The following is a 72,089-nucleotide window of genomic DNA, read 5'->3' on the forward strand; positions in this document are numbered from 1 at the left end:
TTTATTTCTATCATGTGTAGATAACTTTCAGACAGCCCAGCTGCTGGCCCTGATCCTAGAGCTGCTTACCTTCTGTGTGGAGCACCACACGTATCACATCAAAACCTATATCATGAACAAAGACCTGCTGGGAAGAGTTTTAGTGCTAATGAACTCCAAGCATACCTTCCTTGCTTTATGTAAGTGCATACACATCAACAACCAGCACAAACGCAGAGCTAGGTGAGGGTCCGACCTTGTGTATTTGTGTGGCTGGAAAGGTGCGCTGCGTTTCATGCGTAGAATCATCGGCTTGAAGGACGAGTACTACAACCGCTACATCATCAAAGGGAATCTGTTTGAGCCGGTCATCAACGCGTTGCTGGACAACGGCACACGCTACAACCTCCTCAACTCGGCCATCATAGAACTCTTTGAGTTCATCAAAGTGGTGCGTTGTGCTTCAAATCCACAGTAAAACAAATTGCGGGACACGCTGGAGACTTACGTCACATCTCACGTTTGCAGGAGGATGTCAAGTCCCTCATAGCTCACATTGTGGACAACTTTTACAAAGCGCTCGAATCCATAGAGTACGTGCAGACCTTCAAGGGCCTGAAGGGACGATACGAGCAAGAGAAAGACCGACAGAGTCAGAAGCTCACCAGGTAAGCAGGAGACATTTTTTACAGCAGGTTTTTATGTTTGTACAATATGCTAATGAAGCTGGTGTTATTCTAACTGAAGTGGAATACTGAGACTTATGCACCCCGACTCTCTAAACCGGGGGTCAGCAACATGCATCTCTATAGCCGCATGGGGCTCTTTCGCGCTGCCCTAATGGCTCCCTACCGATTTTCAGATATGTTTAACAATGGAAATAGATGAGGGAGGGAAACACATATGTATTTTTTGATGCTTTACACGTTTGGAAAGGAAACCTTTATTTAGCCAGTATAAACCATAAACATGATATTTACAAGAAGTCATTTGACCCGCGAACTCTCAATAATGATAAGATACAAGATGTAAAAGAATAGAGTAATAAATATATTGTATAATACAAGGTAATTATATAGAATAGTTTAAAAAGAAAGAATATGTAAATGACAAGACTAGAGTAGAATAGTTCGGAGGAACGTCGTTGGCATAATAATACTATACAATAACCTAAATATTTTTCGTTGAACATGCGAATAGCGGAAGGGTAAAAACTCTCTTTAAGACGTGTAGTCTTGCTCCTAATAGAGCGAAGACGGCGACCTGACGGCAGGTAATCAAAGTACCTGTGAGCAGGGTTACTGGGATCGTCCATAATTTTTAGTGTCCGTTTTCTCATTCGTTCGATGTAGATACTATGCAGGGACGGGACCTATTATTTCCTGTGACTTACTCACTACTGATTCCATCTTTGACAATAATTTCTGATTGACGCGCCCAAACCAAACTGTGATTGAGCTAGTTAAAACAGATTCAATGATAGCGCGATAAAAATTGACTAGAATGAATTGACGGACTCCGAATGATTTGAGTTGACGAAGGAAGTAGAGCTTTTGTCTGGCTGACTTTAGAATATCAATAGCATTGACAAGTCCATGTGAGGTCAGCTGACAAGTAAGTACCTAGAAACTTGAATGAATGGACCAGTTCAACCTCACTACCATTAATTGACAGTGTTTTGGTATGTTATGGCTCTTTAAAATTTTGGGTTGCTGTCCCTTGGGCTAAAAACCTAACTCAAAACTACAATCTTATCCACCCACGTGACATATCAGGCCTTAACTCATGCCCTGCACATAATTCTGCAAAACCTTTCTTCCACACTGATTAAAAAATGAATTCGTGTTTTCGGTTAATTTCCCTATTTTCAAGCAAGTTGTGCAAAATCATCCACCTATCCATTCATTATCTGCACCACTCCTCAGTAGGGTTGCAGGGTGCTTGAGCCTATCCCAGCTATCTTCGGGCAGCGGGCAAAGGGACACCCTGAACTGGTTGCCAGCCAGTCGCATGGCTCACAGAGACGGACATCTTACTCGCTCATTCACACCTAGGGACAATTTGGACTGGCAAATTAACCTGACATGGATGTTTTTGGAATGTGGGAGGAAACCGGAGTGCTCGGAGAAAACCCACACAAGCACAAGGAGAACAATTAAACTCTACACAGAAAAGCTGGTAGCTGGATTTAAACCCATGCCCTCAGAACTGTTGCGGACGCGCGAACCACTCAACTACTGTGCCTCTTGTGCAAAATAATAAATTTCATTTCAACAGTGACATTTTTTGCCCATGCCCTTAGCATCTCAAAAGTCCCTAAAAATCATTTGCATAGGGTTCACATTTAAGAAACATTATTTTATTGTTTAATGTATTTATTCATGTTAGTGCACACGTGTTTTTGCGTTGGTATTTTAATACTCCTACAAACTTTACTCGCTGTTTAGTTGTGAATGTATCCTGTTTTTGTTCTTTTTTTCCTTTAGTTTTAGCACTTTGATCAGTTATCACAGCATATTTTATTTGATCTGCTGTTTTTATTCAGTAAGCATGCCATGAAAAGGCAATTTCTTCAACAGCAATACACTTCTGCCGTTTGCTGGATATAGTCTGTATATACAATATCGTTTTTTATATTCTCCACTGAAAGTTAAACTGCAAAGTTTCACTAATGTGAAGTGAGCAAGACAACTTTAAAAAAAAGAGGCAAGGAGAATTATTTCTGTCAACTTTTGGTTGTCACGTAACGACACTGTCATCAGAGGAGGGGTTTTAAAGATTTCCCCCCAAAAATCTGATTGCTGCAACCCTAGTTAAATTGCATTTCTGCAGATATCGACGAGAGGCTCGTTCATTGGATGAGGACGAAGAGCTATGGTTCAACGAAGATGAAGATGAAGACGAGGCCGAGGCGGTGGACAAGAGCTGTGTAGAAGATGATTACTCGGACGACTACAGCAAGTACATGGAAGCCAAAAAAGGTCAACTACCAATCTCTTTGTTACATACTGTAAATTTCGGACTGTAAAGCACAGCTGATTAAAAGCCACATGCTTGAATTAGAGAAAGGCCGCACCAAATGTAAAACTGCTCACACATGACGATAACTGCATGAGGAATTTGACATTGATGCCTATAATAATAATTATAATAATAATAAATACAATATATGTATGAGCGCCTTTCAGGACACTCAATATCACTGTGCAAACAATTTACATCAGTGATAAAATCCATCCATTATCTGCACCGCTTATACTCTGTAGGATCGCGTTGGTGCTGGAGCCCATCCCCAGCTATCTTTGGGCAGTGGGCAGGGGACACCCTGAACTGGTTGCCAGCCAGTTACAGAGCACACAGAGACAGACAAGTCATTTACACCTAGAGACATTTTAGACCGGCCAAATAACCTAAGCATGTTTTTGGAATGTAGGAGGAAACCAAAGTGCCTGGAGAAAACCTATGAATACACGGGGAGAACATGCAAACTCCACACAGGGCAGCTGGATTTGATCCCATGACCTCATCCACCAACTGTGCTGTAGACGCGCTAACCACTCAGCCGCTGTGCCGCCCTAAGTGAAAAAAATAAAAACAAAATAAAATATAAACAACGCCAACGGCGCCATGCCCCGAACACCTAACTCTGATTTCAGCTTTGTTGTTTTTCTGTTCTTCTGTGAGTTCTTTACATCAATGTTTTTCAATCAATGAAAGACATAAACTGAGCTCTTCCTCCACAGCTTTCTATGTCTTTCACACGCTAATTCACTTGTCTCCAAGCACAAGGCAATTAGCTGCTGCTGCCGCTTATGGTATGATATAGTACTACATGATTACTCTGCCAGGCGATAGACCGCACAGGCACTCAAATTGGAAAATTCCCAACCTGACAATATCTTGCATCACAGTGGTTGAAAAATACTGGTTTACCTCATGGTCTTTTGTATCTTGTGAGCATTCAAGATACCAAATACAAAAGCAAGCACATATTTACTACTGTGGTGAAAGAAAACGCGAATGAGGGCTGCGTCGCGTAAAATGCGAGCCTTATATTTCTAGACAACAACCCTAGGGCAACCATACTGTGGAGAAAAATGCCATACTGTAACCAAACTGAAGTCTCCTTGACATGGGTGATTCTGCAAAAATGGACCAAATTGTATTCGCTCGTTATCGTTCCTCGAAAATTAAAGGACACTTCAGCGACCTGACAGTGAAACTGATGATACAGAAAGAGAAAAGCGTTTTTGATAGTTTCCACTGCTGTTCAATTCGGATTTATAAATTGAAGAATTGATTTGTGGGTGAAAAAGTTGAAATATCGTGAGTATGTTGTAAATATTCTATAAAGTACTGTTAAACCTCCCCTTTGCTCCTATTTTGTATTATATGAATTATGTTTGCAAAAACAAGTACTAATTTCTCTCGTAAGGGGGTCACTATTGTTGTTAGACATTACCGCGATGTTTATTATTTAAAGAGCCTGCATTCTGGAAAAGAGCGGCCTGCTTTTTTCCTCTTGCGCCGCGGGAAAAAAAAAGGAATAAGCCACACAGTGTTTAAAGCCTCAGTTTTGAAAATGAAAGAAAAAAACTACAGGTCAGATTTACAGTAGTTTAACAATCAGCACTACAGCAGTTTAAATTCAGCTAACGCCGCTGCCAATGTTTCAGCAGGCGCAGCTAACATCGCTAACAAAGCCGCCACACTGGCCCCAGCCTCACCCCCCGCCGCACCCAACAACAGCTCAACCTCGTCTATCAAACCGGTGGCACTTCCCGCCTCGCCAGTCATCAAGGTATTGCACCTTTGTCATTTGCTATGGATCCTTTGTTAGTACCCTACCTTTAAAAAAATGGGGTCACCCTGTTTATTTTGTGCTTTCCAAGTCACTTTTGTCAAATGAGTTGCAAAATAAAATAATGGTTTTCATTTTAAAACGTAATTTTATCATTCAAACCTTGCTTTCCTCAAAGAATGTTCCATTGCAGTCAGACCTTTGGCATTATAGCCATTTGGCATTTGTTGAAGTAATCTGGAGAAATTTCACTCCACGCTTCCAGAGCACAGGTAAGATTTTAACCTGAGTCCAACCTGACCTGAATTTAGTCCCCTGTCGGGCCTCAAATGTCAATCATTACTTTCAGGCCGAGCTTTTCTCTCACTGACTTTTTCAAAAACAAACATATGTATAAAAATGTATAGTGAAACGATATGTGTGCGCTAAACGAAAAAAAGGGCGTTTATTGAAAAAAAATAGATTTTTGTAATGTATTTTCGTTTTTAAAAGCTTTCTATGCTTTGGCTTAAGCGGACCCTACATTTTTCTTCTTCTCTCTTGCTCTCTTTCTCATAAAGTGCAGTGCTAGATTCTTAAGGACGAGCTGCTACTGCTGCTGTGTTTCATGGCCCAATTCTCCCTCCCAATACGACGGACGGCCATGCAATTTTCACGTCAACTCTTGCGTAGAATAGTAGAAAAAAAAAATTGTCGGTAAATGTAACCTCTGAGAAAACAGATGTAAATTTTAAACAGTCTAATATGTACACAACTGTGTAAAAGTTTGGGGTCGCTTAGCGTTGGAAAAGCAGGTTTTCCACTAAAGATAACATGAAACTAATCAGAAATGCACCCTAGACACTGTTTATGTGGTAAATGACTATTGTATGCAATATTTACATCTGCGCTACAAAGGTCTTTTTCCAGCAACCAGTGCTCCAGTTTATTAATTGTACATTGTGTTCTTTAAAATAGTTAGAAGGCTATTGGATGATCAGCAAACCCTTGTGCAACTGTGTTTGCTCAGATAAACACGGCTCAGCTATTTAGAGAAGCTATAAAACAGACCTTCCTTTGAGCTGGTCGAGTATCTGTAGCATCACATTTATGGGTGTGATTAAACATTCAGAATGGCCCGAAAATGACAACTTTCATGTGAAACTCGTCAGTCATGTTTATTTGTATAGCCCTTTATCTTAAGGGGTTTCAAAGGGCTGCACAGACCACAGATTATTGCAAACTATAGACTAATATTACACCATTCCCTGATCGAAAACCTACATGAGGGAAATGAAAAACTCAAAACCTCAACATGGGGTAAATAGGGAAACCTTGAGAAGCGACCGCACATGAGGTATTATCCCTTCCAGGATGACCAGGCTGCAACAGATGTTGCAATAACAAATACACAGATATTGTCAACGTGAAATATAAATCGTTCATAAGATATAGAAGTGTATTTTAAGCCTGGATGTAAACCGTTCCACTGAGGTTGCAAATCAAATCTCAGTGGGCAGAGCATTCCACAGCACCGGTGCCCAAATGGAGAACGCTCTCAAACCTGCGAATCTCTTTTTTTGGTAGTCTATTCTTTTTCTGAGAAATCAAGACTATTCCGTGTCAGAAATTGCCAAGAAACTCATGCAACGGTGTGTACTACTCCCTTCAGAGAACAGCAAAAACAGACACTCACCGGAGTAGATTGAAAAGTGGCACAAGAGTCGCTAGTTTCAGAAAGAGATACCTTACAGGTCCTCTCGACTAGCTGCTTTGTTAAATAGCACCCGCAAAATACCAGTGTTAACATCTACAGTGATGAGGTAAGTCCGAGATGCTGGCAAAGAAAAAGCCAAATCTGAGACTGGCCAAAAAAGGAAGAGGAAATATAGGAAAAGGAACATTCACAACTAAAAAAGTAATTTACCACGTTAACAATGAATAGGGTGTATTTCTGATGATAAGTTTAAAAATAAGCAAATTTGTAAGCAACCCCAAACTTGAACAGTATTGTATGATCATGAAAATAATTAATTGTGTTTTGTTTTTTGTGTCAGGCACCTGTGGTTGGATTGGTGGACTACCCGGATGACGAGGACGAAGAGGAGGAGGAAGATGACGTGGAAGAGCAATCCCCCAGAAAACGTCCGCGTCTCAGCTCTTAGCATCCCCACGTCCGGCAGCATCTCCTATCATGTTGCTCTCGGGCTTCTCAGATCTAGATGGACCACTTCTCTTGTGTCCGGACCCTGACTAACTTCTGACTGCTCGTCACAATAAAAAAGCCACGGTGTGTGCCTTTCTCTGCAACTGAAGCCTCCACCATGCTACAAAAAACATGAAGAGAAGAGCATCGTTGGTTTCAGAAGCTGTTGGTGAAGGTGCCGTGCCACAGGCCAGTCAGGCTAGCAGGACTAGCCCCCGGGACCCCAGGCTGCACAATCGACACCCTCTTTCTCTTGTAGATTTTAGTAGGCTTGACTGGCAGTTTGAGGATGGGACACATTTAACCAGAACAATTTCAATAAGGTCTTTACAGATTTTTTTTTTTTTTCCCTTCACTCCTTTTTTCACCAAAAAAGGAACAATGACATCCACCCACCCCGTGCCCTTTTGGTTTCGGTGGTGTCTCTTTTCTCTCTTTTGGTCCAATCCATTTGACTCAATGTAAATGTGCAAATTCTAGTTTTAAAAAAAGAGGAAAAAGAACTTAAAAAATGCAGTCAAGCAGTTGTTGTTTTTTTGCAGCCAGCTTTTGGAATGTGTTTGGGTTGTGTATGTGTAAGATGCTGCTAACCCTGCTGAATTTTATTGTTTGAAGGAAATGTATCTGAAAACAATTCCTTTGACCACTTTGTAGCTCTGATTGAATTTCAATCTCATTTGATACACATTGTTTTATACAAATTTTGACTCTGAATTGTCTTATTTATTTACAAGACATGTGGGAAGACATTTGAAGTGAACAGTGTCACTCAATTTAGCTTGGGGGCCACATGATAGAAATAATGCGGGAGCTGGACTAGTAATTTAATGGCATGAAAAGTGGTCTTTATCTGGAGGGCTGGGGGAGGCCCTTTTGGAGGCTCACAAATTATGATTCAAAGATGTAAAGTTAAGAAAATTATTATTGAGGAGTATTTTTCCTCAATTTTTGTTTTTCCTCACGAAAACTTAATCTCTTGTGGTGTTTATCAACTGTGCAATTGTTAAATAACAAAATCACTTATTTTCCATTAGATTGCTGAGACCTGAAACCGACCAAAACGGCATACCAACACTAATTTAAGTGATTGATTTAATAATGATTTTTTTTTTTTTTTTTTTTTTCTTCAGAAAATGTTTAGCTGAGTACAGGAACTCGACTCTTGCATTTCTTATTGATTTATAAATAGGAGCTAAAGCTTCTACAAACTTCCGTAAAGACACCGCGGTGCTATTATTATTATTATTACTTTTTAATCCTATTGCCCTAAACAGCGTGTACGTGACTTTTATTTTAAGTAAAATAACCTGATGACTTGGACTGGGAAAAAGCGTATGACAGAGTTGATAGAGAAGCGTTGTGGCAAGTCATGGTAATGAATGGAGTGGGTGGAAAGTTGTTGGAAGCATTGAAGAGTTTATGTGAACAGCAGAGCATGTGTAAGAGACTAGGGAGTGAGACAAGGGAGTGGTTCCCTGTGTTGACTGGTGTGAGACAGTGGTGTGTGATGTCACCATGGCTGTTTAATATGTACATGGATGGTGTGGTGAGAGAGGTAAATGCAAGAGTATTTGGCAGAAGTGTAGAGATGATCGATAACAGTGGAACGGTGTGGCAGGTAAGTCGGTTGTTGTTTGCAGATGACACAGCGCTTGTGGTTGATTCTGAGAAAACCTTGAGAAGGTTGGTAATGGAGTTTGGAAGAGGATGTGATAGGCGTAAGTTATGTGTCAATGTTGGGAAGAGTAAGGTGATGAAGTGTTCACGTGATGGAGTGGGCATGACGTTAGATATAAGGTTGCATGGACAGGTGCTGGATGTCGAAAGCTTTAGGTACTTGGGTTGTGATGTGGCTGCAGTTGGTGGAATGGAGTGCGAGGTATTGCGTTATTAAGGTATTGAGTTAATTAAGGAAGCAAGGTTTGGGTGCTCTGAGGGGAGTAATGAGCAACAAGGGTATGCATTTTAATGTTAAGAGGGGACTGTATGAGAGTGTGATTGAGCCGACTGTTGTATGGTGCAGAGACTTGGAGCCTGAATGCAGATTTGAGAAGGAAATTAAATGTTTTTGAGATGAAGTGTTTGCGGTGTATGTTAGGAGTGACATGATTGTCTAGGTTGAGAAATGAAATTGTGAGATAGAACTGGAGTAGTAGTGGAACTGAGCAAGCGTGTGGATAAGAGAGTACTCTGTTGGTTTGGACACATGGAGAGGATGGATGAAATGATCTGCATTTATATAGCGCTTTTCAAGTCAATGACTTCCCAAAGCGCTTTACAATGTGCTCCACATTTCCCAATAGCAGCCTTGTATTGCAGCCATGTAAGACGCTAACCTGCTTATTGGGGGTATTAGGGGTTCAGTGTCTTACCCAAGGACACTTCAACATGTAACACGGAGGAGCTGGGATTCAAACTGGGATCCCTTGATCCCAAGACGAGCGCTCTACCTCCTGAGCTACTGCCGCCCCTAAGAGCGATGGATGGATGAAGAGCGAATGTTGAAGAGGATCTACAGAGGAGAAATAAATGGAAGGAGACTGAGAGGAAGGCCGCGATTGACATGGATGGATGGTTTTATGAGTGCAATGCAGGAAAGAGGTCTCATTCTAGTGGAAGCTAGAGCTCTTGTTGGTGATTGGAATGAGTGGGGAGGTGTCCCGACGGATCACCACCTTATCGTGGTGGGGCACTTTGTGCGTCTCCATGACCCCTAGAGCTATGTCGGCGGGAGTCTCGTACTCCTGGTAGGGTTACCCAAGCCGAACAGGTCCAAGGGTAGAGTCCTGAATAAGAGTGATCCCAAAAGCTGGTTGCGGCACGCTTTGAGGCGGTTTCCTGCAGACCTGGATCCCGGCAGCCGCCTGCAGTTGTAGGAAGATGCCGGTCGTCTAGGGTCTCCCTTGCCAATGGAACCATCTTCTTTACAATCAAGATAGCAGCGTTGGGGAAAACGCACCCCTTACGCCACTTCAAAAACCATCATTACGCAGGTATCCTCTTTTACCTGAGTCTCCGACCACAAAAGTCTGGCGGCGATGGAGTATCCAATGACGGGAGCAGGTTTGAATGAGCTGGAAGCTCCTAAGCTGGACCTCTGCACGTCAGCGGCACAGGGCAAAGGTCGTTAGCAGCTGGGATTGAGTGGCAGCTGTTTCCGGCAGACCCCTGTGCGTCTGAGCAGCACTATTTAGTGGCCGCACTGCTCACCCCAATTGGGGAAAGGGCTAGAAAAGGTGGCCTAAAGATTGCCCACTCAGCACAGTACCCGGACAGGAAACTCTGCCTGTCGGGACATTCCACAATGCGGTCGAAAAACAATAGCATTTAGAATTGCAGCATGGAACATAAGGACACTCCTGGATACCAGTCTGGACAGCGCAGAACAGCACTCATTGCCAACGAGCTGAAGCGCTATAATGTGGATGTGGCAGCACTCAGCGAGACCAGACTCCTTGAGGAAGGCTCACTTAATGAAGAGGGAGAGGGTTATACATTCTTTTGGAAGGGATACCCCATGGGCGGACACCATCTTCATGGAGTTGGTTTTGCAATTAAGAACACCCTACTGCTGAAGCTCACAGAGTCACCAGTGGGTGTCAGTAAAAGACTAATGACTCTTCGCATCCCACTTGCAAAATTCAGACATGTCACGTTAGTTAGTGCCTATGCACCAACACTGCCATCGAATGATGAAGAGAAGGATCGCTTCTACCTGGCACTCGATGACATCCTCAGTCACATCCCGAGGAATGACAAAATCATGCTGCTTGGTGATTTCAATGCAAGAGTCGGAAAGAACTTGCAAAACTGGAATGGTGTGATTGGTACCAATGGCATTGGAAAAGTTAATTCTAATGCCATGAGACTTCTTAGTCTGTGCGCGGAGCATAACCTTACCATCACAAACACCATCTTCCAACAAAAGAATAAATATAAGGCATCCTGGATGCATCCCAGGTCCAAACACTGGCACCTAATCGACTACGCGATCGTGAGGAGGGCTGACCTGAAGGACGTGCTCATTACAAGAGCTATGCGTGGGGCAGACTGCTGGACCGACCACAGCATGATTCTGACAAAGGTCAGAATGCTTGTCCGGCCCCTACCACGCCAGGGTGGTTCAAAGAGGAAGACACTCAACTGTGCCAAACTCTCCAGTAGTGACACCCTTGACAACTTCCGCTGCTCCCTAGCTGAGAGGCTGGCAGACATTGAGCAGCTGGCCATCTCAGAGGCTGGGATGGGTGAGAAGTGGACCTCTCTATCCACCACCCTCTTTGACACTGCAGCCCAAACCGTTGGTTTTAAAACCAAAAAACACCAGGACTGGTTTGACCAGAATGCCAAAGAGATCTCAACCCTCCTGGACAGAATGTACAAGGCGCACAGAGCCACCCTGAACAACCCACAATCTCAATTCCATAAAAAGCTATGGCAAGCCCTTTGTTCCGAGGCCCAGACAACTCTCAGAAAACTGCAAGATGACCGGTGTATTACAAAAGCCAATGAAATCCAGTCTCACGCTGATAGAAGCGATATGCACAGTTTCTACGATGCAGTAAAAACCATCTATGGCCCCAGAAACTGCTCCCTGGCACCTGTTAGATCTGCTGATGGAACATCTCTAATCAAGGATCAGGCTATGATAGTGGAGCGGTGGGCTGAGCATTTCAACACCCTGCTCAACCAGCCCACCCCAGTGGACCCAACTGTCCTTGCAGAGCTCCCTGAACATCCTACATTGCCAGACCTCGACCTCCCGCCAACTTTCAATGAAATCCTGCATGCAGTCAAAACCCTGAAAAACAATAAATACCCTGGACCTGACAACATCCCAGCTGAACTTCTAAAGGTAGGAGGCTACCTCTGTACATGGACACTGTTTCACTACATTTCAGAGGTGTGGAGACGAGAGTGTGTCCCGCAACTGTGGAAAGATGCCAACATTGTGACCCTCTTCAAGAATAAAGGAGATAGATCCAACAGTAGGGGTATCTCTTTGTTGGCCACTGCTGGAAAGGTCCTTGCCAAGGTCATGCTCCGCAGACTAATCTCCACAATATCGGAACGCGTCATCCCATAGTCACAGTGTGGTTTTCGAAAGGACAGGGGAACAGTCGACATGATCTTTGTGACACGTTTGCTCCAAGAAAAATGCCGGGAGCAGCACAAGGACTTGTTCATCGCCTTTGTCGATCTCTCAAAGGCATTTGACACAGTGAACAGGGACCTACTGTGGCAAGTCCTGAAGAGATTTGGGTGTCCACCCAAGTTTCTCACCATTCTTGCACAGTTCCATTCAGGGATGATGGCCAGAGTGGTAGTTGAAAGACACAGCTCACAGCCCTTTGGCGTTCAAACTGGAGTGAGGCAAGGCTGTGTGCTGGCTCCAGTTCTCTTCAACATCTTCCTTGTCTGTGTTATAACACTGCTACGTAGAAGGATGGAGAAGCAGGCTGTAGTTACCATCAACTTGAGGGTCAAATTCAGGGTTGATGGTAACCTGTTTAATATCAGGAGGCTACAGGCAACTACCAAGCTGACCTCAGAGACCATCATTGAGCTGCGGTACGCTGATGACTGTGCCCTGGTTGCCCATACACCAGAGGCTCTGCAAAACATTCTCTCGGCAGCTGTAACTGCATACATCAGAATGGGACTGACGATCAACACCCAGAAGACAGAGGTACTCTGTCAGACCAGTGCTGATCTCCCACCAAACTCAATAATCCTCACAGCAGCAGGGCAACACCTGCTGATGGTGCCCACCTTCAAATATCTGGGGAGCATAGTGTCTGACACCTGCTCATTGGATGATGAGATCCAGAGCCGTCTCAAGCAAGCATCAGCATCTTTCGGTCGACTAAGGAGAAGGGTCTTTCAAAACAACAACCTTAGACTCCACACCAAAATGCTGGTCTATAGAGGTGTATGCATCACTACATTACTGTAAGGATGTGAGGCATGGACTATCTACAGCCGCCATCTAAAGAGCCTGGAGACCTTCCATGTAAGATGTCTTCAGAATATCCTTGGCATCACATGGAGGGACAGAGTGCCGCACACAGAGGTGTTGGAGAGGGCAGGCAGCTACAGAATGGAGTCCATTATGGCTCAACGCCAACTCAGGTGGCTGGGGCATGTTGTTCGAATGCCCAGCCACAGACTGCCACGCTGTATCCTCTATGGTCAGTTACATCTAGGCCAACGCAGTGCTGGTGGGCAGAAGAAGCGGTTCAAAGACCAAATGAAGAACATCCTGAAGAGATGTCGGATAAACCCTCCCCTCACTAGAGGAACTTGCTTTCTGCCAAGACCTCTGGCGCTCCCACTGCTCACAGGGAGTGGATAATATGGAGGAACAGCGCATGCAACACAGTGCAGCAAAGCGTGCAAAGAGACATGCTCGCCAGGCCACCCCTGCTCCCCCCAGCACCCCCTTTACATGCTCTGTCTGTAACCACATCTGTGGATCCAGGATCGGTCTGTTCAAACATGAACAGACTCACAAATAAAAGAAGATGGTCATCATCGAATCGATAGACAACCCCAAGCAAGCAAGCAAGCAAGTAGTGGAACTGAGCAAGCGTGTGGATAAGAGAGTACTCTCTTCGTTTGGACACATGGAGAGGATGGATGAGGAGCGAATGTTGAAGAGGATCTACAGAGGAGAAGTAAATGGAAGGAGACCGAGAGGAATGCCGCGATTGACATGGATGGATGGTTTTATGAGTGCACTGCAGGAAAGAGGTCTCATTCTAGTGGAAGCTAGAGCTCTTGTTGGTGATAGGAATGAGTGGAGAGGTGTTGTAAAAGGATAGTGGGATGTTTGGACGCGTTCTAAGGAATGGGCAGGGCACCTGTATGATGCGGCAGGGGTAAACCAGTGAAAGTTGTCGGGTCCTGCTGTTGATCAAAAGAGTGTGTTGTGTTACCCTGACCCGCGTGACATGGCCGCTTTCTTGTGTCCTGTTTCATCTGGAGGGACGAATGCATGACTAACTTAGGTGCCGAGGTGCTTAACTTGTTTGGGCATTTGGGTTGGCCATGGTCAAAATGTTTGTGTGTGTTTTTTTGCTATTTTTCCCCTTTTTGATTTTCTTATTATATGTGTTTGTCTTGCTGTCGGTCACCCATCTTGAGGGATATGACCAAGGTAGATAGATAGAACTTTATGACTGGTTTTCTTAATGTTCTCTGGTTGATTAATGGTCGTCACTAAAAATGCTTCAGTGGCTTTGTGAGTGCCTCCTAGCTAGTGGACATATTTAAAACTGCAAGTCAATGTGTGATACAATCTAGCTCATTTTTCTCTTGTACTCTCAATGTCACATGGACTACATAAAATGTGGTCAGGGCATATTTAACCCCCGAGTTTGACTCGTGCATTAATATTTTCTACGCAAACCATAAAATACATGTAGTCCACTTAACAAAATGTATTCTCTTCTAGAGCATAGTGTATCAAATATTGTGTGGGTACTTAATGATGCATTGGAATTTCTTAAAAACCCTATCCATTCTTGTGGTGCAACAGATTTATCACCGATCTGTGACCAGTTTGAATACGGTTTGGAACGCACATAGAAAAAATTCATCATTTAAAGCATTTTTTTGTGCTTTGACAATTTTGTCTAGAGTGCCGCGGAAATTGCTTAATATTTAAAAAAAGCATGCCATTGCTGAATTTCATTTTTTTCTTCCAGTGATTAGCAGAGTATTTCACATTCATCCAAATCAGTTGGCAGCAAAGTACCTTTTTTCTTTATATATATTAATCTGCTAGTTAGGTAATTTAGTGTATTCAATGACTTATTTTGTTTAAGCATTTTAAAGGAACAGTGTGTACACTAGATGCCACACCCAAAAACGGTCTTAAAAAGTCGAAGCAAGAACACGAACTACAGAGACTCAGAATGTTGAAACCGCACCAGTATTCTTCTCTTCTCAGCCTTTTTAAAAATGTTTGGTTTTTGGGGGTACCCATAGCTGCAAGATGGCTGACAATCGGCTTCTTCTAGTAAAGGCTCACGTTACCTCAAATGAAAATTTCTCAACACTTGAGTAATTGGAAAATTTCACTGTTGAATGAAAGTTTGCGTATTTTTGTGTATTTAAATCAAAATTGTTATTTTTATTGGGTCTTTTTTTCCCCAGGTGGTGGTAAAATTTTTAAAGAAATCCCTTTTAAGATTACACATGCAAAAATAATTGAACAATTTTGCATCGAGTTATCGCTGGATCATAAATTGATACAAACGTTAAAGCAAATTACACCATGTAAATATGTTCAAATAATAAGTGTGCGTTAAGTTCCTAAAATTTCATTCAGAAGAAGGTTAAATTAAAGGTAGGAAATTGTGTGATAGAGGTTATACTGTTACTATTCTGTTAGAAGTCATCAAATATGGCAGCAATTATCTCACTGTAAACATTTAACACATCGGAAAAAGAGCCTGGTGCAGGGGAGTCAAACTCATTTGAGCTCAGAAGCCACATGCTAGGAAAGCAGGGGCCAGATTAACACTGTCGATCAAAAAGAAAAAGGGAGAAAAGGGAAAAAAGGGGGAAACGAATAAAAGACCAAGGACAGACAGAGAGAAAAATGGAAACAGAAAAAAATAAGATAAAAACAAGAAAGTAGAGTGACAAACAAGGAGAGAAGAAAGAGTAAATGATCAAGAGAAAGGAATACAGCTCCAGCTGCTCTGTGAGGGGTGCCTGGCGCCAGTGACCATTTTTTAACGGCAAGTCATTTTTCTCTTTTGCTTCTCTGAGCGTTGTCTCACGGGCCAGGTTAAAACGCTTGGCGGGCCTGATCCAGATTGCGGGCCAGATGTTTGACACCGATTTACACATTTTTGTGTCTCCTGTTTGAAACGAGCATTTTTTATGTCCAAATTGTGTGTAGAGCAAGCACGCTACTCTTCAAAACACTTTGAGATCTTACAGCAGGGGTTCTCAAACTCAATTGAGTTGGGGGCCGCTGAAGCCAGGGTCCGGGTGAAGTTGGGCCAAATGGGGTTTTCCACAAAGACAGCGCTAATGAAAACATCACCCTGTTGTTAAGGGGAAAGTGTTTTATATTTGTCCACTAGATGTCGCCATTGATGTGGCGTTCAACCAAAAATGACTACAAACTACGGAGACTGAAAGCATGCAAAAAACACTCTTTCTTCCAAGTTTTACCCAGCCTTTCTCAGAGAAAGACGAAAAGAAGGAAAAAATATATTATCTTAAAGGAGTAAAAAAAATAGGAAAAAATATATCAAAAAACAAGGAAAAAAAGAAAAACAGGAATTAAAAGAAAAGTAGTAGGAAAGAAAGCAAAAATGGTGAAATCATAAAAAGGAATAAAAAAGAAAAAGACGAAAACCAAAATAATCCTCTAATGTTTTCATTTAAATTTCCTTGTTGAAACTTAGTTTTGGTCTTTTTTTTTTTGCTTTTTTTCCGTTTTGGTCACAGTCTCTGTATTTTGTCGTCTTCCATTGTGCTTTTAGCACTCGTTTCAATGGCATGACAGAGTACAGCAACATTTAGTAGAAAAATAATACAGGCGATCCCTTTTAACTTTCATTCTAAGGAAGGGGGCTGAAAATATCATCTAACTGGCCCCCGGGACGCAAGTTCAATACCCCTGTCTTTCTGTTTGTATACCTTTTTCATGGCCGAATTTAAGCACTTTTTAAAAATTTTGAAAGCCAATTTCTCCAGTACCATCAAACCAAATAATCTGGTGCTAATCATTTATGTAGCAGAGCCAGAAACATATCTGTGATTAATACATGCATTTTAAAACATCTATGTGCATTTATCATGAGGAAAATGCAAATACCAATCTAGGTGTTGGGTCTGAATGACATGTATGTAAGCAATATGTAACTTACATTTTCAGTTGCAAGAAGTTCTTCCCATTACAATTTACCAATGGCAGCAAAGACACCAGAGAGCAGTGTTGGCGTCATTTTTAGGCACGCTTGAGAATTGTGGCAACACTTCACTCAAAATTCAAGCACTTTGTACTCCTTGAAAAATCAGTTTCAAGTATTTCAAGCACCCGTAAAAAAACCCTCTCTATAACAGCCTTCAGCCCCTTTCACCCAAGCCACTTTTGAGCTGAAGTAGTACTGCCTTTGTTTTGTACTTCCATAGTGCTTGTACATTACATATTTAATATTAAGGCTCTGCAACTTATTTTGAAAAAAAAAAAGAAACAAAAAAAAACATGAGGATTAGGGCAATTTATTGGATTGCACCAAAGTAGTCAAATAAGCACCGTGAGTGTTCTTTATAAATTGTAGGGTATTATCGTTAAATAGTGAATTTTGATTGAGCCTTAATAGTTTGCGATATATCCCTATGTCAACATTCAATATTAAAATAATGATTACAGGGACATGATTGTGTATTATTCACGGTGTTCTAGTATTAAATAAATAAATAAGCAAAAATACACAACCTCCATATAAAAAAGGTAAAAATACACAATCATAAAAAAGCAAAACGACACAAAATATCATTTAAAACAAGAAGAAAAATTGTGTGATGTGGCTACTTTGACCTCTATAGTTTTGCCTTAAAAATAAAAGTCCAAAACATTATTTTCTTTGTACGTCCCAGTTTTTTTCTACATCTTTCTAATAATTGCGTGACAGAAATTTATAAGCATTTTTTTCTACTGGAGAACAGATACTGTGTATATATTTTCAGGAGACAATACTCTTCATGTTATAGTTGCCCCTTCAACATACAAGATTAATTCGTTCTCGGATCGAGCTCGTATCTAGAATTCTTCGTATCTTGAAAAAAAAAATCCCTGTAAGAAATAACTGAAAAACATTACGTTACCGGCCAACCAAAGTCATCCAAGTTAACCCTAAATAGCTATAAAACACATATTGCTTGTCACTAAAAGCACATTCAAGAGTAACTGCACATAAAAGTACAGTAAGAAATTGAATAACATATTAACGTAATATAAAAGGGAGTTTTTTTATGAGCACTTGTCATGGAAGCCGTCGGCGGTTACTAACAAAGTGTCGTGGTGGTGGAGTGAGGGAGCACGAGACGGTATCCTTAAAAAACAACAACACAAGTGTGCAGGATCAGGTCAGTATTGCGTAAAACATAACTGAGAAGAGCTGTTGACAACCAAGGAGGGGGTGCAGGATTATTTTCCCTTTCCAATTAACCTATCCAGCATCAGTGGGTCACCATTGATATGTCAAGTGGAACTATAAACCGGCGACCTCCAGTTCAAACAGATTTTCATGCTTGAGCAAAGATTGGACTGGTGACATGGATCGGTCAGTCTTTCGAACCTCAGCGTGGACTGGATCAATTGCTGTGGAGATAATCTCTAGATGGCAACAGAATAACCCCCCTCCCTTTAATTCCTGCTACAGAAACTTCTCCCCCTTGCACTCCATCGGCAGACCAGAGAGTCTAAGAATTTCTTTTGGATAATCATTCATTATCAAAACAATGAACTGCAAAATAGATAATTTAAAGCTAAATTAAAATATGTTTGAAGGATTGCTTCCTTCATGATAAATATTAGGGACAAAGAGGCTATTATGGACATTTCTGATAGTGGATAGTCAGCCCCACCTAATAGGCGATCCGGTCACCAGCAAATCCAAATAATTATAATTGTGAGCAATTCTCCCAATATTGCATTGATCAGTTCAAAACATTGGTGAAAACTCTGATCCAAGAAAGACTTTGGTTGATAATCTTAAATTACCTTCTTGATTTAAACCATCAAAGGGGGAATATTGTGGAGAGAAAATAATGCACACTCTGTACAAACATCTGCACGTTATGCAACTGCACATTAAATTATTGTGTAACCGATGAAGATCAAAACCCCTGTTGTCCAATAATGGTGAAGTGCAGACACCTTTAGCCAGATTCTTCAAAGACCAGTTTGACTCGTGTCTGTTATATATGAGCATTTGAGATCATTATTCTACAATACTGGCAGTGAGTGGTCTCAAGCGTTCAGACCTCTAGTGGTCGTGTCTGGAAGGACATTTTAAGTAGATCGTAAGTAGAGGGGCCACTTTATTCAGATTTTGTATTGACCGCTTCACTTATGACACAATTCTTCTTTTCGGCCAGCTGCTTGATTCTAGATCACCAGAACTCATGCATGCGTTTCTAAAATTATTAATACAGCATAGAATATTGTGGAATTGTTACATCTGGCATCTGCTAGCCAAAGCCGTGTGGTGTCCCAAAATGAAATGACACCACTATGCAAATATTGATCCGAATGCGCTAATGGTCGAGTCAACATGCGCTCCAAAAGGGCCAGCCTTTGCTTACGCCAAAGGCAGCGTGAAAGAAGCTCTTTTCTCATCCAGGAAGATTTTCGTGAGTCCATTGCATCCAAAAATAGGACAAAGATGAGCGTTCCCATTTGCCAGACAGATAAATACACGTTACTGTATTCATATTGCACAAGGATTTCATTTTTTGATGACTTCTTCCTTGAGTTTTTCCGCCAGGTGTTTTCTCTTCTGCAGCTTTTTGTGCTCCTCCGTAGAAATCTCCTGGGAGAAGAAAACGTAAGCTTCAAATTGGACCATGGGGCTGGGCTGCGTCCAGCAGGACTCACAGAAGGAGAGGGCGCAGAGCAGGGCGCCCCCTGCTGGGACGGAGGGGTCTGCAAGGTGGTCCTGTCCTTCTTGAGAGCATGAAGCTTGTCGCGCTGCTCGCGCAGGTACGACGCCCTCTGCTGGAGACGCCCCTGCTGAGTTACCGACAGCTCCTGCAAGGACAAGGAGACAGCGTCATTGTTCGCCCTTTGAGAAAGGTCTTGGAGCGCCCTCGTGTGGTTAACATGATCATTGTTTTGTTGCTGAAAAGAAAAGGAATAGGCGCAGCACAAACGCCAATTTGCAAATTCTCGTTGCAAATGCTCTTTTGTTGTTGCTTTAGACATTAATTGTCCATATGTATAAAACCAGGAATAGGTGGAGTAGCCAAAAATTTACTCAAGTACAAGTATTGTTACTCCAAAATAATCACTCAAGTAGAAGTAAACAGTAGTCATCCGAATAATTATTTGAGCAACAGTAAAAAAAGTAATTGGTGTAAAAAACTACTCAAGTACTGAGTAGCTGTAGCAACGACTTATTTATTGGTTCTAAAAAAACAACAACCAAACAGATCAAAGTGGATCTAATCAACAATTTGCATTTAATTTCAAAACAGATTTTATATATATATATATATATATATATATATATACACACATACACACCGGAGCCATATCCCCCTAGTGGGAGGTGGCTAGAGTCAGGAACACGTTCATATTTCTGACTCTTTCTGGGAGATTGATACAGAGGAGGGGATTCATGCAAGCACAAGGAGACGGCGTCATTGTTCGCCCTTTGAGAAACAGAGTGGTCTTGGAGCGCCCTCGTGTGGTTTCATGCTCAACCCAGCTGATGTGTTGGGAGTCATTAGGTGACCAGACCCCCACAAATCCAACCCCTAATGCCGAGCGCCAAGCAGTAAGCAATGGGTACCAATGTTGTAAGCCTTAGGCATGACTCGGCCGAGGCTTGAACCAACAACCTCCCAGTCTCGGGGCGGGCGCCCTACCCCCACATCATGGCTGATTTAAAATAATTAAGGAAAATTCAAGTATTTTAATTAAACAATACAATAATAGAAGTATATATCAAAGGAATAAATGAAGTACAAGAAGAACATTTAAAGCCCCAGTACTTTTTTTCACAGGTTTTGCAGGCAGAACAACAAGCTAGCCTCGAAGTCAGCAACTCAAAACAATTTTGACAGAAAAAAAAATCCTTATATAAGCCTAATGATGAATGCAACACATAATACATGTATTTAGATTAGCCTACCAGCAAAATGACTAAGTTGATTACCACTTGTGAGGCCCCTTCTCAAGGTTTATTTTCCTCGTACTGAGGTTTTGAGTTTTTCCCTTGCCTACATGTTGGTTTAAGATCAGGGGATGGTGTAATGGTAACCTGTGCGGTCCTTTGAGACATTTTGTAATTAAGAGCTATACAAATAAATGTGACTTTACTTGGTGTTTAGAGGTGCTTGTGTAAAGGTGTACCACTGTAGTCGAAGTCATTAAAACCATCATCAGTCAAGAGCGACTCACAGTATAAGGTTGAAAGAATCTGGCCTCCTTATGCGCTTCTTCCAAGCATGACTGCTCGGCTCCACCAGGCGCCTTGACGGGTGCCAGGACTTGGATTTCTGCGTTGCCGTCGCCTGCACGAGCGTTCACGCTTGGAAAATTGTGTTGCGCCAACGCATGCGACAAATGTTGCCGTTTCTATTACCAGGACTGCGAGCGGAGGAAGACAAGGACGCGGAGGTGCGTTTTCCTACTTGCTTGACGTCGGTTGCCGTCTCGCGCTCCTGTTTTTCGACCGTTTCGTGTTTGAACTGCGTGCAAAAACCACACATACATCGATATTGTGTTACTTAAGCGAAAACATTTGTTTTATTGCCATTTTCTTATTTTTTTTTTTAAAGGAACGATAAGTAATATCTAACCACTAGATGGCACTGTGTTGTCTGGCACAAGAGGTTCAGTGATACACGACATAGTGTGCCAGACAAACACCGCGCCGATTTAAGAGTCTACTCATGATTTGTGTATTGGTATTAAACTTGTAAATTTTCACCTGGCATTCAAATCAATGTTTTGTTTTCTTACTGGGTGTAAGTTTTTTTTGTACCACCAGGAGGCCCTAAAGATTACATATTGCCCCTTTGTTGAATTAAAGGTAAGGTGCATCATTTGAAAACTTAACCCTGCAATCACGATTTTGAGCCAGGAGATGGCGGCGGAGTACCACATGTTTTGCCTTTATTTCTTAGACACGCTCAAATAAACTCTTTTTTCATCTTTCTGGGGGTTTGTTCCACCCCAAACATACCAGACAAAAGTCAAACAAAAGCAGATAGAAACAATAGAAAATAAAGCATAAGAATTCTTTGAACTCAGTTGGGTACTGTTAACACAACCTTAATATAGGTAATATTGAACTTTCGACTTTTTTTCGTGGAACCCTCATTCTAAGCACCCAACCTTTAAGTACAGATACTTTGATTAGCTAAAATTTTAGGCTTCAAACTGAAAATATTCTCTAAGAATCAACAACATGTGAAACCCAATCCTGAAGTGTAATCAAATCAGTTCAACATTTAATAGTATATTTACAACTAAAAAAAAAATGGAAAAATGGGTGTTGCAAAAATATTGGCCCCCTGTTCGCTAAGCTCAGCCAACTGACTTTAGAAGTTCCTTGATGACTTTTGAATGGTCCAATGTCGACCTAAATGCCTAACAAGGATATACAGAGTGCACCTGTGTGTCATTAAGTCTCAGTTTAAAAGCACTAGAACAGACAGCATCACAAAAGCATAACAAAGACCAAAAAACACACCAGGCAGGTCCAGGATAAAGTTGTGAAAAAAGGAATGGAATACAAGAATCATTCGCAGTTCATATCTCCTGGAGCACTGTGCGAGCAATTATATAAAAATGGAGAGAGCATAAAACTGCTGCAAACCTCTGGAGACCTGGCCATCCCTCTAAACTTTCAGCCTAAAGAAGAAGACAACTAATCAGAGAAGCAACCAAGATGGTCATTATCACATTGAATGACCTGCAGGCAAACACGGCCAAGATAGGATGTGTGGTTAAGACAACTATTATTTGTACTCTGCATCAATATGCCGTTTATGAAATAGTGGACAAAAACTTGCTGCCAGAGGCTTACAGACACTTTAGAACGGCCCACCATCTTGCAAAATCAGTGAAACTGGCAGTTAGAATGCAAGCTAAAGAGGGTTTGACAGATAATCAAGGAAATAGGCACCATGTGCTAGATTAGCACCATTGAATGGACACCCAGGAGTGTTCTCCTGTTTTCATCAGCGTTTTTTTTTTTCTAAAATGCAGTTTTGTTGAAATATCTTATTCCTCCCGTGAAAAAGTTTTTTTAGAAAAATAAAAATGGCCGCAACAGAATTATCTAATTGTTTGTAAGTTGTTCTCTGATTTGGATCTCCAGTGTACACACAGACATTTGCATATTATATTTATTTTTATATTTGTCTTAATAGGCGGGGTGCATCGTTTGAAGTGTCCTTTAAAAGTTGAATATTTTCTCTATTAAATATGTGTTAACAATGCTCAACTAAGTTCAAAGAGCGTTTCTAACTTTTTTTCCACTTAGCCTATCTGCTTTTATCTTACTTTTACCAAATCTAATCCAGGATGCACAAAACATTAGGTAAGGAAAAAAGGAGGGGAGAGGGCGGGAGGTTGGAGAATTTTTAATGTAGCAAGAAAATGGTAAAGTAAAAAAAAGTCTGTTTTAAATACACTCTAAATGCCAAACCAAACCTGGGAAAAAAAAGAAAAAAGAAGATGAGTTTAATCAGGCGTGTCTGAGACATGCTCCATACTCATTGATGATCTGACTGAGGCTGCAATCATGACTTTAAGCCAGGAGATGGTAGCAGAGAGTAACTATTTTTAAAATTTTGGACAGCAACTTTAACCTCCTAGGACCCAAACTTCTTGTTTGCTGTGCATTTATGTCCACGAATGTGGACACCAGGATTTAGGAGATTACTTACTTTAAATTTTGTTTTTAAAGCTTAGAATTAAAACAAAACAATATTCATTCGGGTCCCCGTTTTCAAACACTAAGAAGTAAGAAAACCTTTGCGATAGGTACCTGATTGGACTGCGGGGCTTCACTCTTCCCATTCATGGTTTGTGTTCGGGGTGTGTTTGCGCCATTCTTGTCAGCCTGAGGAAGAAAAAGGCTAAATATTTAGATTGAGAAGCATTGGCAACCAAACACTGCAAAAGAGACTCGAATTTGGTGCTCCAACCTTGGCCAAGACTCCGTCGTGCGTTTCGCCGGTGGATGTTGAGCACGAGCGTTCCTCCTCCAGGAGATACCTCCATGACGTTTCTTCCTCATACTCCTCTTTGGACTTTCTGAAAGGGAAAAAGAAGAAGGGTCATTCAGAAAAGCAGATTTGGAAAAAAATTAAAAGAAGTTTTTATGCATTTAATTTTGTCAACATTTAAATATTTGCAATTTATGAGATACACTTTTTTGTTAAATAAAGAACGGATTCATTATTCAAATATTTTTAATACAGTAATCCTTTTTTTTTTTTTTACGGTGTTGCGTTCCAAAAAAGTCAATTGTCAAAACCCAAAAAGTAGAAACAATTGTTTATCTACCGTAACAATATAACAACTATAGATCTAGGAATAAAAAAAAAAAACAGAATGCGGTTGAATGGTCTTTTATAGTCATTATACAACAGTACAGTAAATTTGGAGCACTTCTACTTTCAGTGTTAAAAAAGTGAAGTAGAGAGCGGCCGGCTAGCTGCAGGGATCCTCGGGGTAAAACAGGTCTTTGAGATGATTAAAATACAAGAGTCACGAACGTGGCATTTTCCTGCGAGTTGAAGTTCCAGGTCATCCGTTTCATGAATATGGCGTTGGCTTTGGGTGGAAAATTGACTTGTGCGCCCCTGTTTTACTGTCAGCATACAGCCGCCAATCACATTGGTGTACGCAGACAGTCACAACCACCCAACACTCACACAAACCCCAATTTAACCCAGTGAGAGCATTTGCTGTGTGTTGTCTGCTGCAGAACACAATGCACAATGAAAATCCACAAAGTATCAAAACTGCGAAAAGTAAACCGTGATACAGAGATCGATTACTGTATTAATCATTATTTATAATTTAGTATTTTTTTAGTCCATATTGATAAAAGGGTTTAGAGTTACAGATAGATTGCCCCTTAAGTCGTTTATCACAGGGGTGAGCAAACTTTGAGATTTGCCGCATTGGGTTAAAAAAATTGGGCTGTAGGGCCAGGAAGGAATTGGAAATGCTATTTTTGTATCTACCAATGAAATCTGCAGTCCAATATCTCGGCAATACCTGGGGGAAAAGGTAATGTGGGATAATCCATTTATTTCCCATATTGTCACTGCCAGTTCTAAAAGATGTATCTATTTTTGGCCTTTTTTGGTAAACATTCCATTCATGGAGAAGATATTAAAAAACATCAAATGAAGATAACTGTTTTTAGAATAGCAGCGATAAATAAACATGCAAACATCTCAATGTACATTTTATATCTTCTTAATTTTGTATCTATTAATAGACCACTTAATCAAATGGAATCACTCAGAATTAGAGCAAAGTAATAAAACATGTCATTTTTAAAGTATTACATTTGAGGATATGCATTGAAAAACAAAAAATGCTATACGGCTAGCTCAGAAGTGTTTATTTATTAAATTTGATTAATATTTCTGTAGATAAAAGAAATGCTGACATAAAAAATAGCAAGTAAAGAAGAATGTTGCCAGCTATTTAAATGTTGGGACACTGGGGAGGAGAGTGGCACTAAATCAACTCATTTTTAAAAGTAGTACTTTTTTTTCAACAATCTTTTACGCACTATATCATCTCATCTTATCTCATTAACTGCACCGCTTATCCTCAGTATTTTTAAAATTTGACGGCCGAATTGAAAAGCATGCAGCCCACGGGTAGGTTTTTTTCGTACCCCTAGTTTATCATTTCATCCTTGTCACCAAAAGCTATATTTGTAGTGGGTAAATTTACTGTATCCAAAGTACGACCTTCAAAAAATATCGATGTGAAAAACCATAGTTTTGATTTAGAGTCCCTCGTTGGCTTCTGCTCTAGCCGGGGCGTAGCTCAGCAACAAGTGGCGCTGAAGCCGCAGTAGGCTCTTTGCCAATCCCTAGTGGCTCCCTGGAGCTTTTTCAAAAATGTTTGATAATGGAAAATAATATAATTTTGATAGGAGGGCAAACATGACACAAACATTCTTAATGTTTTACAATGAATATAGATATACAGACGCTCCCCTACTTACGACAATTCGAGTTACGAAAAAGGGTAGATACGAAAAAAAAATTCGGGATATTGAAAAATACTTGGACATTGCTGTTAAGCTAGATTTTGTATTTTGTGCACCTTTTTCCGAGCACAGAACAGTACTGTAGAAATTCTTTTCGGCGCTACCGGCGTGTGGCTCTGAGAGCTCACCCAGCATCCACCCCGAAGAAGAAATCCGCCTCCTCTTCATAGTTCGTGTGTAAACATTGTATCTCCAGCAGGCTAAGAACTTTGACATTTTTATTGTTTGATATCTCATGCATCCAATCAATATGATTGGTGTAAAGGGTAAAGAAGAGGCGAGCCGTTTCTTTTGAAAGGAAAGTGTAATAAGATAGCTTGACGCGGTTGAGAAAATGGTTGGATCGCTTTTTTTCGCCCACTTTCTATCACGGGGGAGGAAGAAGCCTAACTCTTGAAGCCCATCTTCCACAAGTAAGTTAAACATAACTTTATTTATCTTTATAGAGCACATTATTTTATGAAATGTTTATATTTTAGTACAAAACCATACATGTTGCTTATACAAACCTCAAACATACTTATATAAACCTTAAACATACATTCCATACAAAATGTAGCACTGTAGCAACTTATGAACAAATTCAACTTACGACCGTCCGGAACCTATTTCGTTTGTAAGCAGGGCAGCGTCTGTATACGGTTGCCTGATAAGGCTTATATAAAGCTAGAGTATATAAAGCTTTATATAAAATATAATCCTTTCAACATTATTGGTTGCCAAACCCTTGCACGGGGTCACATGATCATTGTCGGGCAGTATATGGATTCCCCCCTCCTTGCATCAAACGGGCAAATGCATTGAATTCAGTCAACACAGACTCCAAAAGCTTACCTACCCTGCCCGATGAAACACATCGACTGACTGGCACTAACAAAAATCTCTCTAGAAAAATAGTGGGGAAGAAATAGTTGTTCTTCCTCTTCAAGATTTGCTACTAGTTTGAACGCCTCGAATTGAAATCAGCCTGGGCCTAAGTAGCTTAAAGAGGACTTCTCTTCTGGGTCAGGATGTCACTGGCTAAATCCTATCAGGAGAACAAGCTAGCATATGCGCTGATTTAGAGAAGATCATTACACATTTATAAATGAATTAGAAGCTTGTTTAGCCTTGCGTCTGCTTTTTTTTGGCAACACAGATTTGTCTTGTAATTGATAGTAAGGCTTCAACAACGAATCGATAAAATCGAATAAAATTGATTATTAAAAGTGTCGTCAACAAATCAAAAAAACGATTCTTTGTGTCACATGATTTATGAGCCATCAAGTACGTTACGTAAATGCAAATAATTCTGTTGTGACGCTGAGGGTTGTGGTACCACCTGGTTCCGGCAAGGGGTCCAAGACCATTTTTATAAAAAGAGTAATCTTACATTTTTTAATTTATTGAACATAGCGTCATTACTTACAAAATTGGCATGAAAGTTTCAACTTTGAGGTGTTAAACAGTTTCATCACGAAACAAAGTAATCGATTTTCAAGGGAACAGAAAGTGCTGCAGAAGTACAGAGGAAAAAAACTGTAATTAAGTGAATACAATAAACAAAAATAATAATAATGACACTGTTTGATTACACAAGGGGCAGATTCTTAAGCATATTACTGTATATATCATTTTCATATCGGGAAATGTTTATCATATGTAAAGATTTAACCCAAAAGCTTTAACAAAATTTTAAAAAGTGGGTTTACATTATTGATATTTTTTTGTGCATAAAAAAGAATCGCTACACATAATATGAAATGTATTTCTCTTTTTTTGTATCATAAATACAAATATAATATAACCTTTGGATAAGGTGGTAGGAAAACATTTTTGCGGGTGTATAGCATATATATTTGTATGTATTTTTTGTTTGATGTTTAAAGTTGTAATCACTTTTACTGTTTTATATTATACAATAAAGTATTATGGTATTTCTGGCACTTTTTAATATCTGCCCAAAACATCAATATTTGACTAAAAAGGAGAAAATTTAATTTGTATTTCAAGAAGTCTGATTCACCGAAAAAAAAAAAATAATTGACGATTCATCGATCATGAAAACAAACGTTAGGTGGTTATTCTCCTCCTAATTGTCTGAAAATCATCTGTCAAACCTTACCTAAGGACCTCCTGTAGGATTTTCATCTCTTGCTGCTGCAGCTCCGTCATTACATCTTCGCCATCAGTCAGGCAATCGGGAAGCGTTCCTGAGAAACCATAATGAAATGTAACGGGAATGTCTACATGCTTATGTTAATTACAGTATTTTCCAGACTAAATCCGCATCCAAAAAAAACTAAACTTGGCCCCAAATTTGAAAATGCGCCTTATGATCTAGTAAGCCCAACATGCAGACAATATTGGAACTGTGTTACGATATTTGTGCAGTAATTGATCAATAGATAAATTTGATCACTGACCAAAATTGCATAACCGGATGGCCATGGTAGGAGCGCCGATATCCTAACCAGGGCAATGAATGGTTGTTCACAATTCCATAACAAAACAGGAATCAAACCCAGATACTGGCGAGGCCAGATCCTATCCACTTTACCACTAGGGATACAGACCAAGCATGAAAAGGCATTAGGTCTTATCTAATTATTTAACAAATTTTAGTCATGGTACAAGATACGTTAAGAGTGGAGAGAATAGTGTTTTAGTTTTTCCCAGCTCAAACTTAGCATTGTGATTGACAAACATATAGAATACGGGTGGCCATGCGTTTATTTATATATTTAAAGAGAACAAAATTACTTCCCAATGGTCTTCTGTTCATCTAATTGTGCACTGAATGTTTTAATACTGCATTTCGAATGGCAATTTAATGCTTCAAAAGAGCTATACAAATAAAATTTGATTCAGTTCAGGACGAACGAATACCTTCCCACGATACCTTTCTCATCATTTAGGTCAGAATCTCGTGCGCTTCGGGCAGTGGGCAGGGGACACCCTGAACTGGTTGCCAACCAGTCGCAGGGCACACAGAGACATACAATTTACTTGCTCATTCACACCTAGGGACAATTTGGACCGGCAAATTTACCTGACATGCATGTTTTTAGAATGTGGGAGGAAACCAGAGTGCCCAGGGGAAACCCACGCAAGCACGGGGAGAACACGCAAACTCTACACAGGGTGATTGATCTCATGACCACAGAACTGTGCCGCACAGGCGCTAACCACTGCCCCACCGTGCTGCCCACTTTGCAAGTCTTTTGCAAATCTTGCTACATGGTTGCATAATTACTTCACGCAATTTAAGCTATGTTTTGCTTCAGACCATTTGCCAGTGAACCAACTTAAAAGCTAAACCCAATAAAAGTATGGAACTGAAAATTTACCGTTACGCTCTTTTATCACCCGAAGGGCCTGAAGCTGCAGCTCCATGTTTTTCTGGACCATCAAGGAGCGAAAAATGTGGAAGTCGTCAGTGGCCAGTACTGGTTGGAACACAGACTGGTGCCAAAAAAGAAAACACAAGTTTCACATTGTTTTACTTCGAACACATTTTAGGACGTTTACAGGTTTCAGGTGTGACATGGAGGTGAAGCATGCTATCACCTGCACTGTTTTAGACTTGGCTAGAGGGGAGGTACACGCGTCCAAAAATTGTTGCTCATTGATGCCCACTTCCTGCATGTAGTTTTCCAATAGCTTTTCTACCTACAAAAAGGGGACAATGCTGAATGTATGCCCACTAGAATGAGATTTGGTGATTTAGAAACAAATTGATTTGATTGATCAGCAATTGATCATTTCATTTGTTTAAATTAACTCGTTTGAAATACTCTAGTTTAGCTGTACTTACCAGCTTCTTATACTGCTGATGGATTTCCGTGTACACCAACTTACTTTCGTCTTCATCGTCAAACACTAAAAAAGACATGGCGAGTGCCCACAGTCACGTTATTTGACTTTGGTTACGTTTTATCGTTTTGTTTCAAAAACCTCTGGTTTAATTTGGCAAATTTAGTGAGTTACTTTTAGTACTGTGCAGTCATATTAACAATTAAAAGCTAAATGTAAAGGTGTTGGTGGTTAAAGAAATTGATATTTAAGACTATAAATATCTAACAAAAAAAAAAAAAACACGAGTACTAGGTTTAGCACCAAATACATATGTGAATCCAGCATAGTGGTAATTGATTTTTCTTATATTTTAGCCTCTTGATGTTTACATTATACCTGTCACAATGTATTTTACCCCCCAAGATAAGCTACCAGGTTTAAATGAATGAAAAGGCTTAATTGTGATATTGTGTCAGTTGTATTTTTATACAAATAGAAGGCTTATACTGTAGTTAATCTAATTGGGAATATACCATACCAGTCAACTCAAACATTTTTTCTACATTTTTTTCCCGTCCATTTAAATGTATTTGATTCCCGAATGTTAAAAAATATTGTGTTCGGTATTTGAAAGATCTACACCCGAAATGTCAAGAGTGATCCCGAGACACATCTCTCCTTCGCAGGCCAGTTTGGCATGAGAGCCCGAATGGAGGCTACCGGAGCTAGTGGCGTATACATTTTTCTTAATATTTCAACTTTTAAATGACATTTTGAATAACGCAGACGCTTTTAATTGCTCCGCAAAAGAATAATTGAGTGTTTCGTTTAATTTTTATTATAATACTCAGCGGCACCGAGATATTCACGTTATACAGATAAACAACAACACTCCGTATGGAGCCCAAATGGAAGCTAGCGTAGCTAAAGCGCTAGAAAAATAATAATAATAATTACATAAAACAGATTATTTTATTTGACCTGTGCATTTGTGCTCCATGAAGTCTGTGATAGGAATAACCCACTCGGGGCTTCCCAGGTAGCCCACGATGCTTTCCACCACCCACTCGCAGTCGTCCTCGGCCATGTTGGCTCCAAAAGTCAGAGGTACTTGCGGCGTCTGCTGACCCAAGAAGAACCGCGCACCTCCGGGATTACTCCGTAACAGTTAGCCCGAAGACGGACGCATTTACGATGCGTGTTGTGCTCCATAAACAGCCCCCCATTGCACACAGTTACAATTGCAGCAGAAATGCGACTTGTTGCTTTTGTCCTGCAGCAACAGTAGGAATTTCTGCCCGCACCTGGAGCCTGACGCCCGCTTGTTGCCAGGGAAACGGTGACGTCACTGCAACTTTCCATTCTATTGAAACTTCTGGAATTCAAATTGATTCGATAGGATTTGCATTTTCAGTCAAGCCACTTTATTTGTATAGCCCTTCAGTCTCAAAGGACTGCACGGACCACAGACTATTACAGACTAGACCAGACCTGGGCACTCCGGTCCTGGAGGGCCATACGTCCTGCCAGATTTTGAAGTGAAATGAAATGAAATGATCTGCATTTCTATAGCGCTTTTCAAGTCAATGACTTCCCAAAGCGCTTTACATTGTGCTTCACATTTCCCAATAGCGGCCGTGATCTGTGCAGCCATGTGGGGCGCTAACCTGCTTATTGGGGGTATTGGGGGTTCAGTGTCTTACCCAAAGACACTTCGGCATGTAACACGGACAAGCCGGGATTCGAACTGGGATCCCTTAATCCTAAAACGACCGCTCTACCTCCTGAGCTACTGGCGTTTGCTCTTCTTTAACTCAGGTGATACAAATTATAACCTCGTTAGCAAGCTAGCAAGTGCTCGTTAACGATACTGGTGATTGGAATCACCTGTATTGGATCAGAGAAACCTCAAAAATCATGCAGAACATACGGCCCTCCAGGACCGGAGTGCCCAGGTCTGGACTAGACTATTATTACACCATCCCCTGATCTAAAACCTACATGAGGGCAAGGGAAACCTCAAAACATCAGCATGAGGAAAATGAAGAAACCTTGTTGAGAAGGGACATAGGAGGAAATTTAATCTGAAAAATATAGGGCTTGTCTTGTTTTATATTTTATATATTTGTTAATTGACTACCTATAATAATTATAAAACATAATACAGTACTGTGCTTCTCAATTGTTTTTGTCACTCCCCCCTTCTGAAGAAGAAATCCTCTGGCTTCTTAAAATTGTGTCAATTCATTTGTTTTTTGGGGGTTAAATCATTTAATATATTAAGCAAATCCCAATGTATAAACATCCATCCATCCATTATCTGCACCGCTTATCCTCAGTACGGTCGCGGGGGTGCTGGAGCCCATTCCAGCTATCTTCGGGCAGTGGGCAGGGGACACCCTGAACTGGTTGCTAGCCAATCGCAGGGCAAATGAATAAACAATATTTAATAAAAATACAGAGAAGGAGGCACGGCAGCTGATTGGTTAGCACGTCCATGGATCGGTTCTGAGGTCAGATCTAGCTATCAGGCTTCCTGTGTGGAGTTTGCGTGTTTCCCCCGTGACTGCGCGTGTTTCCTCCGGGCACTTCGGTTTCCTTCCACATTCCAAAAACATGCATGCAGGTTAATTGTGACTCCAAATTCTCCCTAGGTGTGAGTGAGCGTGTGAATGGTTGTCTGTCTCTGTATGCCCTGCGACTGGCTGGCAACTGGGTTAAGCTCCAGCACCCTCGCAGCCCTACTGTGGATGAGTGGTGCAGATAATGGATTGATGGAAATATACAGATATTCCTTGTTCTTCAAGTTAATTGGGGATGAGATTATAAAATACAGTGACTCAAAGTAACTGCACCATTTTTCTTCTCATTTTTTATACAGCCTTTCACAAGTTTTTCTTATTTATTTGGGTGTATCCATACCAGCAAGAAGGCAGGCAAACATTTCAGTTTCCTCGTCAAAACACCATAGGATAAAAATTGCCCGGACCGGCCATTCAGTGTGTAATGGTTGACCAGTAAACATATCACTCTCCTCAAGTGTAGTTCCAGCGGCTTTTAAGTCCGTTGTTATTAAACCTACACTGAAACGACACAACTTTGATCCAGAAAGCTTATGTAATTATAGACCTGTTGTGAATATGTTTAATAACTGTTAAAAGTGTCGATAAAAATTGTTCAAACCTCATTTTGTTAGAATATGATTTAATGAGATTGTGAATGTGTTTAATTCCTGTTAAAAGTGTCAATAAAAATTGTTCAAACCCCAAACCTGTGTCAAACCTAGCGTTTCTTTCTAAAGTACTTGAAAAAGTTGTGGCACAGCAGCTGAATGATTTTATATCCGAGAACAACCTTTTTGAATCAATGCAATCAGAATTCAGGGCTAACCACTCTACTGAGACAGCCCTGATTAAGGTAACCAATGATCTTCTACTGGCAATGGACTCCGGCGCTTCATCACTCTTGCTGCTGCTGGACCTTAGTGCTGCTTTTGACACTGTGGACCATAATATCTTACTAGAACGGTTGGAAAAATGGATTGGTCTCTCAGGAACCGTCCTTTTATGGTTAAGATCCTACTTCTCAGATAGGACGCACTGTGTTAAATATGGTGAAATGACATCTGATCCCTTTAGTGTTACCTGTGGTGTTCCGCAGGGTTCAGTACTTGGCCCCATTCTTTTCAGCATTTACAGGCTTCCATTAGGTGATATCATTTGCAAGTATAATATCAGTTTCTATTGCCACGCAGATGACACTCAACTATATCTTCTGATGGAGGAATCTGCCATACTAAATTGTGGAAATTTGGAGGCCTGCCTAACTGACAACTTCATGCGCCTTAACTCTGAAAAGACCAAAATGTTAGTTATTGGTCCATCTAAATGCCGTGACTTGTTCTCAAAAACTGCTCTGAACATTGACAAATGTAATATCACCCAGAGTGACTCAGTTAAAAATTTAGGTGTCATATTTGACCCCGATCTGTCCTTTCAAACACACGTGAAGAATATTACTAGAACAGCTTTTTTCCAACTTCGCAACATTGCTAAAATGTGTCCTATGTTGTCTCAGTCAGATGCGGACATTATAATTCACACGTTTGTTACTTCCCATCTCGATTACTGTAATGCACTACTCTCCGGTCTTCCGAAGTCCAAAATCAAGAGCCTTCAGCTGGTACAAAATGCTGCAGCGAGGCTTTTAACTAAGACAAGAAAGTTTGATCACATTCCCCCGATTTTAGTTAACCTGCATTGGCTCCCTGTTAGCTTAAGATGTGATTTTAAGGTTGTGTTGGTATTATACAAAATCATGCATGGACTTGCTCCCTCATATCTTTCAGATTTAATTTCCCCCTATGTTCCGGTCCGAAGCCTTCGCTCTGAAAACGCTGGTCTACTAGTGATCCGAAGAGCCAAGAAGAGATCCGCAGGTTCGAGAGCGTTCTCCATCCGGGCCCCGGTGCTGTGGAATGCTCTTCCCCCTGAGATTCGATCTGCAACTTCAGTGGAAATGTTTAAATCTAAGCTTAAACCACACTTCTACTCTATAGCACAGGGGTGGCGAACACGCGGCTCTTGGCCAATAAGAATGCGGCTATTTGCCTCATCACATTTTCTAAATATTGTGGCTCTTTGCCTCGTTTCATGTTTAGTTTTTTTTCCCCCTCTTAAAACACACTTGAATCCATCAGAGTTAATAACAAATAATGAATTATATTTTGACATTGAAATGAAATGAAATGAAATGATCTGCATTTATATAAGCGCTTTTCAAGTCAAGACTTCCCAAAGCGCTTTACAGTGTGCTTCACATTTCCCAATAGCGGCCGTGCAGCCATGTCAGGCGCTAGCCTGCTTATTGGGGGTATTAGGGGTTCAGTGTCTTACCCAAGGACACTTCGACATGTAACACGGGGAGCCGGGATTCGAACTGCGATCTCTTGATCCCAAGACGAGCATTCTACCTCCTGAGCCACAACCGCCCCCGACATTAATTTGGCAGATTTGTTGTTTTTATGGTGCTCCACACATAACTGACTGCCATTCATCTGCGTGGATTACGTCTAATGCTGGTCAGTGCGTGGTGTGGCTCTTTGACTCTCACGGTTAAAAAATTCGGCTCTTTGTGTCAAACTTCTTTGCCACCCCTGCAAGAGCATATGAATAACATATATTTTATGTTGATAATATGTGTATTATTTGCCCTCATGTAGGTTTTAGATGAGGGGATGGTGTCATAATAGTCTGTAACAATAGTTTGCAATAGTCTTTGATCTGTGCAGCCCTTTGAGACTCTTTGTGATTAAGGGCTATACAAATAAACATGACTTTACTTGACTTTACAGTATGGTTAGTTGACGATGGTCCAGGTTATTTTAAAGTTGCCAATGATAAATTGTATTCTTGTACTAATTATGGACTGTGGACAGAGACAGAAAAGGCAGGACTCCCACTGACAGTGCTAAAGACAGACCAGAAAATTCTAGGGATAAAATTCAATGCGAATGGAGGAGGCGAGACCAGCTGGGACGATGTGACAAGGAAAGTTAAGCAAAGACTTGGTTTGTGGACACTAAGAAAACTGACAATAGAGGGGAAGGTCCTAATCATCAAAGCGATCATCCTCCCACTGCTCTTATCAATCAGTTTAGCTTTTATGCCCAAAAGAAATGTGCTTTTACAACTGGACCGAGCCATCTTTCACTTTATCTGGGGCTCAAAGTGGGAAAGGATAAAAAGAGATACAATGAAAAAGAAAAAGGAAAAAGGGGTGCCTGACCTCCAGCTCTTCCTGGGGAGCAAATATGTCTCCCTCCACTTCCAAAACGCTATGGGTCCACCCAACAACCCCAAAAGTCAAGCGATGACCCAGTTCTAGATGGGCTCGTACTTGCGGAAGCTAAAGCTTGTACCAAACAATCATTTGATACCAGTGTCCTTTAACTTGCCACCAACACATATCTTTATTCGGGACTTTTTAAAGAAATTTGATTTAGAAACACAAGAATGTCACACTTTACAAAACCACAGGGCCCTTAGTGCTATTGTGCAGAAGCGAGCAACAGTGAGTCCTGTGCGGGGGCTTGTGTTTGGCGAGCCTACAACGGTTTGGAGCAACATGAATCATCCCGCCCTCTCAAACAGACTACGGGACCTGTCATGGATGGTGGCTCATGAGGTTCTCTCAGTCAGAGCCGTAATGCACCACCGAGGAATGTCAGCGATTTTGACATGCCCTCGACCTGGCTGTGGCGCCCTGGAGTCGGTGAGGCACCTTTTTTGTGAGTGCAGCGCTGCCGAGGACCTGTGGGCAATGGCCGGCCACCTGGGAAAATTCCCGGACTTGCCAGCAGGGGAGGTCCCTGACGCACAGTACGTGCTTTACGGGGTGAGTCGGTCGAAAAGGTCACAGAACGACTTTGTCAAGGACTGGCTCACTCTCGCCACCATCAAAGACGCCATCTGGACCTCCAGAAACCTGCTGGTAAGGAGGTGCAGGCAGATCCCCCCGTGGCTGTGCTCCGATTGGCTGCAGATACCATACAATCTGCGAGCGGCAAGCCTAGGACGCAGCCATAAAGAAGAATCGTCTGCACCCACCCGGGGGAGGGAACCGGAGCTCCACTGTGGGGGTCCCGGCAGCAATGGTCTGGTTATTCGGGTCGTTGTGGAAGGTAGAAGTAAGAAGGGAGAGGACCCATCTGGGCATCCCGTGCAGAGGATGCTGCTTGGGAGGGTGGGATGGAATCCCACGTGAGAAGACAGAGCTATGCCCTTGCACAATAGTATTACCCTTTACACATTGGTTAACTGCTGTTAAAAGTTTCGATAAGAATTGTTCAAACTTCATACTGTTAAAATATGATATAATGAAATTGAGAATGTATTTAATTGCTGTTAAAAGTGTCGATAAAAACTCATATTGTTGGGATATGATATAATGAAATTGTGTGATTAATTGCTGTTAGAAATGTCGGAAAAAATTGTTAAAATGTCATATTGTCAGATATAACAAAATTGTGAATATGCTTAATTGCTGTTAAGATTGTCGAGAAAAATTGTTCAAACCTCACATTGTTTATTTGCTGTTAATAGTGTCAATGAAATTGTTCAAACCCTGATTGCTTCAAGCCCCTGTTTGCCTGACCGACCGCTTTCTTTCCACCCTGCTGGATTTCCACGCCGCAGCGAAGGAATGGCCTGGAGCTCAACCCGTCGCTGCCCTCTTTGCCCTCCCACGTATGTAAGATTCCCGTAATAAATATTATTTCTTGCACTGAGCAAGTCTCTAACCCTTTCCGTTCAGGGTCTCGACAATAGTGGCTGTTCCAAATGACCTTAACAGTGTTGTTTTTATTTTTTAAAGTTTATTTTATCATTTCACGGATCCTTTAACCACCACTCCCTGTGGTGTCTTGGGCAAGTAGAGCCTGGCGCTGCCCATGCCTCTCCAGGCCTTTTTTTTTTTGTTTGCTTTTTTTTAGGGATTTGCTCCCCCACATGTAACGGATAATACCGGATTCCATGTTTACCCCTTTTAGATATGACTGTGATACAGCACCTTTATCATCTGGTAACTGTTGCTTTTTTCTCTTGTGAAGCGTCATCTCACTCCTCGGAGATGAGCTGGACCTCTGCATTGACGGGCAGGGGGATGTGACAATACCAGGTGACGCTAAATAAACCACAATATTCCTTAAAGGATATTCCCCTAGTGTTGACTTAAACGTGATCCAAAGAATAAATAAAAACCCATGTGTGGAATTGGTAGTCACCGAGTTTTCACATTTGCTGTCGTTTGTCGCCTCCTGTATGTCGAGCCCAATATAAGAAAAACCGAAGTGTTGCTTGCCAGGGTTATGAGAATGTAACTTTTGCTGACATTTGGCCATTTAATTCTGAACCTTGCAGGTCATTTTAGAATTTACAAAAGAGTTTTGAGTTCTAATAAAATAGAAACCAGCAATTCTCAACTCTTTGTCAACGAGCAGAAGGAGCTTTATACTCCCCTTCTTAAAAAACTACGGTACTGTATTTATATCTCATCTCATCTCATTAGCTGCACCGCTTATCCTCAGTAGGGTCGCGGGGGTGCTGGAGCCCACCCCAGCAATCATCGGGCAGTGGGCAGGGGACACCCTGGACTGGTTGCCAGCCAATCGCAGGGCACACGGGGACAGACAACTCACTCGCTCATTCACACCTAGGGACAATTTGGACCGGCCAATTCACCTGAAATGCATGTTTTTGGAATGTGGGAGGAAACCGGAGTGCCCGGAGGAAACCCACGCAAACACGGGGAGAACATACAAACTCCGCACAGGAAGTCTGGAGCTGGATTTGAACCCACGCAGGAGGTTCCCATGACTTGAACTGTGCCGCACATGCGCTAACCACTGCGCCGCCGTGCTGCCCCTGTATTTATATATTTTTGTTTAATGTGAATATCTGCCCATATTTAAAACGAGGTTACACTAGAATTGAGAACTGTGACTTAATTGTACTGCAATCCTTTGGAGTCCCTCAACACCAGATCGGCAAAGCGCCAATAGGACATAATAGAGATGGGGATTTTGGCTTTTTTTAGAGAACAGGCTTTTTCAGCCTGGCTCACAAAAAAAGAGCCAGCTTTTTCAGCTCATAAACGCTTCGAGTTTTTTTTAAAGATCTATTACCAACAATATTGAAGCCATGCAATCTCATCTCATCTCATCTCATTAGCCGTACCGCTTATCCTCATTAGGGTCGCGGGGGGGCTGGAGCCCATCCCAGCCCTCTTCGGGCAGTGGGCAGGGGACACCCTGAACTTTGAAAATATTTTAAGCTACTATATAACAATAGCCTTTATTGTTTTAATATACAGTGAACTTTTACCTGATTTAAACTTTCAAATTGTTGATACAAAGCAAATATCAGAGGGATGGTGCCGATCATATCAACCAGTCACGAATACCTTCAAGAGAAAGAGAGAGAGAACGGAATATTGAGAAAAAAGAGAAAAATAAAGAGAAAATGGAGGAAGAGTAAAATAGAGAACAAAAAGGGAGGATATAGGGGAAAAGAGGGAGAGATAAGAGAAGAGAGAAATTGGAAGGGAACCGGCTCCTTAGCGTAAACGATATCAAAGCAAAAAAAAAATGTGTAAAGCAAATATCCATCCTTATCTGCACCGCTTATCCTCAGTAGAGTCCCGGGGTGCTGGGGTCCATCCCAGCTATATTTGGGCTGTGGGGAGGGGACACCTTCAACTGGATGCCATCCGGTCGCGGGGCACACAGACAACTCACTGGCTTATTTACATCCAAGAGACTACTGTACTTGAACCGGCCAATTAACCTGACATGCATGTTTTTGGATTGTGGGAGAAAAGCGATACAAGCATTTTGTGATCTTTAGTTCCAAACAAACCGTTTTTAAAATGACTGTTCTTGATAACAAGTCCAAAGGAATTCGTCTTGAAGTTGTATTTGCTTCTCCCTCTAGCATCACTGCAAGATTTGGGACTCAAGGCTAAGCAAATTCAATTTTTTTTACACTGTTATTTAATGCATTGGTTCTCCAATAGTAGGGCAGGTCTCCCTGGAGTGTGCATGGTCGCGTATGACTCTGGGGAATTGTTTTTTTTCCCAAACTTTTTCAAAATAAAGTGTAATTGCATCACCACTACACTAGGGGGAAATGGTGTTATTGCCTTGTCAGGCCTCACCCATTTTAATCCATAGAAACCTGTTCTGCTTGAGAAATTTATGAAGGCTGATACCGTCATTGCACGTATTGCTACACCACTGGTTCTCAAACAGTGGGGCTGGCCCCACTGTCGGCACGCAAGGCTCCACCAAGGGGGGTGCATGTGCGTTTGACTTCAGGGAACTTTTTTTTTTAAATCCCAGAAGTAAGTGAAACTGCACCTCCACTACAATAGAGGTCAGTGGCGTTCTTAAGAGCAGTGTGTGTTTGCGATTAGTCCCCATGCAGTGCATTAAAGCACTGGGTAAGAAGTGTAGACACAAAGTTTAGTCGTCCCACAAGTGACCCCATGAAAAAAAAAAGCACAGAAGATTTCTTCTTCCGAAGTCGGGCGTAACAGATAATAATTGAGAAGCACGGCTTCAATGTAATTGTAGTCTGTAGTCAGAGAAGCCCTTTGAGACTTCTTGTGATTAAGGGCTACACAAATAATCATGACTTGACTATTGATGGAGAGCCGGTGTTATGCCGAGAAATGCATCCCTGCCGAGATTTGCATCCCCTAGCTACTATAAGCACTTTTACCTAGTTTTATCTCACTTTTATATCACTTTTCGAGAACGTAATGGCGAACATATAACCAAGAACTGTTATGCACTCTACCATAAAGCTTATTATTCTGAAATAACCTTTATGGTACAGTGCATAACAGTTTCAATACAAGCAATTTGAGTAGAAAAAGGCTAAATAAACATGTTACCTGCTCAAAAGTCATTTATATACGGTGTGCATTACTGTTCGCTTACATTCCCAACAAATACAAAGATAGAATGGTTTAAGTTGTATTACATTCCCAACAATGCAAGATGAAGTGGTTTTGGTTATATGTTCGCCATTACATTCCCGAAAAGTGATATAAAAGTGAGATAAAACGAGGTAAAAGTGCTTACAGTAGCTAGGGGATCCAAATCTCGGCAGGGATGCATTTCTCGGCATAACACCGGCTCTCGTCTTTCCCTTCAAAGAGGTAGCTCGTAAAGCCGTTTTGTTCGCGAACGACCCACCATTACAACATAAGAGGCGGACTTCATTCTTAGAGAAGCTCACTGGTCATCTCCATTGTGGACTGCCACTTGATATCTCTGCCAGGTGAGCACAGACTAGCCCTAAAGCTAAGCCAACTTTTCATGTAAATGTAGGCCAAAGTTTCTGAAGTGTGAACCTGTTTTTGCGGGACTTCCGCAGCCAAATGACGGATGAGAGGAGCTCAGCCGACGCGCAAGAGTCACCGGAGGATGCGTTCGACGACACCTACGCCGAGAAAGCTCAATTTAAAAGCGGTTCTGCGAGACTCCCCAGGGCGCTTGTGTGGAGGAACATCTGGCTGATGTTGCTGCTGCACACCGGAGCTCTTTACGGACTTTTCCTCATCCCGTCCGCGAGTCCTCTCACGCTCGTCTGGAGTAAGTGCAACAACATTGCCATGGTTGCTATAATTTTTAAGAAAGTAAGCATGCTAGCTCAAGATCAAGGGTTTGAGAAAGTTGGATTGGCTGTTTTTAATATTAAGGTCTTTTTTCAGTTTGAAACTACTCTGTATACGGTCAATTCTAAATCATATTTACAATTTAAAAGTTGAAAGTAAAGAAATCATGTCACAATTATTTGTATAGCCCTTGATCACTAAGAGTTTCAAAGGGCCGCACCGGCCACCATTACAGAATCCCTTGATCAGTAACGTACATGTGGTCAAGGAAGAATTCTGCATGAAGAAAATCGAAAAGCCTTAAAAATGCGTCTTACATAGGTAACACCACTTCTAGGATGATCTGAAACATATTAAGAATTTAAAAGTTGAAAAATATAAGTCAAGTCACATTCAATCAGAGTCTCAAAGGGCTTCACACACCAATATTACAACATCCCCTGAAAAAAATCAGGACAGGATAAACCTAAACACCTGAGCATGAAGAATATTAAAAAGCCTTGAAATGGGGTCACGCATGCGGTAACCCCTCTTCAGGAATAGCAAGGACATCAACAGACCATACAAAGTCAACATTTAAAAAAAAATCAACAGAAATCATGTCAAAAAGCAAATTTAAAGCAATGACAATCTTCTTTTCTCTAAATCTCGACTGATGCAGCAGGAGATCTAGGCAAGCATCAGGTAGAGATGTCAGTAAGATGGCTCAGAACACATGCACTCTGCAACTTCCAGTCTTGTCCTTCTCCCTTCAAAACAAGAAAACCAAAGTACGGAGTCAACATCACTAATAAGCGATATAATATAAGTTGCTCTTGAGGTTGCTTATCTCAAAGGGCTGGAGAAAAAATATTATCAATGACAATGAAGACAATTCAAAATCTAAAAATTCAACAGTGGGACCTCGCTACTTCACATTTTAGCGTTGGTTGGTTGGTTAGTTGGTTGGATCCTTTACCACTATGGTCGTAGGAGCGCACCATTTCCTGTGGTGTGTCTTGTTGAAACGCGGGTGTTGGTGAGTATGCTGGAGGTGAAGAGCATCAATTATAATTTGTGATTGAAAAGCTTATAATTACAAGGGATGCTGTCAATCACAATTCACATGCACAATTCACATTTAGACCTTTCCACAGGTCCCGCCCCTAAAAACATTCACACAGTACAGTATATTCAGTGGTCAATCTGTACAGTTCTACTGAATTGTATGCATCCTGTCAAGTCAAGTCATGTTTAGTTCTATAGCCCTTAATCACAAAGAGTCTCAAATAGCTGCACAGATCAAAGACTATCTCAAACTATTATTACAGACTATTATTACACCATCCCCTCATCTAAAACCTACATGAGGGCAAATAATACACATATTATCAACATAAAATATAGGTTATTCATATGCTATAAAGTAGAAGTGTGTTTCAAGCTTAGATTTAAACATTTCCACTGAGGTTGCAGATCAAATCTCAGGGGGAAGAGCATTCCACAGCACCGGGGCCCAGATTGAGAATGCTCTCGAACCTGCAGATCTCTTCTTGGCTCTTGGGATCATTAGCAGACCAGCGTTTTCAGAGCGAAGGCTCCGGATTGGAACATAGGGGGAAATCAAATCTGAAAGATATGAGTGAGCAAGTCCATGCATGATTTTGTATAATACCAATAGAACCTTAAAATCACATCTTAAGCTAACAGGGAGCCAATGCAGGTTAGCTATAATCGGGGTAATGTGATCTTGTTCAAAAACTGTTTTACCATCCATCCATTATCTGAACCGCTTATCCTCAATAGGGTTGTGAGGGTGCTGGTGCCCATCCCAGCTATCTTCGGGCAGTTGGCAGGGGACACCTTGAACTGGTTGCCGGCCAGTCGCAGGGCACAGAGAGACAGACAACTCACTCGCTCATTCAAACCTAGGGACAATTTGTACCGGCCAATAAACCTGAAATGCATGTTTTTGGAATGTGGGAGAAAACCGGAGTGGCCGCAGGAAACCCACGCAAGCACAGGGAGTACATGCAAACTCCACACAGGAAGGTTCGATCTCATGACCTAAGAACTGTGCCGCACACGCACTAACCACTGTGCCGCCTTGCTGAATACTGTTTTACCAAACAAACACAAAAATACAGCACTTGCACGGCTATCCTAGGCCACAACTTATGTTGAGAGGCTCATAAATTCTATATTTGTATTACTTTTCAAATATAGATTTTTGGATAAGCAGAAAGAGAAAAAATTCATTTCCATCCATAGTATTTCACTGCTAAAATTTACACCCATTATATTCAAATAGATTCTATATTAGTTCTAGAATAGAATAGAATTGTCTTTATTGTCATCGATATCAATGTTGTAAAACATTGTATGCAACAAGATTAGAGACTTTAGGGTATAACGTGCAATAAAGACTTTGAAGAGAAAAAGGATAAAAGACTATGAGGACGAATAGGCCAAAATGTTAAGTAATCTGCATTTATATAGTGCTTTTCGAGTCACTGAAGACCTCCCAAAGCTCTTTACAATGTGCTTCACCTTTAGCCACACACACATACCGATAGCCAGGGACAGCCATGTAAAGTATCTACCAAGAACACTTTGACATTTACCTCAGAGGAGCTGGGAATTGAACTTGCAACCCTTCAGTCCCAAGATAAGCACTCTACCCCCTGAGCTACTGCTGCTCACAAAGAATAATCATAACAAAGTCCCTAGAAAACTGGCCTAAGTCATGTCAAGTCAAGTCATTTTTATTTGTATAGCCCTTAATCACAAAGAGTCTCAAAGGGCTTCACAGGTTATTATACAGACTATTTTTTCAGACTATTATTACACCATAATCATGCAATGAAAAAATAATAGTGCATTGTAACAACAGGGCAATGACAATAAGTGCAATAACATTTTACAGCGGCAAATATAATTCACAAGTTATATATTTTCACAGTTTCATATAGCGACAAAAAAGAGGAAAAAAAATAGGTTGCAATATATATTTTCACAGTTTTGTGTATGTGTTTAGGGTGGTGATGACCTTAGGGTAGAAGCTGTCTCTGAGCCCGTTTGTCCTAGTTTTAAGGGACCTGTAGTGCCTACCAGAGTGTAACAGGTCAAAGAGGTGGTGGCTGGGATGTGAACTGTCTTTTTCTAATGTTAATGGCTCTGCTAGGACACCACTTTTTTGATTTTGCTTCCTATGCAGCATTTCACAAATTCCTCAACAATCTTCACTTTGTCCATGGTCTGCTGCCCTCCATTCCCTCCCGCTTCAGTCTTTGCAACGCCCGCCTGCATATTATTACACAACGGAAGACAAAGCACAATCAGCACTTCCATAGAGATTCCATTGTGGAGCTCGTGCCACACAATCCGTCTTTGGCTTCCATATGGCCCTGCGGCGCTCACCCTTGCTGCTCACAGACAACAACAACAAACCATACACCTGACCTTGCACCCAGTTCCGACATTGCTTCAAAAGTCATGTTTTATTATCTGTTTTCTCTTGGCAGCGGCCGCGTGCTTCTACTTCAGCGCTTTGGGTGTGACAGCCGGAGCCCACAGGTTATGGAGCCACAGATCCTACAAGGCTTCTCTGGTCCTTAGGGTCTTCCTGGCACTTGCCAACTCAATGGCTTTTCAGGTAAAACACTACAGCAGGGGTATGGAACGTATGGCTTTCAAGCAAGGTGTGGCTCCTTTCATGAGTACTGTATATTTCGAACTATGAGGCGCACCTAAAAACCCCAACTTGGCCTCATAACACGGTGCACCTTAGATATCACAAAATACAGTCGCAAAGAAAGGAAGTGCATTCGGTATTAATAGGTGTGTGTTATCACACAAGGTTTGTGGGCAATGATTGATCAATTGATAATCTTTATTGGCCCAAATTGCAGTACATTGCAACAGAACTTGAACCAAGGTAATGACAGTGAGGACACTGACTGGAGGTCTTCGGTGTGGTACTCGCAGGCACCAGGGTGCACCCTAAGCACAGATAAGGTGCCTGAGGACCTGTTCTGAAAATAGCTCACTAGTGCTTGGTCATTGTGATTTTTTTTATAAAAGGTTATTTCCTTACTGGTTGAATGAGTCTATTAAACTCTGCTTTCTATAATTAATAAGTAATAACAGTACCTGAAATACCGTCTTCCCGTGCATCTTTTATGTTGGGCGTACCACTTACAAAGCACCTGCGCCTGGGTGGCCAATAACTTTTTAAAAAAAAAAAAAAAGGAAAAGATTTATTTTCAAATCAAATGTTTGCTCTACTCCGATTTCGAAATTTTCGTTCGGTTTGGAAAATTCGGAAGCCGCACAAACGAGAACGGCGCGCCGTGCTAGGGTCATCGGCCGAGGGGGATTCCCGCAAAAAGTGAAAATCTGCAAAGTAGCGACGCCCCTTCCCAAAAAAAAAAAATAAAATAAAATAAAAAAAACATTTTTTTTTTTTTAACCATTACAGACCGCGAAGCTCTGAAGCCGCGAACGTCGAACCGCGAAGTAGCGAGGTCCCACTGTAATTTTCCAAAGTAGACACAGAGAACACAAGAAAAATGGATAAGTGGTTCGGAATCAAGCCAAAACCTCATCCCCAGAAGAAAGATTCAAAAGAAGCTACAAAACGTAAACGTACATTGAAAGCATCGTGGAAAGAGGAGGTCACGTGGCTTGTAGCAGGACGACGCAACACAAACATTGCATGAATGAAGATGAGTAAATACAGGTACATGCTAATGGCAGGTGGAAAACAGCGATGTCATATACATGCAATGAATGTTATAAGTAGATTTATAATAAACTTAATTTTAAAGTGTTTTTATGTTATATATTCTGATTGTCAATCCTTAATACTTTGCAACAATGTTTTTTTTGCGATTAGTCGTCTTATTGTGTTTCAAGTGGGGAAAATGGGGCAGGCAACTTTATGGCTGGGCAGGCAACTTTTCAGAGTTGTCTGCCTTGGTGTCCGGTAACTTTTTGTCACCAGTTTCAGACACTGGTAATTACATAGTAAAAACATAGTAATAATGTCATAAGTTGTTATTTCATAAACACATATACCCCTGCACTTGACTAGACCACCACTAATTTCTCTCATGCAGTCAGAAACACTGATTTGCATAGTTCCTTTGTTCTGAATTCTGATAGGTTAAACAGTCTCGCCACTTCTTCACCTGTGCATGAGTAACCTTGGGTAAGACAAAAACAGAAGGTCATTAAACAAAATAATATACTAAATTTTTTACGTACGTTTACATATTCAACTGTTTTAGAGCAAACAGATCAGCAACAATGGCAATTATTGATGCAGTAGAAGAAATCACCCATAGTATAGAAAAGAAGAGATACGCAGTCGGGGTATTTATTGATTTAAAAAAAGCATTTGATACAATTAATCATAATATACTATTAAAAAAACTGGAAAGATATGGCATCAGGGGAGTGGCTTTGCAATGGATTCAAAGTTATTTGACGGGGAGGAAGCAATATGTAAAAATGGGAGAGTTTTCATCTGAATATTTGGACATCTGTTGTGGGGTACCACAGGGTTCTATCCTGGGACCAAAGCTATTTAATTTATATATTAACGATATTTTTAATGTTTTAAAACTGTTGAAAATAGTAATATTTGCAGACGACACTAACATTTTCTATTCAAATGATAACTATATTGATTTGGTAACCTGTATTAATCGTGAACTAATTAACATAAAAGTATGGATGGATATAAATAAATTATCTTTAAATTTAAATAAAACCAAAGTAATATTCTTTGGTAATCGTAAGGCAAATCAAGATTTAGAAGTAAAAATGTATGGTGTCGCAATAGACATTGTATCAGAAATTAAGTTTTTAGGGGTCATAATAGACAATAAATTAAGTTGGAAATCACACATCAGACACATACAAACTAAGGTATCTTAAAGCATTTCCATAATTAATAAAACCAAATTTCTTATAAATTATAATGCATTGTATTTATTATATTGTTCTCTCGTTCTGCCATATTTAACATATTGTGCAGAAGTCTGGGGCAATAATTACAAAAGTTCACTACAGCCCCTTTTTATCCTTCAAAAACGTGCAATAAGAACCATACACAGGGTAGGATATCGGGATCATACCAATATTTTATTCATGCAGTCCAAATTATTGAAATTGGATGATTTAATACAATTTTTCACTTCACAATTTTTATTTAAGGTCAACAAAAACATAGTGCCAGAAAACATACAAAAATTATTCACTCGGAAAGAGGGAAAATGTAACTTGAGGGGCTGTAGTGAATTCAAAATCCCAAATGTGAGAACCACCAGGAAAAGTATGTGTGTGTCTGTGTGTGGAGTCAGACTTTTTGCTAAATCAGATCAAACAATGTCCAACTATCCATGTGTTCAAATTTAAATACAAAAATGCATTACTGGCGAAATACAGGGATGAAGAAAATGGGATATGAGAGAAATTGGAAATACTGCATTTCAAACTATGGTTAACTTGTTGTTATTGTTGCTATTATTACATCAGAACTGTTATAAGTATTGTGTTTATTTTTATTGTTATTATCACTGGTGCCGCAGTAACATTATGCGCATTGTGACGTTGAGGGATGGGTATTGCGAAGATTAGTGTATAAAATATGTGATTATTGTAACTATTATAATTATTGATATCTGACCTATGTAATAAGTATATCCATGAGATTTTGTTGTATTGGACACAAGAGGAGCTATCTATGAAATGTATTTAATAGGGAAGATAAAGGGGTAGGAAAAATAAGCATCTGCTTCTGACTACCCCTTTTCGAACATGTTATGTGACATTATTTTGTTGTTGACTCATTATTTTTGTCCTGTTTTATTTTTATGTTCGAAATAAAGTTTTCATTCATTTTCATTCAACTGCAACGTTATTGATGGCAAGGTGAAGAAGTGTGGAGAAACTGTTTTAACTTGTCAGAATGCATAACAACACTAAAAACTACAAATATGGATTACCTGATATAACAAAGAGGTGCAGATGACACGCAGTGCAAAGTAAGTCGATTCAGTGCAGATTTGAGTCAAGTATTGTGAGAGTTTTAAGGAAGGAGCTGTCTCTAAGTCTATTTGTTTTGGCTCGAATGGATCTGCATTGCTTACCAGAGTGTAGCAGGTTGAACAGATCACACAGTGAAATAAAATGCACCGAAGAATTCGCTTTTTGCCTGGAGGTCAGGTTTGGCGGCGTTATTTCATTTTTTCTCAAAATATGTGCTGTGGAGCTCTCACTGTAAAAAAAAGAAAATATTTTCCTTTCATGGCTTTTTGAGTCAAAAGCGTTCCCGACCTCTCACAACAGCAAATTGACTTTGAGGGATGATCGTCTTGAGTGTTTTAAAACACTTGGACGATTATGTATTTTGTTTGCCGCCCACAGAACGACATTTACGAGTGGGCGAGGGACCACCGTGTCCATCACAAGTACTCAGAGACTGATGCCGACCCGCACAACGCCAAACGGGGCTTCTTCTTCGCGCACGTGGGCTGGCTGCTGGTTCGCAAGCAGCCAGAAGTGGCCGAGATGGGTCGCAAACTGGAACTGTCTGACCTGAAGGCTGATGAGGTGGTCATGTTCCAAAGACGGTAAGTGGGACATAAACTTTAAACTTCACCTTTGACTGTGCTACATATCCTCACTCAAAAAAAACAATTTACAAATTTGAGTATGTTACCACAAATATATTCAGAATGGATTGAGATTTTTTAGATTTTGTAAAGAGATTCTTAGTTGCACTTAGAAAATGCTTTTTAGACAATCTTATCACTTAAAAATAAAATGTAACGACAAATTAGCAAACACTATTAACTTTACTGTTGGTTGGAAATGCAATAACTTTTAGCAGCAACAATTATTCAACCCAAAATGAGTTACAAGGTAATTATTTTCTCAGTTTTGTGCAATAATATATATTTTCCAGTTTCATTTAGCAACAATACCAACAAGAAAAAAAACTTTCAAAGTTGAAAGATATGTTTTTACAGTTTTGTGTATTCTTTAAGGGTGGTTATGTCCCTGAGGAAGAAGCTGTATGGTATGAATATAATATTTATAACATTCAACAAGTTACTGATTGACATGTTAAGCACTTGTGATATTAATTGATACCTTTAGATAGCACTCTTTGTCTAAATATCCATGCACTACATTACATATGTATTGAACTAGCCCAGGGGTCGGGAACCTATGGCTCGGAGATAAAATTATACTCATGCAAATCTTACCTACAGCGTTTCAAGTCTTATGAGCTTGGGGTGTAGGTAAGACTTGTGCGCCTTCCAAAAGTGCAATAATGCCAACAAAAGAAATCAAAGCCCCATTTTAGATTTGAAATCAACAATTTATGACATCATAAATGGGACAAAGCAGAACTGGGAAAAACGGTCACTGAACAATATAAAAATGAAATGATCCGCATTTATATAGCGGTTTTCAAGTCAATTAAGACTTTCCAAAGCGCTTTACAATGTGTTTCACATTTACCCATTCACACACACACTCACACCAATAGTGGCCGTGCAGCCATGCAAGGCGCCAACCTGCTTATTGTGGGCATTAGGGGTTCAGTGTCTTACCCAAGGACACTTTGACATGTAACACGGAGGAGCCAGGATTCGAACTGCGATCTCTTGATCCCAAGACGAGTGCTCTACCTCCTGTGCTACTGCCCTTGATCTTTTCCAAAAGCCTATTTGTTCCGATTTGGGGAACTTTCCATTCCGAATCTCATTCGAATTGTCTTTATTGTCATTGATAACAACACAGTGTCAGAACCAGAAAAAATGGTAGACCCAAACGCGTAACGTTTCACACAAAAGTTTGAGATATCGAGGAAACAAACGCCAGCGATCTGGTGCCCCCTGGACAGGAGGAGCAAAGCAGCCCACGGGATCGGAGTGTGATCGGAATGCGGAGGTGAGTGGATTTGCTGGGTTGAGAGATCGGAGTGTGGTCAAATGGGCAAAACCGGTCGATAGCCGGAGCGGGAGATCAGAGCGTGGTTGGTGGGCAAAAACGGGTCACTAGCCGGAGTGGGAGATCGGAGTGTGATCGATGGGCAAAAACTAATTTGAAGGCGTTGACATTTTTGAACTGTAAGTCGGTACCCTTGTTTGCAGTATTTTGTGACATTTTTAAATAGCGGATTAACGTAATGTTGTAACTACATTTGAGGTACGAATATTTGTTCGAAAAGCGTTACTGAAAAAAGTAATTGCGTTCCACTTTGGGTTCTACCATTGTAAAGCATTAGTGCCTAGCCAGTGATACTTTATGTATTTTTGGTGAATGCTCAAATTGATATTGATTTTTATTCACTGAATGGAATTTTTTACCACTTAGAAGGGCTGAATAATACACAATGTCCCAACAATAAATAATTAACAATTTGAAATTAAAGGAAGATAAAGTATAAATATAAATGCAATGTTAAAAAAAAGTTATATTAATATTCAAAGGTATTGCTTTAAAAAGATCAGTAAGTTCTTTACCGTTCTCCGTTTTATTTACTGTTCAAAATGTTTGTTTATTTCAGTCACTACAAGCTCTCGGTGGTGTTTCTGTGCTTCCTGGTGCCCATGCTGGTGCCCTGGTACTTCTGGGGTGAAACCCTCTTGGTGGGTTACTTCCTCCCCGGATTGCTGAGGTACGCATTGGGCCTCAACGCCACCTGGCTGGTCAACAGCGCAGCGCATATGTGGGGCAACAGACCGTACGACCACAACATCAGCCCCAGGGAGAACCGGATTGTCGCTTTTAGCGCTATAGGTGAGGAAAACGCAACTGACTTTGTTGAGAATTCCGGCTCTTTATAGAGAACCCGTTCTTACGACTCAACTCTCTGAAAAGAGTCAGCTTTCGGCTCTTAAACGTCTTCAGATTTTTGTTGTTGCTGTAATTGAAAAACTACCAAGTATTATGTAACATTCTGCATAAAATGAATAAATAATTTTTGAACATGTATTATGCAATCTCCACAATTAGAGTTGCGAATTCTGGCTCTTTCAGCTTAGGTCACTAAAAAGATATGACTCTTTCGGCTCCAAAACGGCTCTTCAAATTTATTTTGTTCCTTTAATTGATGTATTAACAATCATTATGTACATTATGCAATAAACAAATTGATTATTTTAAAAAGATATATTTGGCAATCTCCACATTTGGTGATGGCAATTCTGGCTCTTTGTAGAGAAGTAGCTCTTTCGGCTCTGCTCACTAAAAAGATCCATCTCTTTCGGCTCCCTAACGGCTCTTCATTTTTTGTTGTTGTTGTTGTTGTTGCTTTGATAAATTGTTTATTAATGTAAGTTTAAACACAATTTTACACTCAAAAATGACATGAATATATTTTGAACTTGCAAAGAGAAACAGGGAGAGAAGCCTTTAGATAAGAGAATTCCAATCCCTCTTGACACCTCCTAAGCCTCCTCTTTTTATTAAATCTTCTAGTTACAAAAACAAATTAGCCCTGAAGGGTGTGAATTTATCAAAGAACAGCTACATGATTTGGTCATTAGTGACAATGATCTAATAGCTAAAACAACAAACAACAGTGTGCTATAATAGACAAAAAAAGGAACTGGCATCTTATGTAATATCCTTTGCATTTGTCTTATATTAATAAACTCATCGATTACCTATTATAATTTAACATTATGAAATAAATGGCTTATTCTACTTATACATTCTAATAGATCCTAAACCCGAAGTTTGGCCTGGGTCGGGCCTAAAATGTCTATCATTATGTCTGGGTCGGGACGGGTTTCTTTCTGTCTGACTTTTAAGAATAAAAAAATATATGTTTAAATTATATGTTAATAAAAATGTGTACTATATGATGTGTTGATACTAAACTAAAAAACTCTCCTTTAATAATTCTCCGTTAATGTAACCTGCAGACACAGAAACATAAAATATGTAAATGTTAATATAGTCTTGTAAGGTGCGTACTTTGAAAAAATATTTTCTCTATTAAGTGTGTTTTGACAATGCCCAACTGAGTTCAAAGAACCCTTATTCTTGCGCCTATCCTCTTCTGAAAAAAATAATAATCTGAAATAATCTGCATTTATATAGCGCTTTTCAAGTCAATGACTTCCCAAAGCGCTTTACAGTGTGCTTCACATTTCCCAATAGCGGCCTTGTATTGCAGCCATGTAAGACGCTAACCTGCATATTGGGAGTATTAGGGGTTCAGTGTCTTACCCAAAGACACTTCGACATGTAACACAGACAAGCTGGGATTCGAACTGGGATCCCTTGATCCCAACACGAGCGCTGTACCTCCTGAGCTACTGCCGCCCCGCTTACATCTTACTTTTATCAGGGCCTGCTTGTGGCTGAACAAACCCACAAAATGATTGGAAAAAAAGGGGTTTATTTTAGCGCGTCTAAGAAATTCCATGTACAGAGGCCCCCCTACTTACGAACATTCGAGGTTAAGAAAAACGGTAGATAAGAATATTAACATTGCTGTAAGTTAGATCTTGTATTGTGCACCTTTTTCCGAGTGCAGGACAGTACTGTAGTCATTTTTTCCGCCGCTACCGGCGTGTGGCGCTGTGAAAGGTCACCTAGCATCCATCTGGAAGTAAGAAAATCCGCTTCATCTTCCTAGTTTGTGTGAAAATATTCTACACCATATCTCCAGCGCGCTAGGAACTTTTTATTTTTATTGTTTAATATCTCGTGCATCCATTCAATATGGTTCGTGTAAAGTGTAAAGCAGAAGCGAGCCGTTTCTTTTGAAATAAAAGTGGAATAAGAAAGCTTGATGCGGTTGAGAAAATGGTCCGAACACTTTTTTTGGACACTTTTTACCACGTATAAGGACATCTTGAAGCGTATCTTCCAAAAGTAAGTTAAACTCAACTTTATTTATTTTTATAGAGCATATTATTTTATGAAATGGTTTTTTTTTATTGCAAAACAATACAGGTTACTTATACAAACCTTAAACACACTTCTATAAATCTTAAACATGTATTGTATTCAAAATATTGCACTGAAGCAACTTACAAACATTCAACTTGCCAACGATCGTCTGGAACCTATCTTGTTGTTAAGTAGGAAAGCGTCTGTAATTACGCCCAAATCATCTGTTACTCTGCCGCCATCTCCTGGTTTAACGTCATGATTGCACCTTTAAGTTTTCAAATGCTGAACCAAACCTTTAACGTAAATTTTGTCACAAAAGAGTGGCCTAATTTTTGTCGTCACAAATCACTTATCCTCCTCCTCCTCCTATGTCCTGACAAATAAAATATAACATTTAGGGTTTGCTTGGAGGGCTGGATTTGTATAGGTCCTATCTTACCTTTTGCTTCATAGAGCCGTTACGCCCGCAAATGACACATGGTTAATTTCCTCTACTATCCTCATGGCTGAGTCACTATTATTATTATTTTTTTTTTCTGTCCGACCAGGAGAAGGCTTCCACAATTACCACCACACTTTCCCTTTCGACTACGCCACCAGCGAGTTTGGCTGCCGGCTCAACCTCACCACCGCTTTTATCGACCTCATGTGCTTCTTGCATCTAGCTGGCGAGTGCAGGACAGCTTCCAAGGAATTAATAGCAGCTCGTGTCCAGCGGACGGGAGACGGTAGCACCAAAAGCGGCTGAATGTGAATGTAAAAATGTACTATATTGATGATAATTACCATCAAGAGAAGCACAGTTAGTAAGTTTTCAGTTCACTAAATTTAAAGCATTGCTGATCTGACTGAGATGATCTTTTTACCACTGCACAGTGCAAAATTATTTTTCTACACCGCTTGCTGCCTTTAGACTAGGGGTCTCAGACTCAAATAACCTGGGGGCTGTCAGAGCTAAGGTCTGGGACAGGGTGGCCCAAATTCGGTTTGTGACCAAAAAATGTTTTGAAAAAAACATTCCACTGTTTTCAAACACAATTTCTTATAATTCCCTACACAAAATATGATCCACAAATACAAAAGCATTGAGAATTTATTCGAAACTAAATCAATCAATCAGTAATAGATTAATCCAAAATCACCTTGGGCTGCACTTTAAGGGACAGCGTGTATACAATGTCATCTAGTGGTACAAAAATGTCCTATTATAAAAAAATATATACTGTAATATATTGATTTAAATAATTACCAAAAATACATGAACTAACATATAGTCTGTGCCTTGTTTTTAAACACTCATATCATGAAAAAACAAAAAAAGGAGAACAGGCTTGGCAAGAAAACAGAAACAAATGTGATTTATAGTTACTTAGAGTCTCCATAATTTTATTTTTAATTGTGATTTTAAGCACTTGTTTTGGGTTACAACTACAATATCTAGTGGTCAAACAATACACACTATCCCTTTTACCTTCTAATTAAGGTGGGAACCTCAAACTATCATCCTGGGGGGCTGCAAATGGTCCCTGACTACAAGTTTGATAGCACAACTTTAGACATTTTTAACATTTCTTAAAAACGTATTTTTCACGTAAAATCAGATCACTCATCCTTAATTTGAGAAAAAAAATATCTGACATGGGAGATAATGGCAAATAACTGTTAATATTTTGCTCATTTGATGTATCGGGTGTCCCAAAAATGGCACTTGGCAGATAATAGGCGAATGCTCTTTGGGGGAAAAAACACTTTAGCTTTTTTTTCCACATTTCTGAACAATCTTTTTAGCACAGGCGTAGGCCAAAATGTCTGCTGTTCCTACTCTAAAATCAAATCTGAAATAGAAAAAAAAACTTGATTGTGTCATGATGACTGATTAATTTCACCTGTGCCCGCTCGTTTGGCGCCAGCCGCTGCTGGCTTCCTGATTGGTTCCCCGTCCTACTTAAGCCTTTCACTCGCCTGTTGTCAGTCCGTCAGCGAAGCTCTGTTTCTACAAGGCAAGCATTTTGACTGACTCCAGTTGGTCTCGCTTTTTTCACTTGTTTTCCACCCGTCCATTCCTGATTTCCCCGTTGGTCTCTGGCTACAACCTGTTTTTTGACCCCGGCCACGTTTTGATCTCACATCCCGGCTTACGACTCGTTTTCTGATCCCGACAACGTTTTGCTCTTCTGTACCGGCTATCGACCTGTTTTTCCGTCTACGCCACTACGACCTCCCGCTCTGGAAGATCCACTTCCGCATTCGGAACATGTTCTGATTCTGTGAGTGGCTTACTTCCCGTGTCCAGCGAGCACCGGATCGCGGGTGCTGCCTTTACGCTTTTTCTCAATAAACTTGTGGTTAACGTTACGCATCTGGGTCCTAATTCCGTTCTGGTCGTGACAGATTGGCTATTTAATGTCAAGGTGTGACTACATTTTTCGGGACACCCTGCATTTGTACCTCAGTTCTCTAGTAAAATTAGATACATCTGTAAAGAGTTCACTTGCAAAATCAGCAATAAAATCCTTAGTCATGGTTGTGAAACCCTCACTGCACAATGTGCATTCTCTAAACAGTTCGGTGGAGATTAATCCAAATTGCGGGAAATAGCTAATAATATGAATAAAACAAAATAGATAAATAAACCTGCATTTTTTGTGTGACTGATTAAAAGTTTTATATCTTGACTTTTTAGAGTAAACTGTGAAATTATTATAAATTATAAAAACAATGGATTTGATGTTAGCATGCCTTTTGGAGGCTCTATTTTAAATATTTTAGTATCCTTGGTATTGTGCAGTGATAAAACAGATGATAGTCATGACAAATTAAAGTGGATTGCAGACTTTTCTGAGTTATGTAATAATTAGATTTGATTTTTACGCTAACTTTTAGGTATTCAACTTTTTGTTTTCCCAATTCTGGAGATCAATGTTTCTTCATTATCATGTTTTGGGTAATATTAAACTGACAACATGCACTTCTTTGACTGGTTGAATTTAGTCCGTTTTTTTTATATATAGATATTTGGATGCTGGGAGTCAATGAGTTGTTGACAATCTGCAGAAGCACGGAAACCTTTCACCTAGATTGATGTTTATGCTGTTATTTTTGATTAAAAGATAAGGGTTCACCCTAGATAAGAATGCCATTCACGTTTGGCGCATGCAGCAAACATGCTGGACTCTCGTGTGCAGGTTTAAAGTTATCCGCCAATGTAAACAGAATCTTTCGCCGTTAATTTGTTTTATCGAGTGGATGCAGATTATATTCCACACAATTTTGTGTAGCGAATTACATTTCTTTACACGGAAGTGATATTGTGTACACCAATTTTCTACTGTTTTTGGGGTTACCTAGAAGAGAATGTTTTTCTTTCAAAATAATGACATTCTATTAGTTTTTTTAATCAGTGTGCTGGGAGACCTTGTATAGTGTGCCGCATGATATTGCCCAATTTTATTTTTGCAAACAGGCATGTCATTATTCAGTGTCTGTTTTCTTCCAGTGATCAGCTGAGTAATTATATTAATCATCTATATCAGACGGTGGCGTTGAGGAATGTTTGTTTTTTCTTAGCGTGTGTGTTCCAGAATCCGAGAAAGTAGGATTTCAAAAAAGAGCAGGGGTCTCCAACCTTTTTTAAGCTGAGAGCTACATTTTGCTACTTATTTGCACAGAGAGCACTCAGTTTGATATTCATTTTTAACAACTTGAATAACTTACTATGATATCACAAGGTTTATTATTGGAAGTAGAAAGAAAAGTAAAGAAAGAGAGAGAAAGAGAAAACGCATTGGAAAGAGATAGAAAGAAAGAAAGACAAATAGTGGAAGAAAAAGAGAAAGAAAGAGAAAAAGACAAAAAGGGGAAAGAAAAATAGGGTGGGAAAGAAAGCAAGAGCAATAGAGGGGGAGAAAGAAAAGGGGAAAGAAACAGACGAAGAGAGAAGAAGGAAGTGAGGAAAAATTTACTCAGTCAACCACAAACAATATTTTACTAGAAAATTACAATGACACTGCACTGGCGAGGTATTCTCAGAACAGGTCCGTGGGCACCACAGCTGTGCTCAGGTGGCACCATTTTGGAGACCCCTGAAATAGAGGCTGAAAACAGATGAACAGTTCCTTCTGAAGTTTTATTTACAGAATATAATCTGGGCATAAATGAATTTACAGACAATGGCTGTAGTTTTTCACATGAGCGAAGGCGCTATAATTCTTGGGGCATCGATGGTCGCGGAAGTGGATTGAAATCCGAACAAAAGAGTGGTCAAAATGAAACAGATCAGGCCAAAAATAAAACAGGATCAACCACAGGCAAATTCACAGAACTAGGCATTTCGTACAGAGTTTTAACAGGAGTTACGCAGATGCTCTGAGAACCAGGCAACTCGTGAGACCACGTTTACGTAGTCCGGCAGCAATCTGTCAATGCGTTTCAGCTGGTGTCAGTGGGCAGGGCCAATTTGGGCGCCGTGGCAACCGTGACAGAACCTGGCGCCACACACCGGGGACCAATTGAGCGCCATGGCAACCATGACAGAACTCCCCCTCAAGGGACGGCTCCAGAGGTCCCAACAAAAATAAAATACATCGCACCCCAGAATGGGCCACTTCAGCGTCTGAAGGCGAGACAAAAGCAGGAACAGGGAGAGGCTGGGCCGGCAGGCGGACGAATCGGAGTGGCGAGCAGATGAGTCGGAGTGGCAAGCAGATGAGTCGAAGTGGCGGGCAGACGAGTCGGAGTGGCGGGCAGACGAGCCGGACAGGCGAGCCGGAGAGTCGGGCTGACGAGCAGCGGAGTCGGGCTGGCGAGCAGGAGAGTCGGGCTGGCGAGCAGGAGAGTCGGGCTGGCGAGCAGGAGAGTCAGCCTGGGGAGCAGGGGAGTCAGCCTGGGGAGCAGGGGAGTCAGACAAGCAGACGGGTGAATCAGGCAGGCAGACAGGCATGGCGGGCTGACAACCAGGCATGGCAGGCAGGCGCACGGACGAGTCTGACAGGCCGACAGGCAAATCAGGCAAGCACACGGGAACCTCGGACAGATCGGCGCCACATTTTCCCAGAAACCCCATTCGAGGCACAGCAATTCCTATGACAGGCCAAATGGGAGGGAAAGGCGACAGCGCATTAGGAGAAAGAACCCCGGGAGACGGGGCCGTTGCCAACAGCTGACGTGACAGGAACTCAGTCCGCTCAGCGAATTGCTCCGTCTGGCGCTGTATGCTCTGTAGATTTCGCTCATCCTGCAGTTGAAGGGCTGTGACGTCACTGGGCGATCGCCAGACGGCGCCCTCTGTCCGGTCCGACGGCTGCAGATCTAGCTCCCCCCAAACCGCGCTTGTGTAAGCGTTTGCTGGTTTCATTTTTGTGGTCAGAGCATTCTATCACGAACCAGGTCAGGAAACAGGAATGGAGAACCCAATCACGTAACGTATTCATAGTTTATTAGGGAAAGGAAGAATGCGCGCACACTCGATCCGGGGATCGATGGTCGCGGAAGTGGATTGAAATCCGAACAAAAGAGTGGTCAAAATAAAACAGATCAGGCCGAAAATAAAACAGGATCAAACACAGGCAAATTCACAGAATTAGGCATTTCATACAGAGTTTAACAGGAGTTATGCAGACGCTCTAACAACCAGGCAACTCGCGAGACCGTCAGGCAGCAATCTGTCAATGCGTTTCAGCTGGTGTCAGTGGGCGGGGCCAATTTGGGCGCCGTGGCAACCGTGACAGAACCTGGCGCCACACTGCGGGGACCAATTGAGCCCCGTGGCAACAATGACAAATTATCTCACGAGGTAATTCAGAAAGCGTCTTTAATAACATTTTATTGGATGAGGGTGTTTATGATTGCACTGCAAAACATAGTAAAAAATAAATCAAATGAAGGAAAAATCTTACACACATTGTACTTTATAATGATCATTTCTTTTTTTACTAAAAACAAAAACTGAAAGTTAAACGTAGTAAAAATACAGATGTTCAACTGTCAGATAATCTTTGTTCATTTGAAGTAACAACTGTGTTCTTTTCTAGAAGAACAAGATAAAAACAAAAGTAAATTAAAACAAGGGGTACACAAAATACAACCAACTCCAAAATTACATCAAACGGATTAACCAAAATTAACAACTTGCAATACTGTACCTCATTAGCCATGTCGACTGCAAATAATAAGAAACACTTTATTCTGTCATTTGGGCCACCTGAAAACGTAAGATTTTAAAATAAAATGTATGGGATTGTTTGGGAATTAATTCTAAACCTTTTAGATGGACAAAATGGAAAAAAGTTTCTTGGCTAAAAAAGAGGTTGACAAGCACTGCCCTGTATTACAGAGGGACATCTTGTACAATACCCGGCGTGGAAATCGAGTGCCTTGTACTCAACTTTGTGATTGTCATCGGAATATAAACCCTGTTGGTGGCACGCACTCAAGAAAAAAACAAGAAACAACTAAAGGCGTCCCCGTGCGTTACTATCTGCGCATTTTTCAAATTCCTCGTTTGACAGTTGAACTGCATGTCTCCCTAATGTTGTCAAAGCAGTTGCGAACTAAACAAGTCACTTTTCAACACTGGGCTTATCAGACGTGTGCCAAATAAGAGTGAGACAGGAGCGCCCTCTGCTGGACAAATTGGGTTACTTAAGAGGCCAAAATGACCCTTTAAGACCTTTCTGAAAGTGCGTATCTCTCCAGAATCGGGATAGCCTTTATTATCATTGTATTTCTACAACAAGATTACAGTTGCACTCCAGGTGGCAAACATATATAATATAATGACTCATAAATCAAAAATATAAAGAGTTTACCTCCAAAATAAAGTATCCACATCCGAAATGAAAACTATATCCAGACGGGATATCGGATCACCTCTTCCCCCTAGCCCCCAAGAAGATCCACCAGTGGCAGCACCTATTTATTCACAGCAAGACAAACGATGTAGAACAGGAGTGCCAAACTCATTTTCTCCGAGGGCCACATCAGTGTAATAGGCCTGATGTAACTTATAAATGTTACCAAATGTAAATGAGTGGTATGTAAAATAAATGCACCTACTTCATCATGTAAAGTGGATTCTTTATTTAAGTAACAAGCATTACTGCTAAACTGGAAAAATGCAACTACACATATATGTAATAAACTTAATATAACAACTTAACAAAATATTGTTGAGCATTTTAGGTTCATTTATTTTCTCAATTCTACCCACTAGCATTGATATAGGAATACAGTGGGACCTCGCTACTTCGCGGTTCCACGTTCGCGGGTTCAGAGCTTTGCGAGTCCAAAAAAATAATAATAATACATGACTTTAATAATAATGACTTTACATGGCGAACAACATGGCGGCGCATGGATGCATGCATGCGGCTAGTTGCTCTCCAGCTAATCTTCTATTTATTGCCGTTCTCTTGTCTTTTTTTCACTTTTGGACACATGTGTGGCCAAAAACACTTACAGTAGGGACGAACTTATTCGGTTGGGTGGGCGTCTAAATTTCGACTTTTCGGGCACATTTTATACCGCCTATGATATACCGAGCGAACTTCAAAGAGATCCGGCATCCTTGTGGACAGCTATTTTTCCTAATAAACGACGACAACGGCGCCGTAAGGACAGAAAACAGAAGCGTGGTTGCCGTGCAGGTAGATGTGTGAAGCGTGCAAAGTCTAAGGAGCAAGAAGGACGCGTGGATGTAACTATTTCCACCATTCATTCCTCGCCGGACAACCAAAGCTTTACACTCAGCGCACACGAAAAGCCACAACGGCGGCATCTTTTGAAGATCTCGACAAAGACTACAAAGAATTCAGCTAAGTCAAATGATTCAGCAAAGCTAAAATTTGGTCTTTTAAATATTAGATCGCTTGCTCCTAAAGCTTGACTTGTTGATAACATTATTCGTGACTATAAACTTAACTGTATGGGTCTTTGTGAAACTTGGTTACGCCCGGATGAGTATTTAGCGCTAAATTATGCTTCTCCCCCAGATTACGAGAGTAGCCATATAGCACGCACGTTGAAAAAGGGTGGCGGTGTGGCGCTCATTTCTGAAAAATCGCTCAAATTTAATCCTCGTACCTCTAATAACTACAAGGCGTTTGAGGCTCTTGTGATGCGGTCCTCTCTATTGTCAATTTATGTAATAACTATCTATCGCGCACCTGGGCCATACACAACTTTCTTAGACGAATTTGCTGAACTTTTGTCTGAACTAGTAACCTATGCAGACAAAATTATAATTATGGGGGTCTTTAACATTCATATGAACTCCCCACTCAGTTCACTTACTATTGCGTTTAGGTCTCTAATTGATGCATTTGGTTTTAATCAACTGGTTGATTTGCCAACCCATAAAGATGGGAACACGCTAGACTTGATTCTGACTCGAGGAGTTTTAACCTCAAACATTTTGGTGTTACCGTGTACTACCGTTATCTCGGATCATTATTTAGTTACATTTGAGGTGCTAGCTAAATTTAGTGTTAAAAAAGCTGAAGGATTTAGCGGACGCAATATAAGCACTGGCACAGTTTCTGAGCTCTTTGAACTCCTTCCTGGAGCAGTTGCGTCCTTTCCTTCATACAATGGCTCGATTGACTCACTCACGAATGAGTTCAATACCACCCTGACTAGTGTCCTGGATTCAATAGCGCCCATAAAGCTAAAATCACGTCCTAAAAGACGCACGCCTTGGTTTACTGATGAAACTAGAACCCTTAAACAAGAATGCAGGAAATTGGAAAGAAAATGGCGCGCTACCAAACTTGAGGTTTTCCATCAAACCTGGTGTGACAGCTTGTTAAAGTATAAAGCGGCCCTTGCCTCTGCAAAATCGGCCTACCTTTCGAAGGTGATTGCGTCTCAAAAGAACAATCCCAAAGCCCTTTTTGACACTGTAGCATCGCTTACAAGGCAACAGACTATCGCAGATAGTTCGACGCACTCTGCTCATGACTTCATGGTCTTCTTTACTAAGAAGATTCAATGCATACAGGAAGAAATTGCTAAAGAAATTATTAATACCACACATAATAAAGGGCTGAAATCTACAGATGCACGACAGGGTGGCTGTCCGGGGAAATTGTCCGGTTTTAGTGAACTGTCACTTGATGATCTCAAACAGGTGGTGAATGCGGCCAAACCGACAACTTGCCAGTTCGACCCGCTTCCAGGTTCACTTATTAAAAGTCTTTTTGGCGTCCTTGGACCTTCAGTTCTAAATATTATAAACATATCACTCTCCTCAGGTGTAGTTCCAGCAGCTTTTAAGTCCGCCGTTATTAAACCCACGCTGAAATGACCCAACCTTGATCCAGAAATCTTGAGTAATTATAGACCTGTGTCAAACCTACCTTTCCTCTCTAAAGTACTTGAAAAAGTAGTGGCACAGCAGCTGAATGTTTTCATATCAGAGAATAACCTTTTTAATCCATGCAATCAGGATTCAGGGCTAACCACTCTACTGAGACAGCTCTGATCAAGGTAACAAATGATCTCCTACTGGCAATGGATTCTGGCGCTTCATCACTTTTGCTGCTGCTAGATCTTAGTGCTGCTTTTGACACAGTGCACCACAATTTCCTACAAGAACGGTTGGAAAAATGGATTGGTCTCTCAGGAACCGTCCTCTCGTGGTTCAGATCCTACCTCTCAGATAGGACGCACTGTATTAAATATGGTGAAATGACATCTGAGCCCTTTAATGTTACCTGCGGTGTTCCGCAGGGTTCAGTGCTTGGCCCCCTTCTATTCAGCATTTACATGCTTCCATTAGGTGATATTATTCGCAAGTACAATATCAGCTTCCACTGCTACGCAGACGACACTCAACTATATCTTCCGTTGGAGGAATCTTCCACACTAAACTGTGGAAATTTGGAGGCCTGCCTCATTGAGATAAAAGAGTGGATGTCACTCAATTTCTTGCGTCTTAACTCTGAAAAGACCGAAATGTTAGTCATTGGTCCATCTAAATGCCGTGACTTATTCTCAAAAACTGCTGTGAACGTTGACAAATGTCACATCACACAGAGTGACTCAGTTAAAAATTTAGGTGTCATATTTGACCCTGATCTATCCTTTGAAATGCATGTAAAGAAAATTACTAGAACCGCTTTCTTCCATCTTCGTAACATTGCTAAAATCCGTTCAATACTGTCTCAGTCTGATGCGGAAATTATAATTCATGCATTTGTTACCTCCCGTCTCGATTACTGTAATGCACTACTCTCTGGTCTCCCGAAGTCTAGAATCAAGTCTCTTCAGCTGGTACAAAATGCCGCAGCGAGGCTTTTAACTAGGACAAAAAAGTACGATCACATAACACCGATTTTGGCTAACCTGCATTGGCTCCCAGTTAGCCATAGATGTGACTTCAAAGTTCTCTTAGTATTGTACAAAATCATACATGGACTTGCTCCCTCTTATCTTTCAGATCTGATTTGCCCCTATGTCCCGGTCCGAAGCCTACGATCTGAGAGTGCCCGTCTTCTGGTGATCCCAAGAGCAAAGAAGTGTTCTGCTGGTTCGAGAGCGTTCTCCATCCGGGCACCGGTGCTGTGGAATGCTCTTCCCCCTGAGATCCGATCTGCAACCTCAGTGGAAATGTTTTTTTTTTTGAAGGGACGTCGCTACTTTGTGGTTCCACGTTCGCGGGTTCAGAGCTTTGCAGCTCTAAAAAAAATTATAATAAAATAAAATAATTTAAAAAAATAAATAAATATTATTATTATTATTATTACAGGGAGTGCAGAATTATTAGGCAAATGAGTATTTTGACCACATCATCCTCTTTATGCATGTTGTCTTACTCCAAGCTGTATAGGCTCGAAAGCCTACTACCAATTAAGCATATCAGGTGATGTGCATCTCTGTAATGAGAAGGGGTGTGGTCTAATGACATTAACACCCTATATCAGGTGTGCATAATTATTAGGCAACTTCCTTTCCTTTGGCAAAATGGGTCAGAAGAGGAACTTGACAGGCTCTGAAAAGTCAAAAATAGTGAGATATCTTGCAGAGGGATGCAGCACTCTTAAAATTGCCGAGCTTCTGAAGCGTGATCATCGAACAATCAAGCGTTACATTCAAAATAGTCAACAGGGTCGCAAGAAGCGTGTAGAAAAACCAAGGCGCAAAATAACTGCCCGTGAACTGAGAAAAGTCAAGCGTACAGCTGCCAAGATGCCACTTGCCACCAGTTTTGCCATATTTCAGAGCTGCAACATCACTGGAGTGCCCAAAAGCACAAAGTGTGCAATACTCAGAGACATGGCCAAGGTAAGAAAGGCTGAAAAACGACCACCACTGAACAAGACACACAAGCTGAAACGTCAAGACTGGGCCAAGAAAAATCTCAAGACGGATTTTTCTAAGGTTTTATGGACTGATGAAATGAGAGTGAGTCTTGATGGGCCAGATGGATGGGCCCGTGGCTGGATCGGTAAAGGGCAGAGAGCTCCAGTCCGCCTCAGACGCCAGCAAGGTGGAGGTGGGGTACTGGTATGGGCTGGTATCATCAAAGATGAGCTTGTGGGGCCTTTTCGGGTTGAGGATGGACTCAAGCTCAACTCCCAGTCCTACTGCCAGTTTCTGGAAGACACCTTCTTCAAGCAGTGGTACAGGAAGAAGTCCGCATCCTTCAAGAAAAACATGATTTTCATGCAGGACAACGCTCCATCACATGCATCCAAGTACTCCACAGCGTGGCTGGCAAGAAAGGGTCTAAAAGAAGAAAAACTAATGACATGGCCTCCTTGTTCACCTGATCTGAACCCCATAGAGAACCTGTGGTCCCTCATCAAATGTGAGATTTACAAGGAGGGAAAACAGTACACCTCTCTGAACAGTGTCTGGGATGCTGTGGTTGCTGCTGCACGCAATGTTGATCGTGAACAGATCAAAGCACTGACAGAATCCATGGATGGCAGGCTTTTGAGTGTCCTTGCAAAGAAAGGTGGCTATATTGGTCACTCATTTGTTTTTGTTTTGTTTTTGAATGTCAGAAATGTATATTTGTGAATGTTGAGCTGTTATATTGGTTTCCCTGATGAAAATAAATAATTGAAATGGGTATACATTTGTTTTTTGTTAAGTTGCCTAATAATTATGCACAGTAATAGTCACCTGCACACACAGATATCCTCCTAAAATAGCTAAAACTAAAAAAGCCCCACTCCAACTTCCAAAATATTCAGCTTTGATATTAATGAGACTTTTGGGTTCATTAAGAACATGGTTGTTGTTCAATAATAAAATTAATCCTCAAAATACAACTTGCCTAATAATTCTGCACTCCCTGTATTGTTTGTTTTTTTTAAAGCATTTTTGAATGGGCGTCGCTACTTCGTGCTTCCACGTTCGCGGGTTCAGAGCTTCGCGGGTCCAAAAAAAAATGAAAAAATATAAAATAATTTAAAAAAAATAATAAATTAAGCATTTTTGCATTTTTGAAGGGGCGTCGCTACTTCGCGGATTTTCACTTTTCGTGGGTGGTTTTGGTCCCCATTAACCGCGATAAACAAGGGATTACTGTACTTGCATTTAGTGTCATTCAATTTGTAAACAATTAAATTTGCTCGTATTGTCGTTGACATGCTTTGCAGGAAATGCAGTTTCGAGTTTTAGCTCTGTTCTGAACTTTTAATTTTAGACGCTCAGACATTTTAAGTTCTCGCGGGCCACATAAAATGATGTAGCAGCATTTTTGCCCCCCGAGCCATGAGTTTAGAACAGAGGATAATTTGCGCAAAATAACAGCAAACAAACACCATTAACATTTTTTATCATCATCTTTCTGTCATTTCCTTGGTTGCAGTAAATGTCGTGTTGTCTTTTTAGACGTTACAGATTAGAGATGAAAGCCAAAATTTATACATTTACCCCGTATTATAAACGTTTTTTGATCATTTCAAATTGTGTACGCAGTTTATACATTTTTGTACGGGATTAAAAAATGAATACTGCTACGCATCATAAGCAACACTAAATTTACTTCTCTTAGGAAAGAACTAAGAAAGATGCAGAAATAACGGTTCTTATTATTTATTTGGTCAATAAAATAGACTTGTTTTACAAACATTGTTTTTATTTTTATTCTACATGGTCTGCCTTGCTGTGAGTATATGGTGCTGCGTTGTTTGAAACTTTTATGATCGAAATCTTAATCATTAATAAGAGGAGCAATTGGCTGAGGGTGACATGTCTGTGAACGTCAAAACTGAAATTAATCTATTTGAAATGATCAAAAACATAAAATACAGAGCAACGTATAAATGGACAAGTTCGCTATCGTAAAAATACAAATTTGAAATTCGGTGAATTACAATGAGACCCGTTCTAATATTTCCAATCCCTTGGGTGTGCTAATGAAGTGGCTCGCGATAATTTGTTAAATATCCTCTTTTTGATCTCTTCCCTTTAAAATCTTAATCCAAAAACATCCTTTAAGAGTTTTTTTTTGGTGCTAATCCTAATTTGCATTCAAGAAGTTTCGAGGAAGGGACCCGCTTGCTTGACTGCCGAGATTCATTTGGTATGAATGAGCTTCTTGGTTCCGGGATAACAATGCAAATATCACCCGAGACAAAGTTTTTCCCCCGCGTTTTCTTTTTCTTACTTTTTTGGGATACATTTGGTTCTAGTGTTGTAGTAAAATATTAAATCAGTTGTAATAAACCTGCTTCATGAGAAAATTTCCTCTTTTTTGAAAAAATGTTTCATCAATAATAATAACAATAATAAGATTCATTATTATTCTACCACACCGCGACCCTACTGAGGATAAGCGGTGCAGATAATGGATGGATTATTCTACGACTTAATCAGAGATCACATTACATTTGGACTTGTCATACAAAACAAGAACAAGTAAAGACCAATACATCTCATTTTATATATAGCAAAAACTCTCGTCCTCCAAAAATGATCAAAACTGTTAACCCACTTTTCAAAATGTTGAAAATAATTTTTTGTTTTTTTCTGGGCTTAAATCTTTGAATACGATAAAAATGTCCAATGTGCAAGGCATACACAACATGCTTAAAAATCTCCGATTTTGTTGAGTTTGACTTCCATCCATTATCTCCACCGCTTATCCTCACTAGGGTCACGGGGGTGCTGGAGGCACCTCCAAGACCCTATCTTCAGGCAGTGGGCAGAGAACACCCTGAATTGGTTTTTTGAATTGGCCAGCCAGTCGCAGGGCACACAGAGACAGACAACTCACTGGCTCATTCACATGTAGAGACAATTTGAACCGAGCAATTAACCTGAAATGCATTTTTATGGAATGTGGGAGGAAACCGGAGTGCCCGGAGGAAAGTCACACAAGCACGGGGAGAACATGCAAAGTCCACACATTAAGGATTGATCCCATGCCTTCAGAATTGTGCCACAGACGCGCTAACCACTCACCTGCAGTGCTGCCCCTCTTTTCACTTTATTTAGTTTCAGTAGTTTCTTTCCTCTGTATTTCTCCACATTTTGTTCCCATGAAAATTGTTAACTTTGCATTATTGTTTGACTGTTTTATGATGCAATGTTCAATAAAAAAAAGATAATATGAATATTAATAACAGTAGTAATAATAATAGAAGCAGATGCTTATTTTTCCTACCCCTTTATCTTCCCTATTAAATACATTTTACAAATTCTCCTTTACTCTTATGTCTAATATAACAAAATATCATGGATATACTTATTACATAGGTCAGATATCAATAATTATAATAATTACAAAAATCACAGATTTTATACACTAATCTTCGCAATACCCATCCCTCAACATCATAATGCGCCTAGTCACCAAATGTCACTGCGGCACCAATGATAATAACAACAATAAAAATAAACATAATATTTATAATAACACTTCTGATATAATAATAGCAACAATAACAGCAAGTTAACCATAGTTTTAATCGCAGTATTTCCAATCTCCCTCATATCCCATTTTCTTCATCCCTGTATTTCGCCAGTAATGCTTTTTTGTATTTAAATTTGAACACATGGATATTTGGACATTTTTTGATCTCATCTTGTAAATTATTCCAAAGTTTGACTCCACACACAGACACATACATACTTTCCCTGGTTGTTCTCACCTTTGGGATTTTGAATTCACTACAGCCCCTCAAGTTATAATTTCCCTCTTTCCAAGTGAATATTTTTTGTATGTTTTCTGGCACTATGGTTTTGTTGACCTTAAATAACAGTTGTGAAGTGAAACATTTTATGAAATCATCCAATTTTAATAATTTGGACTGCATGAATAAAATATTGGTATGATCCCGATATCCTACCCTGTGTATGGTTCTTATTGCATGTTTTTGAAGGATAAAAAGGGGCTGCAGTGAACTTTTGTAATTATTGCCCCAGACTTCTGCACAATATGTTAAATATGGCAGAACTAGAGAACAATATAATAAATACAATGCATTATAATTTAAAAGATATTTGGCTTTATTAATTATTGAAATGCTTTTAGATACCTTAGTTTGTATGTGTCTGATGTGTGTTTTCCAACTTAATTTATTGTATATTATGACCCCTAAAAACTTCTGATACAATGTCTATTGCAACACCATCCATTTTTACTTCTAAATCTTGATTTGCCTTACGATTACCAAAGAATATTACTTTGGTTTTATTTAAATTTAAAGATAATTTGTTTATATCCATCCATACTTTTAGGTTAATTAGTTCACGAATAATTCAGTTACCAAATCAATATAGTTATCATTTGAATAGAAAATGTTAGTGTTGTCTGCAAATATTACTATTTTCAAAAGTTTTGAAACATTAAAAATATTGTTAATATATAAATTATATAACTTTCGTCCTAGTATAGAACCCTGTGGTACTCCACAACAGATGTCCAAGTATTCAGATGACAACTCTCCCATTTTTACATATTGCTTCCTCCCCGTCAAATAACTTTGAATCCATTGCAAAGCCACTCCCCTGATGCCATATCTTTCCAGTTTTTTTAATAGTAAATCATGATTAATGGTATCAAATGCTTTTTTTAAGTCAATAAATACCCCGACTGCGTATCTCTTCTTTTCTATACTATGGGTGATTTCTTCTACTGCATCAATAATTGCCATTGTTGCTGACCTGTTTGCTCTAAAACCATATTGACTTTCATTAATCAATTTATGTTTATCTGCAAATTGTTCTAGTCTATTATTGTAAAGTCTCTCTAATATTTTAGAGAACTGAGGAAGCAGAGATACCGGTCTATAGTTTGTAAAAATGTGCTATTTCCATTTTTGTATATTGGTATAACTTTTGCTATTTTAATTTGATTTGGAAATTTGCCTGTTAGAAATGATAGATTTCAGATGTAGGTCAATGGTTTCACAATGATATTTATAATTTGCTTAACTAGTTCCATATCGATGTCAAAACAATCCATAGACATTTTGTTTTTACAGTTGTTAACCACATCTAAGATATCTGATTCCGTAACCCCAGATAAAAACATGGTCGTGGAGTTCATTTTTATCAGTGACTCAAATTGTTTACCACTGCACTCTGGGATATTTGCAGCGAGCTCTGGCCCAACATTTACAAAATAATTATTGAAATTCTCCACAATTTGATTTAAATTATAATTTTCACTGTTCTAATGATTTACAACTACTGTACTACCAATTTATACTTGAAATAATATTGGTATTTCTAAATCTTGTAACTAACTTGTTGTAACTAAGTTGTTTGCCTATTATTCCTGACATTAGTTTATGTTATTTTCCCTTTTACGTTTCGGGGGCGGCAGTAGCTCAGGAGGTAGAGCGATCGTTTTAGGATTAAGGGATCCCAGTTCGAATCCCGGCTTGTCCGTGTTACTTGTCGAAGTGTCCTTGGGTAAGACATTGAACCCCCAATTACCCCCAATAAGCAGGTTAGCGCCTTACATGGCTGCACAGATCACGGCCGCTATTGGGAAATGTGAAGCACAATGTAAAGCGCTTTGGGAAGTCATTGACTTGAAAAGCGCTATATAAATGCAGATCATTTCAGATCATTTCATTTCATTTCTTTGTTATTGATATCAACGTTGTAAAACATTGTATGAAACTAAATTAGATATGGCACTCCAGGGTAAGAATAAATAAATGAATGGATAAATGAAACTTTGTTTCAAAAATGATAAAAACAAAACAAAACAACAAGTCAAAAAACAAAAACAATCTTAACGTACATGGCCGAAAAGGAATAGGAAGAATAATAGGCTTATTTAATCCTATCCCCAGATTCCCTAATTATTGTGTTTTACAGCTAAATCTCTTGTGTAGTTACATGCAAAAAACACTTCATGAATATACATATACACTATAAATGGTTGTGTGGATGCACATTCAATTCATCATCATATTCATTATCATCACCATCACTATTTTTACCAACATCATTATCAGTTGGGTAAAACCAGGGTAAAAATCAGGGTAAAACATGTCATTTAAAAACTTTAAAGAGAAGACAGAAGTTATAATCATAACAATAATGCAATGAATAATAGTAATGCATTGTAACAATAGTGCAATGAAAATAAGTGCAATCTATCTATATATTTAGGTCATGGGATCAAATCCAGGTACTTCTGGCCTTTCTGTGCAGAGTTTGCATCTTCTCACCGCGCTTGCGTGGGTTTCTTCCGGGCACTTCGGTTTCCTCCCACATTCCCAAAACATGTCTTTATATATATATATATATATATATATATATATATATATATATATATATATATATATATATATATATATATATATATATATATATATTTATATATATAGTATATAGTTTTGTGTAATTGTATATAGAATTTTTTCAGAGTTTTATTTGTCCCCCCCCCCAAAAAAAAAGGTATGCATCACGTTTTTACCCAGGAGTGCTGTGTCCTATCTTACAATTTTAACTGCATGGTTAATAATGACAACAAAGACAATGTAATTAAATTCAATACAATTTATATCTATTTTCCATGTTTGTTTCGGTATGGAAACTTTTGTTGCCTGGAGAGGGTTGGGCACCACCAGGAAATGGTACCCCTACAACCCTAGTGGTTAAGGAAACCAAGCACAACCACATTTGTATAAGACACATTTTTGTTTTACCTAAAAAAGTTCTCCAAGTTGGGGTGCGCGTTATACACGAGGTCTTACTGTGTTTTTGAAACAATTGATCAGTCAAATATCACTGACGACTATGGCAAAACATTGACATCAGCCGAGAATCAAACCCAGGTCACAGCGATTAGAGCGTATAATCTTAATCACTGGACCACCTGTGATAAATATAACATATGAAAAGGCATTACACACATTACCTTTGTTTTTAATTCTACATAGGAATTTCTTCGATGTACCAAACTATCACACCAACAAAGACGACCTGATTGTGCAAATTTCTGAGATTAAGAATAACATTTGGCTGCTGTCACTGATCCCAAACATACATTATTGTCCTCTCCTAATCCCAATTGACAGTCACTTGAATTACTTTTTACCCAAATGTTGCACTTGTTCCTTCAGAGATGGATTAAGGAGATGGTCCCTCGAGGCCCAGGGTGCCCCTTTTGATCATCCCGGTCTTCCTTACGGCTACCACTCATGGGATTGGCCACGACGGAAGAATTGAATGGGAGGGGGTAAAAGGGGGAATCTTGGGGGCAATCTTTAATTAAGCAGATAATCTCTTGTTGGGGAAGAGAGTGGCTCCATTTCAGAGAACCCCCTACTCATCCTCATCTTGCAGTTTGCAGGAGAAGCTCCGTCCGAGCTTCAGTCTCAATCTCCTTGTTCCTTGCCAGGATGTTCATGCACTGGGAGGCTTGCTTCTATATTTTCATCCTGCTGGCGCACATGAGGTCCTACTGCTGCTGGTGAGTACCTGGAACCATAAACTCTTTGTCATATTTGGCTAAAAAATAAACGGTATATTAACCAAAATCGGAAGCCTGTACCAACAATTCAAACGATAAACATTCACTTGGTATTACAAGCACCAAAACTGACAGTTACAGACAATTAGGAACACCTAAAAACCCAAAATTTGGTTGAAAGTGCGCCTTCAAATCCGCAGCACCTTATAGACCGGAACTATGAGCAATACGATCGAAAATGCTTAATTACAATAAAATACATGAAATACATACAATTTAAGTTAATTTGGTTGTGACACCATATTTCTTAACATGTTCTATGATACAATTTTTTTAAAATTTTCTGATATTCTCTTT

The 72,089-nt window shown here is 40.3% G+C and overlaps 4 protein-coding genes across 9 annotated transcripts in view; 3 read left to right on the forward strand and 1 right to left on the reverse strand.

The window, feature by feature from the left end:
• ppp4r3b (protein phosphatase 4, regulatory subunit 3B) overlaps window positions 1–7,666 on the forward strand; it is a 22,959-nt gene extending 15,293 nt beyond the window's left edge. For 2 of the 4 annotated variants that reach the window (XM_088351602.1, XM_088351600.1), the window contains exons 11-16: window positions 21–179; window positions 261–430; window positions 508–647; window positions 2,812–2,960; window positions 4,656–4,780; window positions 6,817–7,666. In XM_088351602.1, the coding sequence (XP_088207728.1) occupies window positions 21–179; window positions 261–430; window positions 508–647; window positions 2,812–2,960; window positions 4,656–4,780; window positions 6,817–6,924 (851 nt within the window). In that variant the 3' untranslated portion in view covers window positions 6,925–7,666. The remainder of the gene's footprint in view (window positions 1–20; window positions 180–260; window positions 431–507; window positions 648–2,811; window positions 2,961–4,655; window positions 4,781–6,816) is intronic. The other 2 variants (XM_088351604.1, XM_088351601.1) reach the window with 1 other exon arrangement.
• Window positions 7,667–19,020: 11,354 nt separating this feature from the next.
• Window positions 19,021–31,077, reverse strand: cfap36 (cilia and flagella associated protein 36). 3 transcript variants are annotated; one of them, XM_088351700.1, is made up of 11 exons: window positions 30,734–31,077; window positions 29,772–29,836; window positions 29,525–29,626; window positions 29,305–29,419; window positions 28,080–28,167; window positions 23,880–23,988; window positions 23,720–23,794; window positions 21,305–21,410; window positions 21,121–21,233; window positions 19,594–19,746; window positions 19,021–19,525 (listed from the first exon to the last, which is right to left on the reverse strand). In XM_088351700.1, exons 1-11 carry the CDS (start codon window positions 30,837–30,839, stop codon window positions 19,445–19,447), a joined length of 1,113 nt encoding a protein of 370 aa, XP_088207826.1. In that variant the 5' UTR covers window positions 30,840–31,077; the 3' UTR covers window positions 19,021–19,444. The 3 variants fall into 3 exon arrangements, with proteins under 3 accessions (XP_088207826.1, XP_088207825.1, XP_088207827.1); XM_088351699.1 differs by having other exon boundaries at window positions 19,021–19,528; XM_088351701.1 differs by lacking the exons at window positions 21,121–21,233; window positions 21,305–21,410 and having other exon boundaries at window positions 19,021–19,528.
• Window positions 31,078–40,511: 9,434 nt separating this feature from the next.
• scdb (stearoyl-CoA desaturase b) lies at window positions 40,512–53,691 on the forward strand. The gene is made up of 6 exons (XM_088351190.1): window positions 40,512–40,596; window positions 40,693–40,910; window positions 44,437–44,567; window positions 48,347–48,552; window positions 50,502–50,734; window positions 53,392–53,691. The coding sequence occupies exons 2-6, from the start codon at window positions 40,697–40,699 to the stop codon at window positions 53,589–53,591; spliced, it is 984 nt and encodes a 327-aa protein (XP_088207316.1). The 5' UTR covers window positions 40,512–40,596; window positions 40,693–40,696; the 3' UTR covers window positions 53,592–53,691.
• A 17,885-nt stretch (window positions 53,692–71,576) lies between these two features.
• The window catches only part of wnt8b (wingless-type MMTV integration site family, member 8b), a 17,252-nt gene continuing 16,739 nt past the window's right edge, over window positions 71,577–72,089 (forward strand). Inside the window, exon 1 of the mRNA XM_088350776.1 lies at window positions 71,577–71,732. Within this exon, the coding sequence (XP_088206902.1) occupies window positions 71,662–71,732 (71 nt within the window). The 5' untranslated portion in view covers window positions 71,577–71,661. The remainder of the gene's footprint in view (window positions 71,733–72,089) is intronic.

Source organism: Urocampus carinirostris, chromosome 13 (genome assembly GCF_059441175.1).
Source record: "Urocampus carinirostris isolate Australia breed hairy pipefish chromosome 13, RoL_Ucar_1.0, whole genome shotgun sequence".
Taxonomy (NCBI): domain Eukaryota; kingdom Metazoa; phylum Chordata; class Actinopteri; order Syngnathiformes; family Syngnathidae; genus Urocampus; species Urocampus carinirostris.

Coding starts and splice junctions, on each gene's coding strand:
- scdb (XM_088351190.1), top strand. CDS start 40,697: ATGACGGATGAGAGGAGCTCAGCCGACGCGCAAGAGTCACCGGAGGAT. Junction 40,911..44,436: donor TCCTCTCACGCTCGTCTGGA/GTAAGTGCAACA, acceptor TTCTCTTGGCAG/CGGCCGCGTGCTTCTACTTC. Junction 48,553..50,501: donor GTGGTCATGTTCCAAAGACG/GTAAGTGGGACA, acceptor TGTTTATTTCAG/TCACTACAAGCTCTCGGTGG.
- cfap36 (XM_088351699.1), bottom strand. CDS start 30,839: ATGGCCGAGGACGACTGCGAGTGGGTGGTGGAAAGCATCGTGGGCTAC. Junction 29,627..29,771: donor ATCAGCAGTATAAGAAGCTG/GTAAGTACAGCT, acceptor CCCTTTTTGTAG/GTAGAAAAGCTATTGGAAAA. Junction 21,234..21,304: donor TTCCTCCGCTCGCAGTCCTG/GTAATAGAAACG, acceptor ACGCTCGTGCAG/GCGACGGCAACGCAGAAATC.